Genomic DNA, 72089 nt, shown 5'->3' with positions numbered 1-72089 from the left:
CTGAGAGAAGGATGAAAAGGAAATTGCACGGGCCTGCCTACTGGCTCGAGCCAAGCCACCACCGCTGCCACGTGCAGATAGAGGAGAGTTAAAAGATCAGAGGAAGGAGAGAGAGAAAAGGAAAGACGCGCGTCGCAGCAACAACTGCGTCCGCCGGAGCGAACGCTGCTCAAAAAACAGATAAGCGGCCGAAGCCGCGCTCGCTGAAGCGTAGGTCGAAACACCTTATATATACACATCCACACGTAATCGTCTCTCCGAGAGAGGAAGGGGAGGATAGAGAGCAGCAGCGGCGTGGTTACCCTGTGACTGCGACGACTAGCCGAGCAGGTTTCCAGTTTTCTCTCTGCTTGGTGTAACGCCACCACAGTGAGCGCCTCCTCGCGGCTGCGACGCGCAGCATAGGTGCGCGGCGCGGCGTGGTTACCCTGCGACCGCGCCGACGAGCCGAGCTGGGGGCCCTTATTTTCGCAGCTGGTATGACGTCACCAGAGCGAGCGCCTCCTCGCGAGTGCGGTGCGCAGCAGACGAGCGGCGCGCTGCGGTTACCCTGGGACCGCGCCGACGAGCCGAGCTGGTCCCCAGTTTTTCCTCTGCTCGGTGTTACGTCACTACGGGGGTCGTCTAAAGGTCAAACGTGGTTACCGCCGGGACCACGCTGACGGCTCAAAACCTAGAGTAGTATTGCTTTCGCAATAAAATTAGGCAGTGGCTTAGCTCTGGTTAAGCCTGTATATACAGGCGAAAAGCTTCAGTTGTGCTTTGTTTGGCGTGATGGCTGTCGCAGTTCGCGCACAATGCACTGGGAGCACCACGATGACGATGGAGGCGTTCGGCCGTTCACAGACTGCCTGTACGGAGGCGGAGGAGGAGACGGAAATCAGCGCGGTTAAAACTGCAAGCAGGAATGCCGAGAGGAGGGTTGCCGGCTGCGAAGCGGGCAACACGCGGCTGCAACGAAAGGTCAAATGGTGGGCGAGGAGGCGGAGCGCGCAGTTGAGGCGACAGCGAGGAGGTGACGCACATGCACAGTAGCGCGCGGCTGCTCCTTAAGGTCAGGTGACGGAGTCGGCGGCGGCGACGGCAGCGGCAGCGGCGAGGAGCGACCACCTGCGCGGCCCGTGACGTCACTCGGTTTCCTGCATGCACATAACTCACCGGTTCGGCTCACGCGAAGCTCCGCACTGACCCGCGTAGTGGAGCTTTTCGCTTCAAAACGTTAGAGGTCACAGCGGCAACCCGCACTGGAGGAATGCGAAAGTATCGACGTATCCTCGGCCCTCTCGCCTCTCTTTGCGCTCTTTTAAGGCGGAAGCCTTTAATGCCTCATCGCTGTAAGCAGGAGTTTTCGGCAGAAATGTCATGCTTTTCAATTGGTGGAAATGGTTGTGACGTCACGGTGCGCAAATTTCAAACAGGGCCAATTGTTCTTTGGCTAGTAACCATACAACCATTAAAGGGATGGCATAGGAACCATGCAACTAATTAAAGGGATGGTATAGGGATGCTACAAGTGAAATAAATAAATAAAATCCAGAAGGAAATTACTCGAGTTAGGGAATCGAACAAGGGTCTCCGGAGTGTGAGACGAGCACACTAATCACTCCGCCATGCCAGCTTCTTTTTGTTTTTATTGCCTGTTTTGACAGATTACAACAGATCATAAACAGATGTTCTGCGCTGCACTCTCAAACATCAAGAGCGGACATGTGTTTCACTCGCGCGAGAAAATCAAAACTGTTTCAGGGAACACACTCTCCCAGAAACTCGATAACTTCGTCTACAAAACATGCCTCCTTGTACACTTCACGTAACTTAAATGTTTTCTTTGAAGTAATCGCGGACAGAACGCGCATATCGATGATTTGGAATGAACAAAGGCGCGTCTAGCTAATACAGCCTCTTCGTTCACTCCCATCTTCATCCCTTCCGTTAGGCGAGGTCCAGGTGTACACCGACATATGCGAGACAGATACATTTCCTTTCCTCAAAAGCAATTTACCGACGAGCAAGGCGTAGAGCCGAATGGGCGATGGCGTTCTGTGGACTCCCTGGTAACGTTGCAATCTAATTACCCGGAATGCCCTCGTGAGCAGGAACCCACATGAGGGAGAGCTCTATGCTTGAGGGGCATCTTCTTAGTAATTTGGCGGCTTGACTGGAGACCACCCCCTTTTGAGTTGTGAACAGCTGCCTTATTGTCAGACAGGATGTGTTGGCGTTGAACTGACTAACGCTAGGGCAGTAGCCACCTCCCCTACCACTAACACATTTCTCGCATTAATCGATGCTACAGTAACTTTCTCCAAATTCCTATCAACGACGGCAATGACCGAGGCGCCATCGGACCCACACGCTGCGTCGCAGAAAGATATGTTCCTCGACGGGTCCCGCGCAAGCTTATTCGTTATTCCTCGAGCTCTATGTCTCCTTCTTTCTTTCTGCTTATGTTCCTCGACGGGTCCCGCGCAAGATTATTCATTATTGCTAGAGCTCTATGTCTCCTTCTTTCTTTCTGCTTATGTTCCTCGAGGCGTCCCGCGCAAGATTATTCATTATTCCTCGAGCTCTGTCTCCTTCTTTCTTTCTGCTTATATTTCCTCGAGACGTCCCGCGCAAGATTATTCATTATTCCTCGAGCTCTGTCTCCTTCTTTCTTTCTGCTTATGTTCCTCGAGACGTCCCGCGCAAGATTATTCATTATTCCTCGAGCTCTGTCTCCTTGTTTTTTTCTGCTTATGTTCCTCGACGGGTCCCGCGCAAGATTATTCATTATTCCTCGAGCTCTATGTCTCCTTCTTTCTTTCTGCCTTTGTTCCTCGAGACGTCCCGCGCAAGAATATTCATTATTCCTCGAGCTCTGTCTCCTTCTTTCTTTCTGCTTATGTTCCTCGAGACGTCCCGCGCAAGATTATTCATTATTCCTCGAGCTCTGTCTCCTTCTTTCTTTCTGCTTATGTTCCTCGAGACGTCCCGCGCAAGATTATTCATTATTCCTCGAGCTCTGTCTCCTTGTTTTTTTCTGCTTATGTTCCTCGACGGGTCCCGCGCAAGATTATTCATTATTCCTCGAGCTCTATGTCTCCTTCTTTCTTTCTGCCTTTGTTCCTCGAGACGTCCCGCGCAAGATTATTCATTATTCCTCGAGCTCTATGTCTCCTTCTTTCTTTCTGCCTTTGTTCCTCGAGACGTCCCGCGCAAGAATATTCATTATTCCTCGAGCTCTGTCTCCTTCTTTCTTTCTGCTTATGTTCCTCGAGACGTCCCGCGCAAGATTATTCATTATTCCTCGAGCTCTGTCTCCTTCTTTCTTTCTGCTTATGTTCCTCGACGGGTCCCGCGCAAGGTTATTCATTATTCCTCGAGCTCTACGTCTCCTTCTTTCTTTCTGCTTATGTTCCTCGAGGCGTCCCGCGCAAGATTATTCATTATTCCTCGAGCTCTATGTCTCCTTCTTTCTTTCTGCTATCTCAATCACACATTTTTAAAATTTGGCGTCATGCTTCCCGTCCACTCGCTATATCAAGTACGCGCTATTTCGGCGTTTCATCGCACTTTCGGCTCTAAGTAACTAATCATCCTATCAACACCAAAGTTTACTGCGTATCATCCTCAATCATCCTCTTTCGATTACAACCACTTGTTTGACGCTACTTCTGAGAGGGACACAATCCCTGCCGACACGTTTTGACGACACGCTTTGTGGACACGAACCCATCGACATAGACTAGTAATTCTTTCTTTAGAGTGCGCTGACATCGCAAAAAAAACAGCTGCATATGCGTTTCGCCTCCATCCAAACGCGGCGACGGATCCGCTCCGCCTGGGTTTCGATGGACGCAGAATGCAACGGCGCCTTTTGCTGTGCACAGGTTAGTCATCGCAGGAAAATAACAGTTTTGCGCATTATGAGAAATAAAACGGCACTACAGCACGTAGACTGCGGGGGGAGGCGTTCAATGATCTATTCGAGAAAAAGCCCCTAATTAATCATGCACATACGCGGGCTTTCGGTTGTAGTATCAACCCAGCAAGACACCCTGTAGCCGGCTGCAAGCGCAGCATTCTTCGAAGCGTTCGGAAGTTTTTTGTCCGAGGAGCTCTTTTTTCTTGGGTGAGAAAGAGTTTCGCCGGCAATGGTCATGCCCAGTCATTTCTGTAAAGAACGGTCGTCTTGTTCTAGCTTTTATAGCCTGAGCTACACTGGTCGAGGTTGAGCAGTTTCACTTGGCTCCTGGAGAGCCGTGCTGCACATGCGCAAGAAGCAGTGACGTCATACGGCGCGAAGCCAGCCTCTGTCATCGACCAGCGCAGAGAGACATAAACACTTTATTTCAAGAGGAATTCGGGGCACGCCCCGGGGGTCCCCGAACGGCCCCACTGCACTCAAGTGTTTATGTTCCTATGGTCCATAACACTGCCAGCCCGGCTGGTGGCGATGGTCTGCACGCCGGGTCCTCCGACCGCAGCAGGGTCTCCCAGGTTTTGAGGTTCTCTAGGTCCCGCGGGGGAGGGTCCGCCGGGCACAGGGAAATGATGTGGAGGGAAGAAGCGGGGGGTTTGGGCATAGGACGCATGCCGGAATGGGGAAGGAAGGATGATAGTTGGCTAGTAGTGGTAAGAGAGTGTCTGTAGTCTGCGCCAGAGTGTTGCTTCTGCAAACGGATGCCGGGTGTCCACCGAGATATGTGGGACAGTTACTGCATAATTTTCTTTCCTCAAATACAATTGTAATTTTGATCATTACGGTCCCTCTTTCTCTGTCTTTTTTCACTCCCACTTCCTCCCTTCCTCTACAAACTGATGTCGGGTGTCCAGGGCGATATGTGAGACAGTACTGCGTAATTTCCTTTCCTCAAATACAATTTTCATTTCCTTCATTATGGCCCCTCTTTCTTCTTGCACTCTCACTTGCTCCCTTCATGTACGGTGCGGTTCGGGTTTCCACCGTGATGACAGAGAATTACTCCGCCATATCCTATCCCAAAAAGAAAATTCAGGATTGGTGGACCACGCTCAAGACCAGAAGTCTCTGGTGCGACGTGGCGACCGGGAGATTGAGAGCCCGCTTGATGAGTTTCCGGCGGATGACATCCAGTTGGTCATCATCGTGTTTGCGCAAGTGCAAGTAGGGAGTTCCCGCCGCGATGGCTCAGTGGTAAGGCGCTCGTATATCGAGCCGGAGTACCCGGGTTCGAACCCGACCGTGGCGGTGGTGTAAAACATTTATTTATACTATGCACAAGAGAGGCATTCCTTCAACCGTAGCTGAAGGGTCCGGCCTTCACAGTGAATAGGAAGGATTCCTAGTCCGGGACCCCTGTGGCCTCCGCGGCGGCCCGGGCTCTTGTCACCAGGGCTCGTTGGTCCTGGAGAGATGAGCAGCCGAGCAGGGCAGCCTCCCAGTCCTTGCGGGTGGGGTGGGAAAGCAGGATTGCCAGAGCATGCCCACACCATGTGATACGTGTCCGCAAACACTTCCCCACAGTGTGGACACTCGACCAAAAAGGTCGAATTGAAATGTATGAGCACTGCCGGGCACACTACCGTGTTGGTGTAAAGGCGAAGAGGCCAACGCTCCTCTGCCTTCTTGAGGCCTTTGCAGGGGGGGTGGGTATCGGCCGTGAGCGTTTGATACAGGAGAGAGACCTCCCGAAAAGTAACAGCCGGATTAAAATCAGTAGCCAAATCAGGCGCCGATAGAGGCGATTCCCGGTGGTTAGGCGCGCGGGCGGTAGTGTCCGCTACCTTATTTCCCTCTATCCCCGCATGTTCTGGGGCCCAGATGATGCTGCGCCGGGTTGGGAAATCGCGGTACTCACATCTGTGTAAAATTTGGAAGGTACGACCTAGAATTTGTCCCTGTTCAATATTGTGGCAAGTTCCCCTTGAGTCGGTGATAATGTCTCGGGACGCTGGATCCGCGGCTGCAAGTGCGATAGCAACTTCCTACACGAATGTTAATGTTGGGGGCACGGAAGGTGAGGCACTGAAGTGGGTTGCTTTCTTGGACAACGGCAGCCGTGTACCAACCCCCATGGTGTGGACCGGCCGCATCCGTGTAAAATACCACTGGTCGAGCACGATACTCCACGGAAATGGCCTCCACTCGCGCGAGGCGGCGGCCATCATGGGCAGCCTTTTTCATTTTATAGGGGAGGGGGCGAAACTGTAGTGCGAAGCGCCAGGCCTCGGGCACGGATACCAGCTTCTCCTCTTGGGCTGTGTCAAGGCGCGTTCACACTGGGCCGACGACCGGCCGATTTCAGTCGGGCGATGGTCGGCGGCAGCGATTTTCGTGCCGTCGGCGCGTCTGTCACACTGCGCAGACGCCGACCGAGCGCCGATTGTCGCCCGACGTGCGCATCGCCATCGCGTCGGCGTGATAGCAGCCGTCGCCCGACCCGTGTGTCACACTCTGCCGACAACAGCGCCAACCTTACGCCGACCTCATTCTATCCCGACAGCTCGACTATCAGAAACTGACTCGGCGAGGCGGTGCAATGGGTGACGTTCAAGCAGCGGACGCGGCTGTTGCAGCATTGCTGCTGCTCGAGCCGATTCCCGAACCACCGAAGAAAAAACCAAAAACTTGTCGCCAAGCACAGCTGCTATATCGCTGTAGGCGACTTCTTTCAAATCGCGTCGATAAAAGTGCTTTTACCGCACGTCCCAAATCAAGCACCTTTCGTCAATGAGCCCGATCAGTTCAGCCTCCTCTTCGGTTGTGAACGACGCCGACAGTGAAATGATGATGACAACACTCGGTGGAGCAGAGCACAACTCGTCAAGTCGTTCGCACTTGCAGAGGAATTTCAAAAACGGGCGAAGTGTTTTAATGCGGGGACACATGTACGAAAAGTGTGCGCGATTCACTCGCCAATACCGAGTTGCTGGCAAAAGTGATGACTTCGATAGAAACAAATTTCATCCCACAGCCGCTTTGGTGCTGCTGCTACCTGGTGCGGTTCACCTACCGTCTGCTAGCTCCGTTGCTGAGGGTGTCGCGGAAATTGAACATATCTTTTATTACGGGATGAGTTCGAAGTAAAGCGTTGGGATTAGTGTGCCTTTTATTTTAGCACAGGCGACTTCCGAAGCGCCGTCAGCTGCGGCTTCAATGAGAAACCAGCTAGGCCTAGGGACGAGTAGGGCAGCCTGGGACCAGCGCGCAGTTCGTCGCCCGGCGTTACCGCAGGCGGTGTCGTTGCCGCAAGATCCACTTTGGCAAAGGCATATTGTCGTTGCTCTAATCTAGGAAGCATCCTCTCGGTATCATGGCTGTTTTGTATTTTCTTGTGCGAACGTGAAATACGCCGTGCATGCCGGCCGGCCGGCCAGCCTGGATCCTGTCTGCCGACGTCATAAAAACGAGCTAAATTGTGTGTTGACGTAAATAATAAAGCCTGGAATAAGAAATGTGAAAAATGTGTCATTTTTGAGGATCGCGGACCAATACTGAGCTATTGGCAAAGGTAACGAATGTGATACGAGCAAACTGCTTGCCACAACCGCCTTACAGCTGCCCCTGGCCCGACGTTAGGGTCCGGCTCGCCTTGCGCCGCTCGCGTCGCTGCTGAAGGCATCGCGGAAATTTACCGTACTATTATTTTATTGGGAGATGATGCTGTGGACAGTAAAGCGATGTGTAAGTAGGCCTTTTCTTATAGCTCAGGCGACTTCCGAAGCGCCGGCCGCGGCGGCTCCGATGCGAAAGAGGCTATCAGGCTATAGACGACCACGGCAGCCAGGCAGCAGCAGAGCTAGTCGCCCGGAGCGCCTGCGAGCGCCCGCGAGGGGTGCCGTTGCCGAAATCTGGAAACGTAAGCAGGCATGCTTTGTCGCTGCTCGAGCAGTCTTTCTGATAACAAGCCGATCTTGTCTTTTCTTCCGATATTTGTACACCGTCCCAAGCAGCGCTCAGGCACTGCTGCACGGCGGCAAAGTGCGACACCGGTTGTAGGCGCAGCTTGGATAGAGCGGCGTAGCGATGCTCACCCCTCCGTGTGATCCTGCTTGCTGTGGGGCGGCAGTTCGCAAGCGACGATCCGTGCGGCGCGTCGGCCAAGTGGCCATATGGCTTGATGAATGCTGCTGCGCCTGCATTTTTTATTGCGAAAGCAATACTACTTGCACTTTCACGCCTTTGCCGTGCCGCGGCCGTGACCACCATTGACCTTCATCTGACCTTGATTGCATTAGATTGGATTAGATTGGATTGGACTGGACTGGATTGGATTGGATTAGTTTAGATTAGATTAGATTTCTTTACATTGGATTAGATTGGAGTGGATTGGATTGCAGTGGATTGAATTGGATTGCATCGGATTGGACTGCATTGGATTGGAATGGATTGGATGGGATTGGATTGTATAACCGATGCATCCCCACATGTCTAACCGCAAGCAACATCACCAGCTACACTACCAGCTGTACCATGGCGTAGGTACGGATATTGCTTTCGCAATTACCGGGCTTAACCAAGCTAAGCCACAGCGAATTTTTTGTCTACATAATGATTGCACTTGGCGCTCTCAGCTCGGTACTCGCTTTTGGTCGGCGAATGCTTCGCTCGGACACCGATTTGCCCAAGACACGTCGGCCGACGGGTCTCGTCGGCATCTTTGGTCGGCGACGTTGTCACACTAGGACGACGTTTGATCGTTGGGGGCATCGTCGTCGTCGTCGGTGCAGTGTGGCTGGCGTCGGCGTCGGCGTCGCGTCGGCATCGAGGTCCTGTCGGCCTAGTGTGACAGGGTCTTAACTGATGTGGAAGCGGGTCACTGGGCGGCTACCGCACGTTTTTTGCTTAACCGCAAGTATTGATTGCTGAGATGAGCCTCTCGTGACGGCCGCGTTTCGATGGAGGCGAAATGCAACAGGCGCCCGTGTGCTGTGCGATGTCAGGGCACGTTAAAGTTGTTGTTGTTGTTTCGACTGAGAGAAGGATGAAAAGGAAAGTGCACAGGCCTGTCAACTGGCTCCAGCCGAGCCACCACCGCTGCCACGTGCGAGAGAGAGAGAGAGAGAAACAACTTTATTGCCATAGATTGGCGGGATTTAGGGCAGGTGGGCTTGGTGTGGCCCCCAGGTGGGGGCGACTTCCTGGGCCCACGAAATGAGTGCCAGTTGGATGCTCTTGTCTGGCCTTCTGAGGAGTTGGTTCCATCCGTCTTCGGAGGGAGCTGGCAGTAAGGTTCGATGGGGCGGATTTCCCGCGCAACCCCAGAGGATGTGAGCCTGGGTGGCGATTTCTCCCTGGTAACAATTTTGGCAGACGGGGTCGTATTCCCCGTCTGTGATGAGTGAAAGTCTAGAACGGCTAAGGATGAAGTGTGTCTGCAACCTGCGCAGCAAGGTGGCTTGCGCTCGATTCAAGCCGGGGTGTGGACGCGGGAACTGGCGTCTCATCTCTCTGTAGAGGTTGGTAATTTCGGCAAAGGTACGGGGAGCCTCGGCAAGAGCGTGTGGGTCCGTGGGACCAGCCGCCCGGTTGGTTAGTCCTCGGGCTAGTCGGTCGACCCCTTCGTTTCCAGAGTTTCCCGCTGGGGCGGGTACCCAGACCAGGTTGATCTTATGGTCGGGAGTGCAGCCGCGAAGGATGCGTGCAGCGGGGTGGCAGCTAAAACCTGCCGAGTAATTTTGTGTCGCTCTTTTGGAGTCGCTGAGGACTGTGCGCGTACGTGGGTCAGCGATGGCCAGCGCGATGGCGGTTTCTTCTGCCGCTGTCGGAGAGTGAGCTACTACTGTGGCGGCGGTGACGAGAGTAGATTGTGGCGTGGTTGCACAAGCCACGTATGTGTTTGCACTTTGCCGTGCAGCATCTACGTATATTGCCTGTTCGTCGGCAAGGTATGTGGCATCTAGTGCTTGGGCTTTCAGCTGACGGCGCGTATCATGACGGCCAGGTAGCATGTTTGTGGGGATTGGTTTTATAACTAGGCGGCTATAGACCCCTATCGGAATGGGCCGTGTGGGGTGGACGTCGCCTATGGGGTTGATGTTCAGACGGTCACGTATGAGCCGCCCGTGTTTAGTGCGGGAGAGGCGGTGGATTTGGGCGGTCTTGTGTGCCTCTATGAGTTCTGTGAGCGTGTTGTAGATGCCGAGTTGGAGGAGGTGCTGTGTGCTGGCGTACTGAGGTAGCCCCAGTGCCGCTTTGTACGCTGAACGTATAATGCTGTTCACAGCTTCCTCGTCCTTCCGGCGGAGGTGATAGTAAGGGTAGGAGTAGACTATCCTGCTAATGAGGAAAGCTTGCGTGAGCCGACAGAGGTCATCCTCCTTCATACCTCTGCGGCGGGTGCTGATGCGGCGGATAAGGCCGTTGATCTGATTGGCTGTAGTGCGGAGGCGCTGAATGGCCTCCGACTTTTGCGTGTTGTTCTGTATTAACATACCCAGAACGCGGATGGTGGGGACCGGAGGTATTGGATGTATGTCTACTTCAAGCACAATAGGTTCCTGCGGGTTGGGGACGGGCAGGCGAGCTTGTCTGTCCCTGATGACTAGAAATTCGGACTTCGTGGAGGAGCATGTGAGCCCGTTCGCCTGCACAAATGAGTGTTCTTTATCTATTGCTGTTTGGAGGGAGTTTTGGATTTCCCCGTCAGATCCAGAGTTGGTCCACAGGGTAATGTCATCGGCATATATTGAGTGTTTAATTGGAGGTATCTCTTCCAGGAGCAGAGGGAGGCCTCTCATTGTAGTGTTGAAAAGGAACGGAGATAGGACTGCTCCTTGTGGTGTTCCACGGGTGCCTAGTCTGATCTTCTCGCTGTGGAAGTCTGCAATGTGATGTTCTGCTGTACGGTTATTGAAGAAAGTCGGCGATGTAGTTGTAAGTGCGAGTGCCTGCATTCATTTCTGAGAGGTTTGCCAGGATGGAAGCATGTGACGCGTTGTCGAAAGCCTTGCTGACATCTAGGCTTAGGATGGTTCGTATAGCTCGGATGGGTCTCGGATCGAGGATGTCGTGTTGGATTTGCCACATAATGTCTTAAGTGGAGAGGCCGATCCTGAAGCCGATCCTAGTGGGGGGGAAAAGGTCCTCTTGGTTTACGTGAGTGTGAAGTCTACTGAGTATGACGTGTTCCATGACCTTTCCCAGGCAGGACGTGAGCGAGATGGGCCGAAGTTTGCCCAGCTCGAGTCGTTTGCCTGGCTTAGGTATGAAAATCACTTTGGCATGCTTCCAAGTGTCTGGAAGGCGACCCTCATGCCAGTGTTGGTTGAAGAAGTCCATGAGTGCCTCGACGGACTGATATTCGAGGTTACGAAGCATCTTGTTGGTTATGTGGTCGTCGCCAGCGGCCGCGGTTATTTTACTCTGGTTGAGGGCGGCGCGGACTTCTCCTGCCGTGATGTCGGCGTCCATGTTGGTGTTCTGAGCACCTGTGTATCCTGAAGGGATGGGAATCTCAGTGGAAGTATTGATGTACTTGTCTTTCAGGGTAGCGAGGAGTTCTTCATTTGTTCCCTGAAAAGCGTGTATGACACGGGTGAGGTTCTTGTGAGATGTGGATTTGGTGTGAGTTGGGTCCAGTAAATGTCTGAGCAATAACCACGAGTTTTTGCATCCTAACTGGCCGTTAAGATGGTCGCAGGTTTGATGTCATTGCTCCTGACTCAGTTTGATGGAGTGGTGGTGGTGAAAAACATTTATAATGCAATAAATATTTACAGAGAGGTGATTGGGGTAGGCCCTATTGGCCCTTTCCCCTAACAATACTAGGTGGAGCCCCTATTCCGGGGCCCCATTGGCAAGCAACGCCGCCCGCGTCCGGTGAACCAAGGCCTTTTGGGTCTTTAGGTCCTGACAGCCGAGCAGGGCCGCCTCCCAGTCCTCTCTGGTGGGGTTGGGGTTGGGGGGGATAGATGGGTTTGACTGACACGCCCAAACCATGTGGAAGGTGTCAGCCACCTCCCCACAGAACTGGCACGCGCCATCAAAGGATGGATTGAAATGTTTAAGCACCGCCGGGCACAGTACAGTGTTGGTAAGAATTTTGATGAGGAGGCGCTCGTCAGCGCGATCCAGACCCTTACAAGGGGCCGGGTAGCGCCGGTGCTCCTCCTTGTAGTAATCGGTGATTTGTTTGAATGTAATGGCCAGATTGTCTGATTGGGAGTACCCTTCCAAGGACAGGGAGATAGCCCGGGGAGAGAGTGCGCGGGCGGCCTGATCGGCCTGTTCGTTTCCCTGGAGTCCCTGGTGACCGGGGGCCCAAATCAGGTTGCGTGGAGTTGGATCTTCAGATCGACAGCTATATTCCAGTATGCGCCAGGCAAGCGGGGGAGCCCAGCCCAACTCGTAGTTCCGACAGGCCCCTCGCGAGTCGGTGATGATGTGTTTCGACTTGGGAGTAGTGAGAGCAAGAGCAATGGCGATCTCCTCCGCGTGTGTTGCGCTGTAGGCTTTGAAAGTGAGCCCGTTGACTGTGTTTGTGTTGTGTACGACTGCGGCCGTGTACCACACCCCGTGGTGTGGGCCGGCAACGTCCACGTAATACACATGTTGTTGGTTACCATAGTATCGCGCCAACGCTTCCGCGCGCGCCTGGCGACGACCGCTATGGTCTTCTCTGGACATGTTGCGGGGAAGGGGTCGGACCCGGAGGGCGCGTCTCCAGGGTGCTGGCACTCTCTCCCTTTCCTCAATATGGTAGTCATGTTTGATGTGTAGCCGGTCCAAGAGGCGGCGACCGGACGTGGTCTGTGCAAGACGCGTGTATTGGTTGACTAAGTGGGCCTCTCGAAGCTCCCGAAATGTGTTCACCACGCCTAAGGCCAGAAGTCGCTGGTTGGACGTGGTGACCGGGAGGTCGAGAGCCCGCTTGATGACTTTCCGGTGGATGACCTCCAGTTGGTCATCATCATGTTTGCGCAGGTGCAAGTAGGGGGTTGAGTAGAGGATTCTACTCGTTACGAAAGCATGGGCAAGCCGCAGTGCATCCTTGCTTCGTAATCCGCCCCGCTTGTTGGAGACCCGGCGGACCATGCGGCCCACCTGGTCTCCCACCGTGCGAAGTTTGGCTAGGGTGGTGTCGACTCTGCGTTGGTGGTGTATGAAGAGACCAAGGACGCGGATCTCCTTGGACTCCCGGATCGGTCCCGAGCTTCGATCTCTCGCTCGAGGCGAACGAGACGGAGCTTAAGGGGTCGATTATGTTTTTGGCGGAGCCAGCGAGCGCTAAGACTGCGCTGGGCCTCCCACATGTGTATGAGTTTGGCGTCGGGAGAAGGGCCATCCTCGTCCTGGGTAGTCGTGGAGGTGGCATTGGCGGTGTCTTCGAGCAGCGAGTTTCTCCGTGTGTCCAGGTCGTCTATGGGGGCCGAAGTGTGTTTGGCGCGCACGTATCGGAAGGCGTCCCAGTTAGTGTGCCTGATTGTTCGGTTGGGGGCTTTGCTGTGTGTAGCCGTGAAGGTTGTGCTGAGAACATAGTGGTCGCTACCTATGTTCATGCCGAGGTTTTCCCAGCGTGCGTGTGGGATGTTGCGGGCGAAAGTGAGATCGGGGCAGCTGTCCCGTGTGACACTGTTTCCAATGCGAGTAGGCCTGTCGGGGTCTAGGAGTAGTGTCAGGCCCAATGTTTGGGCTGTCTCCCACACTTTGGCTTCCTTACGACCGCATGCTTTGCGGGGGTAGCCCCACTCGATATGCGGCGCGTTGAAGTCACCTAAGATGAGTAGCATCCCTGTTTGTGCAGTCGCGCAGGCCTTACGAACGAGGGTTGCCACTCGTGCAGATAGAGGAGAGTTGAGAGATCAGAGGAAAGAGAAAAGGGAAAGAAAAGACGCGCGTCGCAGCAACAACCGCGTCCGCCGAAGCGGACGCTGGCTGAATAAAAGAGAAGTTTATTCAACAGTGCAAACAAACAAAACATTGGAAACACACCCATGACTGAGGGCAAAACAAATGTATACAAAGTGGGTGGCCACCCAGAAACAAGAACAGATAAGCGGCCATAGCCGCGATTTGTCGTTAAAGATCCCCAGGTGGAAGAAATTATTCCGGAGACCTCCACAATGGCACCACTTTCTCTCTTTCTTCTTTCACTCCCAACTTCCTCCCTTCTCTTACGGGGTGGGTGGTGAAAACATTTATTACGAATGAGCAGGAGGTATGTTTGGATCAGCCCGTAAGGGACCGATCCTTACAAACACTAGGTGGAGGTCCCTAGTATGGGACCCCAGTGGCGGTGGCCGCCGCCCGGGCGCGCCCGACTAAGGCTTGTTGGGCCTGTAAGTCGTGGCAGCCGAGCAGGGTCGCCTCCCAGTCCTCCCGGGCTGGGTTGGGGATGGGGGGAATAGTGGGGTTCGAGGGGCAGGCCCACACCATGTGATAAGTGTCAGAAGACACTGCACTACAGTGTGGGCAGCTGCCGCTAAAGGAGGGGTCAAAATGTTTTAGCGCTGCCGGGCACAGCAATGTATTGGTGAGAAGGCGGAGAAGGAGCCGCTCATCCGCCTTCTTAAGGCCTTTACATGGGCCAGGGTAAAGGCGAAGACAATAAAGGCGAAGAATAATATGTTGTAATATCTTTGAATGTACAGACCGGATTAAAATCGGGTTCCTGATCGGACGGGGAGGAGAAAACAGCCCGGTGAGAGAGCGCGCGGGCGGCTGCGTCTGCTGCCTCGTTTCCTGCCAACCCCTGATGAGCAGGGGCCCATATGAGGTAACGGTGTGCGGGGTCCGTATCCCGTATGCAATTTTGGTATATTCGATAGGCTAGGAAGGGAGTGCAGCCTTGTTCGACGTTCCGACAGGCCCCTCGCGAGTCGGTGATTATGTATTTTGAATTGGAATGTGAGGCCGCGAGAGCAATCGCGACCTCTTCTGCTTGTGTTGCACTGCGGGCTCTGAAAAGTAGGCCGTTAACTGTGTTGCTGTTGTGAACTACCGCGGCCGTGTACCATCCCCCGTGGTGAGGGCCGGAGGCGTCCACGCAGTATACACCTGTTTTGTTGCCATAATATTGGGCTAGCGCTTCCGCTCGTGCCAGGCGCCGACCATTATGGTCTTCATGTGACATGTTTGCTGGAAGAGGCCGCACGTGGAGGGCACGTCTCCACAGTTCCGGGATGCGAAACCTGTCTTCCATTGGAGGGGTGTGTTGGATATGGAGTCGAGCAAGAAGGCGGCGACCCGACTCCGTTAGCGACAAGCGCGTGTACTGGTTTGTAAGGTGCGCCTCCCGGAGTTCCCGGAAAGTATTCGCCACCCCAAGAGCCATAAGCCGGCTGTTTGAAGTAGTGATGGGGAGGTCAAGGGCACGTTTAACAATTTTGCGAAGGATGACCTCAAGGGCGTCCTCCTCTTCCTTCCGTAGGTGGAGATAAGGAGTCGAATAGAGAATTCGACTGGTTACAAAGGCGTTTGCCAGCCGCAAGGCATCCTTACTTCGTAACCCTCCGCGTTTGTTGGAAACCCGGCGGACCATGCGGCCCACCTGGTCCCCCACCTTACGGAGTTTGGCCAATGTAGTGTCTGGCCGCCTGTGTTTGTGGATGTAGAGTCCGAGTACCCGTATCTCATCACTTTCGCGTATGGGACCACTCTCAAGAGAGAGATATTTTAGTTGTGCACTTCTGTGAGGGGCGGAGGTGCACAAATTCCGATTTTTGAGGGGAACATTGAAGACCGCAGCGGCGGGCGTAGCGGTCTACTATCGTCGCCGCTGTTTGCAGGCTGGTTTCAATGTCTCCTGTGCTGCCCTGCGTGGCCAACAGAGTGATGTCATCGGCGTACAGGGCGTGCTGCACGCCGGCGACACCACTCAGCTGGACCGGCAGGTGCATCATGGCCAGATTGAAGAGCAGCGGGGAAAGTACCGCGCCTTGAGGGGTTCCCCGCGTGCCGAGTAGGTAAGGACCATGGTCTCTATCTTGAATTCGAATGTAGGATTGACGATCTATTAAAAATTGGCTTATGTATTGGAATGTATTGAGGCCACAGTCGGTGTGACTTAGGTTAGTGAGTATGTTCTCATGTGTTACATTGTCAAATGCCCCTTTAAGATCCAAGGCGAGTACTACCCGGTCATTATGGGGGCATTCGAGGGGGTCAACAAGGACTTCCCGATTGAGTTGCAGGAGGACATCCTGTGCGGATCTGTGTGGGCGGAATCCGAACATGGTGCTCGCAAAGACTTGTTTGTTTTCAAGATATGTAGATAACCGATCCCGCACCATCGTCTCCATTAGTTTGCCCACACATGAGGTGAGAGAGATGGGGCGGAGGTTATCTGTGTCAATTGGTTTGCCAGCTTTAGGAATAAAAGTGACCAAAGCCGTTTTCCATTCGATTGGCAGGGGGGTGTCCCCGCGCCAAATCGCATTGACGTATTCCAGGAGGGACTGGTATGCCAAGTCGGGCAGGTTCGTCAAAAGCTTGACGGTGACCTTATCCCGTCCTGGCGCAGTGCCCCGTTTCATTTTGGCGAGAGCCGCCCGCAGATCATGGAGCTGGAAAGGTTGATCCAGCTGCGTGTTCTCTCTGCCTGCATAAGAGTACGCAGATCCACCGGGGTCTTGGGCTGTACACAGATACTGGTCCCGAAGTTTCTGTGCCAGTTGAGTCGTGTTGCCAGAAAAAGCGTGCAGGGCTCGGTGCAAATGTTTTTGTGTTTCGGTTCGTGTTTGTGTTGGGTCGATTAGGGCTCGAAAGAGACGCCACGTGTTTCGGCTGGACATTTGTCGCGCGGCCGTGTTGCATCTATCTACCCAGTTCGAGTCGGCGAGTTGGGCCGCGTACTCTGCCGCTTTCTGGGTAAGCTCGGCAATTCGAGCTTTAAGCTTTCTATTGTGTTTCTGGCGTCGCCAACGGCGGACGAGGCTGCGACGGGCTTCCCAGAGGTGTAGAAGGTGGTTATCCGCGTCCGTGACCGCCTCTGAGAGCTGGATGTGTGTTTCATGCGAGTAAAGGTGTGCCAGCAGCTGTTGGGACCATGCTGTGTAGCCTTGCGCGGAAATGGGTGTATTATCAAGTGAGTTAAAATTTTGCCTGAATTTCGTCCAATCTGGGATATGGGCTTGTGTTCTGGGACGCTTGAGGGGGCGTGTGCGTAGTGTAGTGTTAATGATGCAGTGGTCGGTACCGAGGGTCTCCTCGGTGTTGAGCCAGTCTGCGTGTCGTATGTTGCGAGTGAAGGTTAAGTCCGGACACGTATCCCGTGTCACGGAATTTCCTAGCCGGGTTGGGTGGACAGGGTCCGTGTGGAGGGTGAGGCCCAACGTTGACGCAAGCTCCGCCAGCCTACGCCCGCGCGACTCCTCCTTGCGATACCCCCACTGCTGACTGGGAGCGTTAAAGTCGCCCACAATCAGCAGGGGATCCCGGCCCGGTACTCTTAGCGCGCGGCTAAAGAGGTCCGCAAAAGTCACTCGCTTTAGTTTCGGAGAGCAGTACACGTTGAGTATATGCAACGGTGGGTCCCTGCGGCGGACTGGTAGGAGGGTCACCATTACATAAGACTACTCTAGTTGGTGGTCGAGATCCACTAGGTTGGCTGTGTAGTCTTTGTGAACGAGAAGACAAGACGCGGGATCCTGTTGGAACGTCGTGTAATTTGAAATTGTGGCGCCCAGGCCTCGCTCTTGGAGCGCAACCACGGCTGGTAAGGACTCGAAAGTTTCAAGGTAGAGGCGGAAATTGGCCCGCTTAGTGCGGTCCTTAAAGCCTCTACAGTTCCACTGTGTTATTGAAGTTGACATGGCCGAATTGGATATGGCGGAACTCCTTTGATTAAGGTGTCTCGCCATGATTTAAAATTCTTGGGGGGGTGGAGGAGGGATTGGCTGCCTCAGAGCCAGCTACCTGCGCCATCAAGGGGGTGATGACGGAAGGAGGGGGGCAGCTGTCCTCATTGTCCGAATCAATAATCAGACGGTTGAATTTTGAAGGGCGGGATACGTCCCTAATGGGTCCCGTCCGACGGAGGAGGCGGGGGTTGTCCGAGATGTGTTTTGAGACCACCGCGGGGACGGCAGATTTGACCTTTGTCAAGATCTGGTCCATGGCGGTCTCGATCATATATCGCAATTTAGAGGTTAAGCGCTCCTCCATCGCAGAGATGGCTGTCACGAGGGCAGGCGAGATCTCAGCGTCGCTCTCCATTGCGTCCGAGTTCTGCGGGCTCGGTGCGGCAGACGCCAATTTTGACTCTAAATTTTGAATTTTGTTGAGCAAAAGCTCATTCTGTGCCCGGAGCACGTCTATCTGTTTTTTGTACTCCGCGTCGAGTGCGGAGACGGTTACGGGGGAGGGTGAGGGATGGGAGGAAGAGGAGGCGATCTCAGCCCAGCTGCTCACCTGTTTGTCGTGTTGAGGCGCTGATGCCCGGGCGTCGGCAGCGCCAATTGTCTTGAGGGCCGGGAAGTGGCCAGTGTCTCTGCCGCTGGGCGGTGCAGGCGCCGTCTTCTTCCCGGGCGCTGGCTTCACCGACGGTGAAGAAGGTGACGATGTCTTGTGGTCGGTGCCGTGAGCACCACGCGGTATTCCGCCACCGGCACCTGGTTTTGAATGACTTGGCTGCTTGCCAGGTCTCTAGTTTTTTGGCACCTCTGGGCGTTTAGCCTTGGGGCCATACACCTTGAGCTGCCGGAATTTTCCCGTGCAGTCGCGGGAGTTGGTAGCGTGGGCTTGCCCACAGACTGCACAGGACAGAGTACATTCATGCGGCGCCTTGACTCCGTCGACGGTCGGCGCCGTTTGGCCACACAGGGCGCACTTTTCATCCGGGCAGGGGCAGGTGTCTGCTCGGTGGCCCACAGTGCCGCACCGCACGCAGGCCGGAATGGTTCTCTTGTACGCACGCACAAGGGTCACCTCAGAGTTATAGTGCACATATCGCGGCACCACTTTTCCCACGAAGGTGAGCGATGCGACGTCGGATTTGCCAAGCTTGCGGATATCGGCAAGCTCTCCAGCACGCCACTGGATCTTGTTTTGGAGGGACTCACTGGTCTCGTGCTTGGCCACGGTGATGACGCCGCGGCACACGTCTCCAGTGAGTTTCAACTGGCCGTACATAGAGAGCTGGCCCTTCGGTGATGTTAGTTGAAAATCCCGCAGAAGCTTGTCCGCGACGTGCGGCTCTCTGGTGCCTGCGACGATGAGGTTTTGCTCCCATGTGGGGAGCAGGCTGAGGGATGCTGCGGCCTTGGCGCCCAGGTAGGCCGCGAACGCTGCTCCCAGCTCGCCATGTTGGTAGACATCCCTCAGAGCGACGGTCACCCGGGGCTTCAGGATGATCACGATGTCTTCTGGATGAAGACGCGGCAGTGGCTTTGGTTTCCAAGAGGGTCCCGTCTTAGACTGGGCCCCTCCGTGAAGCGCTGCAGCGCGCGCAGCAGCGTTGTCCCGTGTTGAGCGGCCTGCCGACGTGGCGTCCGCTTTCTTCGAGGCGGCGTCCCGCTTGCGGGAGCGGCGTTCCACTAGTTCGAAGAGCCTCGGGTTCTCGATGGGCGCAGAATCCGGACTCTCAGGCGTTGGAGCTGAGGGAACCTCGGACCAGGCCATGGCGTCCGGGTCGTAGCCGCGTTGTACTTTTTGGGCAGCCATCTTGACACGGGTGGGCGACTCACTCACGGCCGAGCGTCGGCGTAGGCGTTAGGCCTAGCGCCGTCGCCACGAAACGCAAGTGAGGATCGGCCCTAAAATGCGTAAATGTTGCCCCACCTGTGTGTGAGTGGTGTCCACAGGTAGCTGTCGACTTCGCGAAGACAGACGCGGCTGCGTTGACGGGGTTCCGGCCGAGGAACCGTGGCTCCAGCCAAAAGTTGGCGGAGACGATGCGCTGTACGTCCACTCGCTCCGCGCGCTCACAGCGCCATCGGTTCAGGTGTCCGCCGAGATACGTGAGACAGATACTGCGCCATTTCTTTTCCTCAAAAAAGGATTTACCAGTTAACAAATTTGCTTTGTTGACTTAAAGTGCGGTGAGGCGAAAGCCTTAAGCGCAGTGCTGCTGCTTGTGTCACTGATGTGTGGTTAAGATGTTGAGCATCGGCTCTAAGACAGGTCTTGGAACGCGACAGGTCTTGCAACGCTGCCAGGGAGTTCACAGAATGTCATCGCCCATTCGTCTCTACGGCTTGTTCTGCAGTAAATTGGTTTTTGAGGAAAGGAAATGCATCTCTCTGGCATATCTCGGTGGTCACCTGAACCTGGCCGTAAGGGAAGGGAGGAAGATGGGAGTTAAGGAAGACGCCGTATTAGCTAGACGCGCCTTTGTTCATTCCAAACCATCGAGCTGGCATGGCGGAGTGGTTAGCGTGCTCGTCTCGCACTCTGGAGACCCTGGTTTGATTCCCCAACACGGCCAATTTCCTACTCGGTTTTATTTATTTATGTGTTCTGACTAGAAATATTAATTAGGGTAATTCGTTATTACCATTTTTCTAATATCCATGCATCATTGTCCTGTCAGTCACCTGTCAAGTGATTGATCTCTCTGGAATGTTCCACACAGTGTCTATGAAATGTCTAACTATTAACGATCGTTAATGATAGTTAAGCATGACTTGCACACTTCGTGGTACTAGTTAATGTATGGTTAGTGATAGGTAACGTGACCTTAACTAGTACACTGATTAATTGGGGTTAGTTAAGGTACAGGCGCAGTGCAGTCCCACATGCCACTTCTCAACTACTGATAATTACCAATTAGTCATTTAGTCATTAAGTGCAATGATATAATCATAAAATCTCTTTATATCATGTTCCGATGTCTTCCGATTGCACCCTTTTATGTATCGATTGGGTACTGATTGGCATATGCCCATATAAGGCATGCATCCGAAAGGCAGACACATTTGCTAACAAATCTTGGTCACGACAGTATGCGGCATTAAAGGCCTTCGCCTTAAAAAGGGTTGCGTTCAGGGGTGTTTCCAGCCGGCAAGGCATCGCGCTGAACGGGTGGTGGCTTTCCGTTGGCTGTCTGGCAGCACTACAACACGCTGGCGCGTTCCACACCAAAAGGTGAAGCTTAAGCGTCATTAATTAGTAATTAGTCATCAATAGGTAATTACTCATTAATTATGTGTGACGTTATTCAGTGGTGACGTCGCCAGTGCCACTGAGGCGGTCAAAGTGGTGCGGAAAACGCTTTCCCCTCTACGGACTTTATACAAAGTGCTCCCTGAATTTTGTAGCGTGAGCTACACTGGCCGAGGATGGATGGAAACAACTTTATTACACAAAAAAAATCTTCCAGGTGGTCCCCTAATGGTGGAGGATGAGCAGCAGTTTGACGCTGCGCCGGAGCCGTTTCATAGCGCTTCTCATTGTGCGCATGCGCAGAGGTATCGGTTTGGTTTATGGGGTTTAACGTCCCAAAGCGACTGAGGCTATGAGAGACGCCGTAGTGGAGGGCTCCGGAAATTTCGACCACCTGGGGTTCTTTAACGTGCACTGACATCGCACAGTACACAAGCCTCGAATTTCTCCTCCAAAGAAATTCAGCCGCCGCGGCCGGGATCGAACCCGCGTCTTTCGGGCCAGCAGCCGAGCACCATAGCCACTGAGCCACCGCGGCGGCACAGAGGTATCAGTGGGTGTATATATATATATATATATACACCCACTGTCGGTATTAAATTAAGATAATTGCAAGGTTGTGACCCCTTCTTCTATATATATATATATATATATATATATATAGAAGAAGGGGTCACAACCTTGTATATATATATATATATATATATATAGAAGAAGGGGTCACAACCTTGCAATTATCTTAATTTAATACCGACAGTTTCGGACGGAGGACCGTCCTTCCTCAGGGTATACACAGGAATGAACACAATTTCTCATTTTCTACGCAGCGTGCGCAAATGGTGAGGTGAAACCACTCTCTCTCCCGTTAGTGGAAAGGGACGCAAAGTCAGTATAAGCCGCAAGTGCTCCAGTCCATTTAGGGGGAAGAGGGTGACGGTTGCGAAGGACAGGGAAGGGGGAAAAACATATATGCACAAAAATATAAAAATAAAGAAAGCAAAAGTAACATTAAAAAATAAAAATAAATATAGGAAGGCAACGGCGGAGGCTTGGGTAACAAAGCTATAGAAATAGATAGAGAGGGAACTAGTTGCTTCTCAGAATAATCTGTGGCGAGGCACACCGGACCGGATCCAAGGAGTGCCGAGAGAGATTGAAAAAAGCAAGACCAAAACCCACAGGAGGCAGAGGACGGAGCGACCAACGCGGGCGACCACCCAAGCGATGGCTCAGCTCAGAGGGAGAGACATCGAGGAGCCGATCGAGGTCCAACTCCTTCCCGCCTCTACCACCTGCCGGCCCACAGGAGGGGGAGAAGCAAGAGAAAAAGAAAAAGAAGAAGCTTTCCCAGACAAGCGGCGGCAAGGTGAGCTGGGCTTCTACCACTGCTTCGCACTCGGTAGGAAAGGGTAGTGACATAAACAACACAAACAACAAAGACAGTCGTGTCACAGAACCGAAGGACGCGAACAGCGATGCGCTCAGACGCGAGCTAGAACTGGCTCGAATCAAACAAAACGAGCTCGAACGCAAAGTTGAGGAACTCACAAAAACACTAAAGGAACAACAGCGGGAACTCGACACGACTAGAGCCCTTCCAAAACGACAACCACAGGCATCGAACAAAGGAGACCTTGAAACACGAATGCAACAGATGATGCAGGATATGATGCAGCAAATCCAATCGCAAATTCAACAGATGCAAGTACAATTCCAAGGGCAAATCTCAGAGATCAGAAGCGCTTTTAGAAAACAAAAACATACCGAAAACATTAGGGAAAGGGCGTACAACCGTCCAGCGCTAACAGCTTTCGCAAGCGAACAAGGCAACAGCAGTAACGCGTAAACATGATCAATACGTATCGGCAAGAACAAGAATACTTAGATATTTGGCAATGGAACTGCAGAGGCTACCGCAAAAAGCAGGCCCTCTTAAAACAATATATAAACACACAACTCACACCTCCTGATGTAATTGCGCTCCAAGAGACCGGAATCAAGCCGACCTTACAAGGGTACGAGGTTTACGAGAGTCAAAACGAAGGTAAAGCGGCCGTCCTAGTCAGCAAAACCATTACCGCCATCAGGCACGATACCATCGCCGACACCGACGTTGAACACGCGCTTGTTGAACTTATTCCGAAAAAGCGAAAGGGACGCAGCACGTTCTTACTGAACGTGTACAGCCCGCCGAGACAAAGAAAAGCCAAACTCTTCGAACTGTTTTATGGAGCGCACAAGCTGGCCAAAGAAAATGCAGTCATCATCGTAGGAGATTTCAACGCCATGGACAGGAGTTGGGGATACCAGAAACAAGATATCAAGGGAAGAACATTAGTGGAAGTAGCGGAATACTTTGGCTGCAGTCTAATCACAGATCCTGCGACCCCCACGAGAATCGGGAATAGCGTGAGCACGGACACATGCCCGGACCTCACCTTCGTAAGGAACAGCAGGGAGTCACAGTGGGAAAACATGATGGAAAATCTAGGCAGCGATCACTTTATCCTCCGGACACGAATAGCATCCGACACCATAAGACGCCAGATTGGACAGGCGAAAATCACTGTCTGGAACGCGTTTCGCGGGGCTTGCAACAAATCTGAAGGCGGTATCCAATCACTGGAGGAATGGAGCGGCATGCTGAGAGAAACGCGACAACGATGCACAAAAAGTCTAAGGAGAACGACAGCAACGCCTGAAGTAGACGCCCACCTCCTCGGACTATGGGAAGCGAGACGCAGTCTCACCAAAAGATGGCGGAAGCAAAAACACAACAGGAAACTAAAACTAAAGATAGCAGAAATTACGGCAAAGGCGGAAGAATACGCGACGCAACTCGCGAAACAAAATTGGGACCAACTCAGCGACTCACTTAGGGGAACTCTAGGCACGGCCAGAACCTGGAATCTCTTAGGAGCACTAATCGATCCGACCAAAATAAAATCAGAAAACAATAAAGCCATCCACCGGTTCATCAACTCCTTCCAGGGATCAGACATCGCCCTACTGGAGAAAGCACGAGAAAAATGTTGCGGCGATCACAACCCCCCGCGATACCAAGGAACGTATCGAGGAGCCGAAAACGAGAAACTCGACCGCCCCATAACTGTGGAAGAGGTTTACGCGGCCATAAGAAACACCACCAGAAACACAGCAGCCGGAGCGGACAGAATCGACAACGCCCTAATCCGCAACCTGAGCGACGACCTCATACAAGAGCTCGTCACCTTTCTTAACAAACATTGGGAGGCGGAGACGGTTCCCGAAGATTGGAAACACGCCGAAGTAATAATGATACCTAAACCTCGTAAAAAGCTACAAATTGAAAACCTCAGGCCTATATCACTCACGTCGTGCCTTGGCAAGCTTTACGAACGGGTTGTGACTTTCAGACTGCAAAATTATATGGAAGACAACGACTGTGTACCACATACCATGTTCGGCTTCAGAGCGAAGCTCTCGACGCAGGACGTTCTCCTCCAAATACAAGAAGATGTCCTGCGAAACGTACCTCGGACGGGAGAAAATGTCATAATGGCCCTGGACATCAAGGGGGCATTCGATAACGTCAGCCACGAAGCGATCCTTACGGGCCTAGACAACCTGGATTGCGGACGCAGAATCCACGGCTTCGTCAAAGCCTTCCTGTCCGATAGAACTGCCACCATCGGCATAGGAGACCTTCGATCGGAAAAAATTCGCACTCCAAACAAAGGAACACCCCAAGGGTCAGTTATCTCACCCCTACTCTTCAACATCGCTATGATAGGCCTAGCTCGAAAACTAGAAAACATCGAAGGCATACAGCATGCAATGTATGCTGACGATATAACAGTCTGGACAAACACGGGCTGTCTCGGAGAGAAGGAAGAAAGGCTACAGCAAGCGGCCTCTTGTGTAGAGCAATACCTCGCAGAAAGAGGACTCTCATGCTCGACCGAGAAATCGGAACTGCTGAGAGTCTGGAGAGGCAAGCAAAACCGGACCGTCCCAACCAACGAGGACCTAAAACTCAACGTCTACATAGAAGGGACGCCCATACCCGAAAAGACAACAATAAGAATTTTGGGCATGTGGGTTCAATCCAACCAGCGCAGTACTCACACTTTTACCCTACTGAAAGCAACAACGCTACAAGTCGCACGCATGATCACCCGCATCACCAACAGGCGGCATGGCATGCGTGAAGAAGACACACTAAAACTAGTCAGAAGCCTAGTAGTTAGTCGAATCACGTACAGCCTACCCTACCAGTGCCTCAACAAAAATGAAATACAACAAGCGGATGCCCTGCTACGCAAAGCGTATAAGACAGCGCTCCGACTACACGCAACACGTCTACACAGAAACTCATGGCCCTGGGATTACACAACGCCTTTGAGGAGCTACGAGAGGCGCAGCTTGAGTCGCAAAAACTCAGGTTGTTGCAAACAACGACAGGAAGAGCGCTCCTGCAGAGGCTCGGATACCGCGAGCAGATGCGAGAAATGTCGAGGACGGCAACAATCCCCGACGAGCTTCGCAAGACCCTCAAGGTAGTGCCAATACCAAAAAACATGGATCGCAACCTCCATCGAGGCAGAAGAGAAGCGAGGGCCGAATTCATCGAGAACACATACGCTCCTCAAGCCACGACCGTGTATACAGACGCGTCTTGGAGAGGAGGAGATACCAAAATCGCTGTAGCGGCGGTGGTCGATTCGTCTTTACGCGAAATGACCAGCGCGTCTCTCCGAGGCTGCACAGCTGCAGAGTCCGAGGAAGTAGCCGTTGCTCTAGCGTTGGCGGAGGGCTATAGAACCGGGCGGTCACTAACAATACTTACGGACTCTCAAACAGCCTGCCGAAATTACATGAATGGCAGGATAGGTCGTCACACGCTCCGTATACTCCTCGCAGCGAGTGACAGAATTAAAAACCGGGAAGAACAAAACGACAAGATCCGACACAAAATTGTGTGGGTACCGGGGCACACGGGGGTGGCAGGGAACCGAGAGGCCGACAGGATAGCTCGAGGATACATTACTTTCCGAGCTTCCGACGAGACCGCGGAAATCGCGCCAGCACCCAGGGAATACTCGGCCATACTACAAAACTATAGAGGCAGAAGAATGCGATATCCCCCACCGCACAAGTCTCTCAGCAGAGAGGAAGCTGTCACTTGGAGACAATTACAAACAGGCTCTTTCCCAAACCTACATATACTAAACAAAATGCACCCTACGATATACACGAACAAATGTCCCTGGTGCGACGAAAAACCTACACTATACCACATCACATGGGCCTGCCAAAACATAGACGTGGTCCACAAAATACAAAACCCGAGTGCGGAGCAGTGGGAGACTCTGCTGTCCAGCGACCGCTGCGAAGACCAACAAGGTCTGGTACAGCGAGCTCAACGGGCGGCAGTGGCCAGCGGAGCCCTGGACTGAGGGCAACCGACCACTGATTAGAGGCGGACGACTTCGACAGAGAAGGCTCCTGGGGGTAGAACCAAGACGTCTCTGAAGATGCCCCCAAACCGCAGGAAAAACCATTAGTGTAAATAAAGTTTTCCCTTCCTTCCTTCCTTCTCAGAAGGAATGTTTCGAGAGAAGCTCCCTTCGGTGTGGGTGGTGAACCCAGCAGAATTAACACAAACAATATTCTAACAAGGAAAGTACAAAGCAAAACCACAAATAAAACAAAAAAAGAAACACAAAAAGAAGAAAGAAACAAGCGCACGCATGCATGTGTACAGTGTATAACATCACAGAACGGACCGCTCCCCAGCGGTGCAGGTGTTTTGGACCGTTGTAACGTGAGTTACGAGTCAGCCACAACATTTAGAGCTGTTTAAGACAAGCCCGTTATCGCCACGGCGGAAGCGCGGCGCCGCGGTCGAGGGAGGCAGGGCGGCCGGCCAGACGCCGTGCGGGAACCCGATCCCGCAGCCGAGTGCCGCGGCGTCCGACCCACAGTAGGCCATTCCCTTCGTGCTTTTCGTCGCGAAGGCATTCGAGTACAGACTGGTTTTTCAAAAGAAGGGGCGGAAAGGACGGGTGAGAAGGAACCTAAAGAGTAAATACGTTCAGAAAAAAAAAATTTAAGAAAAGTAAGATTGGGGACGTGGGACCCCGCAGAGTGCAGGCTTCATGGAAGAGGAGGGATTCCAGACGTTCAAATTGTTCTAGCTAGTTAGGCTTTTGACGAAGGTAAAACTGCCCAAGTTTTCATTAATTCCATGTGTTAGTGTCCGAAATTTGTGTATGAAATACGACTCTCTTTGTTCTCTTTGGCGACTTGTTTGGAAACCCGATTGGAGAAGGATGACGTGAATGTTTTCGAATGCATGCTGGGGCAGGCACAGGTGCTTAGAGAAAGGAAGATTTGGCAGCGCGTGAGTATGGGCCTTGTGGTTGTTAAAACGCAACCTGAATGGTGTTTCCGCTTGACCGATATATTCCATGCCACACACACTGCAGTGTAGCATATACACTACGTTCGCGCTGTCGCAATTCAGGGTTTCCCTAATCCTGAAGGTGAAATCGGAGAATGTTCCTTTAGCGATGGTTGTAGTCTGCATATGACTGCAAACCTTGCAACGTGGCTTACGGCACGGTTGACATCCAGGACTCGGGTTGGAGTTGGGCGTTGTTTTGGACTTAAATAAATGTCCCTCAGGTTCCTACTGTGCCGGTATACTGCTCTTGGTGGTTGTTTAAAAATGAGAGACAAGTGACTGCTTTGCTGGATAATATTAAAATGTTTTGATAGGATACTATTAACACGTGGAATGTTAGATGAATGCGTGAGAATAAGGTTGCTTGGCCTTTCACTATCCCGCGATTGTGGGGAATTTATTATTTTATTCCTGTCTAAACCACGAGCTTTCAGGATAGCGTCATCGACGATGGACGCTGGATATTCCTTAAGTAAAAGATTTGTTTTTAGCTGCTCAGCATGGCGGTCAAAGTCTTCGAGCTCAGAGCAAATCCGTCGGTATCTGTGAGCCTGTGAGTAGGGTATGCCAGTCTTGCAGTGCCGTGGGTGGCTGCTCTTAAAATGTAGGTACTGCTGGCGGTCAGTGGGTTTTTTGTAGAGGGTTGTCCTAAGCACGCTGCCTTTTTTCTCTATTTGAACGTCCAAAAAGTTTATAAATTTTGTGGAGATGCTGTGGGTGAACGATATGGAAGGATGAAATGCGTTATACCTCGCTATGAATGCCAAGAGGCTGGCTTCGTCGTGCGGCCAAATGAAAAAAATATCATCCAGGAAACGTTTATAAAGGAGTGGTTTCAAGGACTGAGTGTCAAGGAATTCTGTTTCCAGTGCTGCCATGAATAAGTTAGCGTAGGCCTGAGCCATCTTTGTTCCCATCGCCGTGCCGTTGACCTGAAGATAGTGTCTTCCCTCAAATTCAAAGTTGTTGTAGTTCAGTACTAAGCCTAGGATTGCAGAAAGAGTTTCCTCATCAAGATGAACGGGGGGATCTGTCCTTAGGTATGCATCCACTGTCGCGCGCATGCCGTCTGGGTGGGGGATATTTGTATATAAAGATGTCACATCCATTGTAACCAAGAAGCTTCGGTTGGGAATTTTGAGGTTAGATATCACTCTGAGAAAGTGATTGTGTCCTTAATGTAGGCCGGGATAGTTGGTGTAATGTCCTTCAAAAGGAAGTCGAGGACGCTAGATATTTTTTCGGTGAGTGTGCCGTTGCTTGACACAATGGGACGGCCCGGACGGTTGGGTTTGTGTATTTTCGGGAGTAGGTAGAACCGTCCAGGGACTGGTCTGACTGGAGTCATTGCTTTAAGAATTTTCCCGGATATCTTTTGATCTTGATGAAGTGAATTTAACTTATTGTTAATTTCGATTTCGAATTGACCTGTGGGATCACTGGTTAGCTCAGTGTAAAATTGTTCGTTTTCCAATTGCCGGAAACCTTCTGTTATGTATTCGGACTTGTCCATAACAACAACAGCACCGCCTTTGTCCGCCGGCTTGATGACAATGTCAGATCGCTGATTTAAAGAGTCGAGGGCTCGCCGTTCCTCGGATGAGAGGTCGTTCGGGACTTTTTTTGATTTTGATTTTGAATATGAGGCGATGATATCCTTTTGAACGGCGGCGATGTACATATCTAGATGTTTATCTCTGTGTTCGTTTGGAGTCCATGATTGGTTTGATGTCCCGGGTATGTTGATTTCACGGTTGCTTTCGCGGTTTCGGAAGTACTCGCGCAGACGTAGGTTCCTTGCAAAGTTATCCAGATCCTGATATAATTGGAATTCGTTGAATTTTCCCGTTGTCGGGCAGACAGTTAAACTCTTGGAGAGCAACTTTCGTTCCGAAGGAGAGAGTGGATGGCTCGATACGTTCACAACGTTGTCAGCCTCGATGGAAGACCGGCTAGTATTAGGTTGCTCAGGGCCTAGCGTGCTTTTAGTAGAAGGCGGAATTGGTGAACGTGGCGCCGGGGTCACACCGTCTCGCCGGAGTTTGCTACGTTTCTGCATATTTGTGTCTTTTTTCTTTCGTTCTTCGAATTCTTTTAGCTGAGTTATTTCTCTCGGCGTAAGGTCCGGTTCACGACGTAAGGATTGTTCGACATGCTCGAATTCGAGAGCTTTTCGTTGGCTGTGCCGTATAATTAGGTCCACAAGACGTAATGAACTGTCATGTAGAATCTGTTTCCATTCCCAACCGAAGCTTCTTGGTTACAATGGATGTGACATCTTTATATACAAATATCCCCCACCCAGACGGCATACGCGCGACAGTGGATGCATACTTAAGGACAGATCCCCCCGTTCATCTTGATGAGGAAACTCTTTCTGCAATCCTAGGCTTAGTACTGAACTACAACAACTTTGAATTTGAGGGAAGACACTATCTTCAGGTCAACGGCACGGCGATGGGAACAAAGATGGCTCCGGCCTACGCTAACTTATTCATGGCAGCACTGGAAACAGAATTCCTTGACACTCAGTCCTTGAAACCACTCCTTTATAAACGTCCCGCAAGGATCAGTCCTTGGTCCGCTATTATTTTTAATATACATTAATGACCTTCCAACGCATGTCTCTTGTAACGTCCGTATTTTTGCCGATGACTGTGTCATCTATCGCACTATCAACAACGCCTCTGATCAGTTCGCCCTCCAGAATGACTTAATCAGCATACAGGACTGGTGTAACAAATGGCTCATGGAACTAAACCCCAATAAATGTAAAGTCGTGTCATTTCACCGAAAACGTAATCCTGTCCTCTTCTCCTATAAAATCTCGCATGTCACGGTAGAATTAGCTCTGACTTACAAATACCTCGGAGTAACATTGTCCAATGATCTAACCTGGAACGCGCATGTCACTAAAATCATATCATCCGCTAACAGAAGCCTTGGATTCTTAAAACGACATCTACGTCATGCGCCACAAAACCTAAAATTGCTTGCCTACAAATCACTTGTCCGTTCTAAATTAGAATACGCCTCTGCTATTTGGAGCCCTAACCAAAATTATCTAATAAATTCCCTAGAATCAGTACAAAATCGAGCCACAAGATTCATACATTCGTGCTATTCATATAATGTCAGCATATCAGCACTAAAAGCAGAGGCAGGATTAATATCTCTGGCTTGTAGGCGTCGTATTACTAGTATGTGCTTGTTTCACAAATTTTATTTCAGCTCACTTCGTCGTCCTCCCTACATCAATCCGCCGGCACGCATTTCCCTCCGCATTGGTCATCCTCTTCAAGTAGCCCGGCCATGTACGCGTACAACTACATTTGCATCGTCATTCTTTCCACGCTCAGCCAAGGACTGGAACAGCCTTCCACACGACATCGCCGCAATCACCTGCCCATCAACATTTGCGAACTGTTTAACTGCTACCTTTAACAGCGAATAATATTTGTATCTTACGTTTTTTCTTTGTTTATTTAATCTGATTTTTCAATGTAACCCACCCCTTATGTAATACCCCCAATCCTGGGGGCCTTTAAGGTAATAAAGTGAAGTGAAGTGAAGTTTCCTGGACGATATTTTTTTCATTTGGCCGCACGACGAAGCCAGCCTCTTGGCATTCATAGCGAGGTATAACGCATTTCATCCTACGATATCGTTCACCCACAGCATCTCCACAAAATTTATAAACTTTTTGGACGTTCAAATAGAGAAAAAAGGCAGCGTGCTTAGGACAACCCTCTACAAAAAACCCACTGACCGCCAGCAGTACCTACATTTTAAGAGCAGCCACCCACGGCACTGCAAGACTGGCATACCCTACTCACAGGCTCACAGATACCGACGGATTTGCTCTGAGCTCGAAGACTTTGACCGCCATGCTGAGCAGCTAAAAACAAATCTTTTACTTAAGGAATATCTAGCGTCCATCGTCGATGACGCTATCCTGAAAGCTCGTAGTTTAGACAGGAATAAAATAATAAATTCCCCACAATCGCGGGATAGTGAAAGGCCAAGCAACCTTATTCTCACGCATTCATCTAACATACCACGTGTTAATAGTATCCTATCAAAACATTTTAATATTATCCAGCAAAGCAGTCACTTGTCTCTCATTTTTAAACAACCACCAAGAGCAGTATACCGGCGCAGTAGGAACCTGAGGGACATTTTAGTTAAGTCCAAAACAACGCCCAACTCCAACCCGAGTCCTGGATGTCAACCGTGCCGTAAGCCACGTTGCAAGGTTTGCAGTCATATGCAGACTACAACCATCGCTAAAGGAACATTCTCCGATTTCACCTTCAGGATTAGGGAAACCCTGAATTGCGACAGCGCGAACGTAGTGTATATGCTACACTGCAGTGTGTGGCATGGAATATATCGGTCAAACGGAAACACCATTCAGGTTGCGTTTTAACAACCACAAGGCCCATACTCACGCGCTGCCAAATCTTCCTTTCTCTAAGCACCTGTGCCTGCCCCAGCATGCATTCGAAAACATTCACGTCATCCTCCTCCAATCGGGTTTCCAAACAAGTCGCCAAAGAGAACAAAGAGAGTCGTATTTCATACACAAATTTCGGACACTAACACACGAATTAATGAAAACTTGGGCAGTTTTACCTTCGTCAAAGGCCTAACTAGCTAGAACAATTTGAACGTCTGGAATCCCTCCTCTTCCATGAAGCCTGCACTCTGCGGGGTCCCACGCCCCCATTCTTACTTTTCTTAAATTTTTTTTTTCTGAACGTATTTACTCTTTAGGTTCCTTCTCACCCGTCCTTTCGGCCCCTTCTTTTGAAAAACCAGTCTGTACTCGAATGCCTTCGCGACGAAAAGCACGAAGGGAATGGCCTACTGTGGGTCGGACGCCGCGGCACTCGGCTGCGGGATCGGGTTCCCGCACGGCGTCTGGCCGGCCGCCCTGCCTCCCTCGACCGCGGCGCCGCTTCCGCCGTGGCGATAACGGGCTTGTCTTAAACAGCTCTAAATGTTGTGGCTGACTCGTAACTCACGTTACAACGGTCCAAAACACCTGCACCGCTGGGGAGCGGTCCGTTCTGTGATGTTATACACTGTACACATGCATGCGTGCGCTTGTTTCTTTCTTCTTTTTTTGTTTCTTTTTTTGTTTTATTTGTGGTTTTGCTTTGTACTTTCCTTGTTAGAATATTGTTTGTGTTAATTCTGCTGGGTTCACCACCCACACCGAAGGGAGCTTCTCTCGAAACATTCCTTCTGAGAAGCAACTAGTTCCCTCCCTATCTATTTCTATAGCTTTGTTACCCAAGCCTCCGCCGTTGCCTTCCTATATATATTTTTATTTTTTAATGTTACTTTTGCTTCCTTTACTTTTATATTTTTGTGCATATATGTTTTTCCCCTTCCCTGTCCTTCGCAACCGTCACCCTCTTCCCCCTAAATGGACTGGAGCACTTGCGGCTTATACTGACTTTGCGTCCCTTTCCACTAACGGGAGAGAGAGTGGTTTCACCTCACCCTTTGCGCACGCTGCGTAGAAAATGAGAAATTGTGTTCATTCCTGTGTATACCCTGAGGAAGGACGGTCCTCCGTCCGAAACTGTCGGTATTAAATTAAGATAATTGCAAAGTTGTGACCCCTTCTTCTACAAGTCTTCCTGGCCCATTGAACGACAAGACCTCCTGCAACTACTTCCACTACAATGGCTGCTAGCGCTCACACAACCGAGCGATTATCTATTCACCTCCCACGGAACCCCATCACCACTGCTATAATTGGCGACGAACTTTTCAAACACGTGTACGAGTATTTCGACCCGGCGCAACAAAACACCCCTGGCTTCGTGGTATACAGATCAGCCAAGTTCGTGGATATTCCGGCACTCTTGCAGTACCTGCCTGCCACCATCCGTAGAGTGATCCTTCACGTTGGGACAGCCGACATCGCGGCCACGGGCGCCGCTGCCGCTCTGTCAAGCCTGAGGGAGATCGTGGGGAGAATCGGCCGTGGGCACCCCTCGTTGAAAGTGTGCCTGAGTCTTCCTGTTCCACGCGCCCTGAACCGCCGACGCCGAGGAGCCAACAGAAGGTTCGTCCACTGGTTCAACGCTCAGGCGAAAGTCTTTGTGGAACAGGTGCGGAGGCTATGTCACCAACGGCGGCTTGGCAGGGACGTGGTATATATCAATCACGCACTTGAAGAGTTGCCACCATGGAGAGTGCTCGCGGCCGATGGACATCATCTGAGCTTCGAGGGCGTGCCTATCGTGTGCGAGCACCTGAAACGCGCCCTCGGTGCCAGACCCCCCGCTACGGGATGGAGCGTTCGTGGACAATCGATGGCGACGACCCAGGGATGCAGCGGCGCAAGAACAGCGCCATCACTGGCTCGTCCGAGAACCCAAGAGGCCGAGACACCCCCCGTACCGCCACGCCGCCGCTACATGACGAGACAGGCCTGCACCGAGGCGGCACGACACAACCCAACGCAGCGCAGCGACTGACTCGCTGCCGCCACAGGTACGGCCCGCTCCCCAGAAACTCACTCACCGTCATTTCTAAAAATCCGGAAAACTATCGAAAAACGAATTAGATATGAATCCCACGCGACCACTCTAACTAGCTATTCAGAATCGGAAGCCATACCAAAAGGTTTGCGACTGCAGCTTACCCCGGCGATGACAACCCTTAACGCAGATGAGGACGCGGAATGGAAACAGATTCTACATGACAGTTCATTACGTCTTGTGGACCTAATTATACGGCACAGCCAACGAAAAGCTCTCGAATTCGAGCATGTCGAACAATCCTTACGTCGTGAACCGGACCTTACGCCGAGAGAAATAACTCAGCTAAAAGAATTCGAAGAACGAAAGAAAAAAGACACAAATATGCAGAAACTTAGCAAACTCCGGCGAGAAGGTGTGACCCCGGCGCCACGTTCACCAATTCCGCCTTCTACTAAGAGCGCGCTAGGCCCTGAGCAACCTAATACTAGCCGGTCTTCCATCGAGGCTGACAACGTTGTGAACGTATCGAGCCATCCACTCTCTCCTTCGGAACGAAAGTTGCTCTCCAAGAGTTTAACTGTCTGCCCGACAACGGGAAAATTCAACGAATTCCAATTATATCAGGATCTGGATAACTTTGCAAGGAACCTACGTCTGCGCGAGTACTTCCGAAACCGCGAAAGCAACCGTGAAATCAACATACCCGGGACATCAAACCAATCATGGACTCCAAACGAACACAGAGATAAACATCTAGATATGTACATCGCCGCCGTTCAAAAGGATATCATCGCCTCATATTCAAAATCAAAATCAAAAAAAGTCCCGAACGACCTCTCATCCGAGGAACGGCGAGCCCTCGACTCTTTAAATCAGCGATCTGACATTGTCATCAAGCCGGCGGACAAAGGCGGTGCTGTTGTTGTTATGGACAAGTCCGAATACATAACAGAAGGTTTCCGGCAATTGGAAAACGAACAATTTTACACTGAGCTAACCAGTGATCCCACAGGTCAATTCGAAATCGAAATTAACAATAAGTTAAATTCACTTCATCAAGATCAAAAGATATCCGGGAAAATTCTTAAAGCAATGACTCCAGTCAGACCAGTCCCTGGACGGTTCTACCTACTCCCGAAAATACACAAACCCAACCGTCCGGGCCGTCCCATTGTGTCAAGCAACGGCACACTCACCGAAAAAATATCTAGCGTCCTCGACTTCCTTTTGAAGGACATTACACCAACTATCCCGGCCTACATTAAGGACACAATCACTTTCTCAGAGTGATATCTAACCTCAAAATTCCCAACCGAAGCTTCTTGGTTACAATGGATGTGACATCTTTATATACAAATATCCCCCACCCAGACGGCATACGCGCGACAGTGGATGCATACTTAAGGACAGATCCCCCCGTTCATCTTGATGAGGAAACTCTTTCTGCAATCCTAGGCTTAGTACTGAACTACAACAACTTTGAATTTGAGGGAAGACACTATCTTCAGGTCAACGGCACGGCGATGGGAACAAAGATGGCTCCGGCCTACGCTAACTTATTCATGGCAGCACTGGAAACACAATTCCTTGACACTCAGTCCTTGAAACCACTCCTTTATAAACGTTTCCTGGAAGATATTTTTTTCATTTGGCCGCACGACGAAGCCAGCCTCTTGGCATTCATAGCGAGGTATAACGCATTTCATCCTTCCATATCGTTCACCCACAGCATCTCCACAAAATTTATAAACTTTTTGGACGTTCAAATAGCGAAAAAAGGCAGCGTGCTTAGGACAACCCTCTACAAAAAACCCACTGACCGCCAGCAGTACCTACATTTTAAGAGCAGCCACCCACGGCACTGCAAGACTGGCATACCCTACTCACAGGCTCACAGATACCGACGGATTTGCTCTGAGCTCGAAGACTTTGACCGCCATGCTGAGCAGCTAAAAACAAATCTTTTACTTAAGGAATATCCAGCGTCCATCGTCGATGACGCTATCCTGAAAGCTCGTGGTTTAGACAGGAATAAAATAATAAATTCCCCACAATCGCGGGATAGTGAAAGGCCAAGCAACCTTATTCTCACGCATTCATCTAACATTCCACGTGTTAATAGTATCCTATCAAAACATTTTAATATTATCCAGCAAAGCAGTCACTTGTCTCTCATTTTTAAACAACCACCAAGAGCAGTATACCGGCGCAGTAGGAACCTGAGGGACATTTTAGTTAAGTCCAAAACAACGCCCAACTCCAACCCGAGTCCTGGATGTCAACCGTGCCGTAAGCCACGTTAATTAATTCAATTTTATTCTCCAGTTATACACTGGAACGTTCTCCGGGCTAAAAGGACCGACTGGGCCTTGACTGAGTCCCGGAGACGTTTACAGAGCAGCGACAGGCAGTACATACGGAGAAATACTATACAATACAAAAGTTAAACAGAGTATACACATATAAAAGGTACATACATATATACAAAGCACACAAAAGAGTACACTTATACAGAGTTATATAACTATAAAATGCGAGGAAGAAGGCAATTACAATTTACTAAAGTATTCGTGTAGTTTTTTACGCGAAAAGTTATTCATATCTTTATGGCGATTTAATATAACAGGTAGATTGTGCTTTATGGACTGCAATTTATAATTGGTGCGAAAATGAGGAACGAGCCAAGGGTCGGTGTTACGGGTAGCAACATTGTGTTCGTGGCGTGTCAATGAAGATACACGTTTAAAAAAGATTGGAACTCTTTTGTGGAAAAGAGAAATGACTTCAAGATGCGATACTCATAAAAGTGATGAATTCGGATAATATTGTAGTCAGCAAAACTATGGGCGGTGGTCAAGCCAGGATCAATATTTGCGATGTGGCGCATAATTTTCTTTTGAAGGATACTGATTTTGTTTATGTTGGTTTGTGTTGTGGTAGCCCAAACTAGATTGCAATAGTTTATTTGAGAGAAAAATAAACCATAATATACTTGAAGCCTAGCTTTTACAGGAAGTAACATTCGACAGCGGGATAGCGCGCCAGCAACGACAGAAAGCTTCTTACAGATGTGACCGATATGATTGGTCCAGCTCAAATCGCTGTGAAACGTTACGCCTAGGATTTTGTGTTGTTCGACGAGTTCGATAGGTTGGCCTTGATATTGTAGTACGCTGTTCATTTTAAAAATCTTATTTCGGGCGCGAAATAATATTGCTTTGGTTTTGGTAGCATTAAGTTTAAGACAATTAGACTGTGACCACATGCATATTTTACCGAGTATTTCATTACATTTTACAACTAGTGTGTTTGGGTCACTACCGGTAATTAAAAAGCTACTGTCGTCGGCATAAATGAAAAATTTAACTGTTTTGTCAATTTCCACTAAATCGTTAATGTACATGTTAAAAAGAACGGGGCCCAATATACTTCCCTGCGGCACGCCGCAGACAATAGGTAACAAGGAAGATTGTTGGCTGTCTAGGGATACGCATTGTCTTCTGTTACTCAGGTAGGACTCAAGCAGCATTAGCGGTTCTCCACGAATGCCGTATGAATGTAACTTGCCAAGAAGAATTTTATGGTTTAGGCAGTCGAAGGCCTTACTAAAATCAATGAAAACGCCTAGTGTAAATTGGTTGCTGTCAATGTTTTGTACAATTTCTTCTTTTATTTCCAATAACGCTGATTCTGTTGATCTACCCTTTCGAAATCCAAATTGCGCATCGCTAAGAATATGAAATTTTTCTATGAATTTTGTTATGCGGAAAAGAATTATTTTTTCAAGTCCTTTTGAAAAGACGGGAAGCACTGAAATTGGCCGATAGTTAGACATTAGGTTTTTGTCGCCGCTTTTGTAAATTACCGATACTCTGGCTACTTTCATAGCGTCTGGAAATGTATGTGTTACAATTGCCAAATTAAATATGTGGACAAGCACAGGAGTAATATATTCAAGGACATATTTGATTGGCTTGATTTGCAAGTTATCAAAGTCGAGGGCTCTACTGTTTCTAAGGTTCAGAAATGAACTGAAAACTTCAGATACATTTGTTGGTTCGAAGAAAATACTTCCCAAAGGAACGTTACTGATATTGACTGTGTTTTGGGGCACGTGTGTGGCATTACTGATTGGCCCTGCTATATTTACAAAGTGATGATTAAAATGGTCAGCAAGCTCTTTTCCAGATAAGTTTTCATTGGCATGTAATATGAATTGAGGGGCTTGATTAATGTTTCCACGATTTAAGACCCTATTTAATATTTTCCAGATAGCAGTGGGGTGCTTTCTAGAAACATCGGCGAACAGCTGCTGGTAGTAGGTCATTTTCGCTTGTCGTAGTGTAGAATTTAACTTATTCCTAGTAGTCTTAAATTCTTTCAATGCCATTTCTGACCTTGAGAGCAGAAATCTGTGGTAAAGACGGTTTTTGTTTCTGATCATGCAGATATGCTCGTGTGAAATCCAGGGTTTTCTATGCTTTTTCGATCGCTTACTAGTTTTTAGAGGGAAATGCTTAGCGTAAATACGTGCGAAGGCTTCAATAAACTTGGAATACGCTTTGTTGACATCATTCTCGCCGAGAACAGTAGACCAGTCATGTAAGCTTATCTCATATTTGAACGCTTCGAGTGCCGTATCAGAGACAGGCTGGAAACAGAAGGCCTCATTATGAAATGCATATTTCGCGGTGTTACTGGAGTAGAACATAAAGATCGGACAGTGGTCGCTAATATCGGAAGTTATAGTGCCGGCGTCAGAAATACTGGTTTCCATATTTGTAATGAGAAGATCAAGGGCAGATGAGCAACTAGGAGTAATTCTTGTGGGACTCGTAATGACGTTTGAAAAACCAGATGACTGCAGCGTAGTTACAAGATCATATGTTCTGTTATTGTCTTCAAGGATATTGATGTTAAAGTCACCAGCACAAATAAGATGGAAGTTGTTTAGTGAAACATATTGCAGAAAAACATCGAAAAACTTCAAGAACTCGTTAATATTCCCATCAGGGGGCCGGTATAAAACAGATATTATTTCACCTCTGCTCCTCAAAGTCAGTATCTCATATTCATTCGTGATAAGGCTAAATTCTGGTATCACAGTGCACTGCGCACATTTTTTAGCATAAATTGCCACACCACCACCTCTCCTATTTTCTCTATTTATGAAATAATGATTGTAACCATCAAGGAGGAGTGGATTACAGTTTTCTTGATACCACGTCTCTGATATCATTATGATATCAAAGCAAAATTGGAATTGACTTAGGAAGCATACTATCTGGTCGTGTTTGTTTGTAGCTGAGCGGGCGTTGAAATGCAAAACAGACTTATGCGAGGGGTCTTGAAGGTTAAGATGATTGGGAAAGACAAATTCAGTGTACTTCATGGTGATGGCTTACACGCAGTAACAAATGACTAGCATATTTTGTAGATATCTGCGTTATGCAGAATCTTAATGACAGGTGCACCTTCACACTTCCTTGCAAAAATTTGGCCATTGTACACCCAAACTGACTTCCATTCATGTTCGCGCTTCCTCTGTATTGCCGTTCCTAGAAGTCGTTTCAGCGACGGACACAAATGCTCATTGACATAAAATGGCTCTTTGCTTTCAATGCCGATGTCTTCGTTTGTCAAACGCAGGCGTTTCGCTTTTGTTAATGCAGCATCTCGCTTTGACCGGGATTTAAACTGAACTAAAATGTTGTGCTTATCAGGGTTCCGAGTGGGCACACGATGACATGCCTCAATGTCACTTTCTGTGATTTCCTCACTTATGGCACGGCCAATTTGTGAAACAATGCTAACAACATTTTCACCCTCAAGCTTTGTTACGCCCTGAATTTCGAGGTTCTTATTCCTGCTGTATTGTTCCATGTGAACAATGCGAGTTTCATGCTCTCGAAAGCAAACCTTGCTTTCTTGCAAGGTTTGCAGTCATATGCAGACTACAACCATCGCTAAAGGAACATTCTCCGATTTCACCTTCAGGATTAGGGAAACCCTGAATTGCGACAGCGCGAACGTAGTGTATATGCTACACTGCAGTGTGTGTGGCATGGAATATATCGGTCAAACGGAAACACCATTCAGGTTGCGTTTTAACAACCACAAGGCCCATACTCACGCGCTGCCAAATCTTCCTTTCTCTAAGCACCTGTGCCTGCCCCAGCATGCATTCGAAAACATTCACGTCATCCTTCTCCAATCGGGTTTCCAAACAAGTCGCCAAAGAGAACAAAGAGAGTCGTATTTCATACATAAATTTCGGACACTAACACATGGAATTAATGAAAACTTGGGCAGTTTTACCTTCCTCAAAAGCCTAACTAGCTAGAACAATTTGAACGTCTGGAATCCCTCCTCTTCCATGAAGCCTGCACTCTGCGGGGTCCCACGTCCCCATTCTTACTTTTCTTAAATTTTTTTTTTCTGAACGTATTTACTCTTTAGGTTCCTTCTCACCCGTCCTTTCGGCCCCTTCTTTTGAAAAACCAGTCTGTACTCGAATGCCTTCGCGACGAAAAGCACGAAGGGAATGGCCTACTGTGGGTCGGACGCCGCGGCACTCGGCTGCGGGATCGGGTTCCCGCACGGCGTCTGGCCGGCCGCCCTGCCTCCCTCGACCGCGGCGCCGCGCTTCCGCCGTGGCGATAACGGGCTTGTCTTAAACAGCTCTAAATGTTGTGGCTGACTCGTAACTCACGTTACAACGGTCCAAAACACCTGCACCGCTGGGGAGCGGTCCGTTCTGTGATGTTATACACTGTACACATGCATGCGTGCGCTTGTTTCTTTCTTCTTTTTGTGTTTCTTTTTTTGTTTTATTTGTGGTTTTGCTTTGTACTTTCCTTGTTAGAATATTGTTTGTGTTAATTCTGCTGGGTTCACCACCCACACCGAAGGGAGCTTCTCTCGAAACATTCCTTCTGAGAAGCAACTAGTTCCCTCCCTATCTATTTCTATAGCTTTGTTACCCAAGCCTCCGCCGTTGCCTTCCTATATTTATTTTTATTTTTTAATGTTACTTTTGCTTCCTTTATTTTTATATTTTTGTGCATATATGTTTTCCCCCTTCCCTGTCCTTCGCAACCGTCACCCTCTTCCCCCTAAATGGACTGGAGCACTTGCGGCTTATACTGACTTTGCGTCCCTTTCCACTAACGGGAGAGAGAGTGGTTTCACCTCACCCTTTGCGCACGCTGCGTAGAAAATGAGAAATTGTGTTCATTCCTGTGTATACCCTGAGGAAGGACGGTCCTCCGTCCGAAACTGTCGGTATTAAATTAAGATAATTGCAAGGTTGTGACCCCTTCTTCTACAAGTCTTCCTGGCCCATTGAACGATATATATATATATATATATATATATATATATATATATATATATACATATATATAGCGGCGTTCGCCAGCGTGGTACATCCATGGAGAATGAGAGCGAAATTACTCCTCAGCGGCATAAAAGAGCGGAGAAGCTTAACTCATCGCATCCCGAAGTAGTTGCCTTGCAATTAGCTGTTGAGCGTAGGAAGAGCGAACAAAAGAAGGCTAAACGTGCTGCGGAGACACTGGAGCAAAGGGAGGAACGTCTAGCAAAGCAGCGTCGCCAGGAGCTTGAGCGACGTGCCAGACCATCTCAGCAGCAAAAGCAAGACGCCGTCGATGACGACAAGGCTCGCCGATTGATTGACTATACGGTGAAACTCAGCGAAAGCGTCAGTGCAACTCGGACCTTTGAGACGGACTTCGTAGAAAATCTGTTTGGATATGTGTGCGACGTCTGTAAATGATTGGCACATGACAGACTTGACGCCGGTAAGTAGAGCCATGCCTGAAACATTGAGTTTAGCGGCGCCGCCTGAGTGGGGTGAAATCGTGGCACGGAATTTTACAACGTGCAAGAAATTCCTCGTTAAGCACAAGATTCCACTCTTTAGCGTTACCAATGGGTATCGTTATCCGCCCATGCCACCAGGTCTACCGGTTCTGAACGATGTAGCCGAACGTTTACTTTCGCCACGGATTCCTTTCGTTCAGATCCGTCGTCTAACGAACTGGAGAAATGGTCAATTTGGCATTAAGGGACCCGTCGTTAACGTGCCGGTAGACACGGAAGATATGCTAAAGCAGATGACTCGCAGCTTGGAAGATATTAAGTGCATAATGGTGAACATAAAGAGGAGATTGTTTACCAAGACTAACTATCAGACAAACATGGTTTGTCGCGGTGTTCTTGGACCATGAGTTGAGGTACTGAGAGACTCGCCGCTGTATAAACACTACGGCATAAACATTGACGAGGGACGTTTGGACAGGCTGTATCGGGAAGCCGTCGCGCCTGGCGTGGACGTTAAGTTCAGGCTTGTCCGGTTTTCGCCGATTTAGATGATCCGATGGATATGGCCATAGCTTTCACATTGGAAGAGCACGCTTTGGTGTGCGATGAAAACGCGGTCTTAACCATGCCACAGGGAGAGGGCAAGAGAGCTGTCAGCATCTTGTATGATACCCATGCAGAGGAGCTGTCTTTCCCCCAGATATACTTGGGCCAGGCTTGTTGTATAGCCCCAGAAGCTAAGCCTAATCCGTTCTCCATTGCATCGAGTGACATTCGAAGGAAAGATAGACGGGGTACTTTGCCGATGCACGTACTGAGCATGGCTATGAAGGTGTTGCGTCCCCGTGTTTCGTCGCAGACGACTATGGTGTATCGGAACAGTGTGACAACTCGTGGTCTCACCAGACAGGATGTCGAAGATCCTGACAGGGCAAAGCAGTTGACTGAACAGGATTTGGGATCCATGGAAGGTGTCCCAAACACTGTGCAGTCCTGGCACAAAAGGATGAGAGAGCTGTTCGCCATGATGAGGCAGCTTGGGAAGCCGAAGGTGTTTCTGACGCTTTCAGCATCTGAAGCGCATTGGCCAAATTTGCTGAAACTGCTTCTGAAACTGAAGGTTACACCTTAGGAGTTGGGCGCTGACGAAGACGAGATGAACTAGAGTTACACGGCGACGTTGGTGAAGAACGATCCAGCCACCTGTACAATTTACTTTGAACACATGGTTAGGGTGATTATGAAGGTATTGCGAAACCTCCGGATTAGCCCATTTAAACCGTACCACGTGGTGGAAATTTTCAAGCGCATAGAGTTTCAGCATAGGGGTAGCCCTCATGCTCATCTGCTCTTGCGGGTCAAATCAAGCTCCGCATCAGGAGGTGGAAAACAACTTCAATTCAAACACCGTGAGGATGGCAGAGCATCTGCTGTCCGTGGATCAGGATGCTTTGGAGCGGCGGAGGTGTGATGAACACCAGCTCACAAACGTGTTATAAAGGTGGTCGTAAGAAGTCCAGGTTCCATGCTCCCTTCTGGCCGATGCTGAGGACTAAAGTGCTCACTCCGCTACAGGAGGCCATGTTTGAGCGCGGAGCGATCAGACGCGTGGCGTATCGGCTCCGTCGATCTTCTGCTGTAGCGGCGGTATTCTGATGTAACACTTACAGAACCTGTGCGACTGCATCCGTAAAGGCAGCGGAATCCTGGAGACAGCAATCTGACCCAGGTACGCCCAAGTTTTCGGCCATTTTGAGCAACCATCCGCATCACCACGTAGCGGTCGGGCTAAGCCTAACGGCTCCGGCTGCCCCGCCGCTGGCTGCGGAGATGCCCGCCGGGCAACCTCTCAACATGGCTCTGCCTGAACAACGCGGCTGCGACACACGACTCTGTCGTGGTTTCGGCGCAGCAAGCTGCCCTTTTTGAAGTCGTTGAGAGCCGGCGCCGCGACCTAAAGACCCAAAAGGCCTTGGTTCAACGAATGCGGGCGGCGCTACTTGCCGATAGGGCTCCGGAATAGAGGCTCCACCTAGTATTGTGAGGGGAAAGGGCCAATAGGGCCCTGCCCCAATCACCTCTCTGTAAAAATAGAGGATAAATGTTTTTCACCAATACCACTCCGCTACAGGCCTCTGCCGACGAAGACGAAGCCGGTTTGAAACGATATCGCTTCCTGAAGAAGACTCATAATGCGTTGCACAGTGCTCTCGACACCGCTGCCTATCAGTCCTTCGCTGAAATGCTTCAAGACCATGGCATACGTGCTTTGACGAGTATGAGGAGTTGATTCGCAATGGACTAGCCAGGCCGACGCTGCTGCTTAAATAAGACGAATATCAACTACTTTAACCCTTGGATAGCGTCAGTGCTGAAGTCTAACATGTACCTCCAAGCAATTCTTGACGTTTATGCCTGTGCGTCGTACGTGGTGTAATGCTGAACAATGCTAACCGTGGCGTCTCCAACTTGGGCAGAGCCATTAAAGCTTTAATCGAAGAGGGCCCATCGGCCCAGCTGTCGTTTGAAAAGGCTATGCGACTGCTAGGGGTGAAGATGCTGAATGCAGTTGAGATGTCGGCCCAAGAGGCTACCTGGTTTCTCCTTCGGTTTCACATCGGTATTAATACCCGAGGCGTCATTTACGTGAACACCCATTGGCCAGAAAAGTGCCATCGGAGCCGCAGACAAAGACCGAGCTGGAGGAACAGGGTGTGTTTCCCACGAGTTGTGACATTTGGCACAAGTCACCGGTTGAGCAGTACGAAAACCTTCCAGCCGAAATAGAGAGGGTGACATCCACCGAATTTATGGTCGAGTACAATCCGAGTAGCTTGAAGAAGCCTCAGAAGCCAGCCGTGCTTAGGTGCCGAATCTACAGCATTGACGATGTGGTAAACTATGGGAGGAAACATGTCATGCTGTACGTGCCGCTTCGCACGGAATTCGTCATTCTGGATGGCAATGCCTTTGAGGAAATGTTTGAAGATAACAAAGAAGCTGTTATGGAAATAAAGCAGTGGTACTCTGCTGGTGTAACCATTTCATAGTTGATTTCGGCTTGCGAGGCGGTTGGCCGTTCGGAAGCAAGTCAAACAAGATGTTGAACAACCTGAAAAGAGCCCGTCTGCGGTGCCGACCTTGGTGGACATGAACGATAATTCTGACTTGGTCCCCGACGAAGCGACGACGAAGATGCAACAGAAGGTGGTTTCAACCACGTGCCCTGGACTCCGCCGTAGAGACGACGTTACGCCGTTAAGCGATTTATGCGCCCACATGAGAATGCTTAACGATTGGCAGGCATCTTTGATACGGGAAGTGACACATCGCGTGACTGACCAGGCGGCTAAACCGCTGCAGATCTTCACCTGGTCTGCTGGCTGTAGTAAGACCATCAAGTTGCGCCTCGCATGGATGTTTACAACCGTTACTGTCGTACCCGTACCATCACGTATGGGAATGGCCACGAAAACAGTATGATGAATGCCTACGTGGCCTGTGCAACAACCGGTAAAACAGCCTTTGCGTTGAACGGCGTAACCGTGCATTCGGCATTCAAGATCGTTATGAGCAACAGGAGAGAGGATCGGGGACTTTGATCGAGTGATTTTAATACGTTTCGGATGCTGTTTCGCGGTGTGAAGTGCATCATTGTGTATGAGGTTAGCATGACTGTCGTCGGACTTCCTCGGGCAAGAGGACATGCGCTTGAGAGAAATCAGGGCTTCGAAGATGACGGAGCTGTTCGAAGGGTTCGTCGTAATCCTCTGCGGGGTCCTTAGGCAGCTCCCTCCAGTGCGAGCAAGAGAGGTATACAAGAAACCGCGGAGCAGCCGAAGCGTTGTGGGATATACAGATATCCCTCGCCGCCCCGCGCCGAGTCACGCGACGAAGCGCCCGCCGCCGGGCGTGGGAAGAGGGGGGGGGGGGCACGCGGCCACTCTCCTCACCCCAGCTCGGACGTGACATCACGCCTACGCCCTGGCGCCTTAGGGACGGGGTGAACGACTCTTGATTGCAACCGGTTGCTCAAGGGGGGGCAATGTCGGAGGGGTTTAAAGGGACACTGAGGAGAAATTGAAGTTGACTTGCATCGACAGAATACCAGCTCCTGATTACAAAAACGCCATTCATACTGACAACAAAGCTCCTGTAACACAGAAAAGAGCAAGAACCAAAATACAGGTATCGCCGCCACAGGCCAAACTCGCAAGTACAAGCTTCATGGCGTCATAGAACAAAATAGTGCTGCTAGAACCAATAGTTCTAGCAACACTAGGACACGAGAAGCTACGAATCACTGAGGCGCAGCAAATGGATGCACAAATCTCCTTGACGTCGCCAGATGGCGCCACGTACCCGATAGCTACGCGCGCTCCTGCAGCGCCGGGACCAATCAGCGCTTGCTCTCAGCGGTATGGGGGCTCCCGGCTGGCTCCCGGTATTCCGCTAACGGTAACAAGGTACACGGTATCCTAAAGGCGTCTATTTGCGAGAACTTCGTTGACGACTTCGAGAACGGGATCCATTGTAACGCTGGCAAAACGCCGGTGCAAATGTAAACGAAGCGACGGCCGCAATAGCCGATAGATAACTTCAACGTGCGGCCGGCGGTAGCTTTCTTTTCGGCTGCTGCTGGGCCGCACTGCTGGCCGCCAGAAATCACGGAGTCTGGGTTACGTCATGTGAATGTCATGTTTCACGTCACTTAGTTCTGTGTCGTCATAGCAGAATCCCAAGTTTGAATCAGAGCGGCGGGAAAAACTATTTCAACTTCAAATCCAAATTTCTTAGAAATAAATGCATCTTTCGCTGCCGGCCAAGTGGCAACAAAGCCATGAAATGCCGAACTATCGGATTTTGCTATAAAAAAATATTAATAGAGCTCTCCTCAGTGTCCCTTTAAGGAGAGCTCGCGCGGGAACAAAGGCCTCTCGAGTCTCGCCTCTCGCCGCGGTGCTCCTGCCGCTCTGCCCTGCCGACCCCGCTCTGCCCGCGCCTGCCCGGACTATCCTACGCCGATCGACGACGACCTGGTAAGCTGCTGAACCATCTATTATCGGATAGAACATTCTTCCGCAGTGTGCTTTGCCTTGCGCTAGGTAAATAAACGGTTTCCTAGCGTACTCTGTTCGTTGCCTACTTTGTCCGAACCCGCCGTGGCTGTGACTTTGCGCCACGGGTTGGGGACACGAGAACGCCCGCGCATAGCTGGCACGGAAGCGCGCCTTCCCGGCCGGCTGCACGCGAGTGACCCCATATCTTGGCACCCGAACGTGGGGCGAACTAGGCATTGAGCAGTGTACTTTGTTGGAGCGAACGACTATCGACGCGCTAACAAAGGATGGCAGCTGATAGGCCTGACTTCCAGTCTTTGTTCATGCTGTCAGAGTTAGCGGCACAGAGCCAGGGCTCCCTACTTGACTTGCCTTTGGAAGGCGTAAATCTTGAGTGTTCCACGCGGAATAGCCGAGTTGCATTCCCGGGCGCGTCGGCAGGACTTAGGCCTGGTACGGAGGGCACCACATCGGGCACCTCGCCGCTCCGCGGTGCGAACAATGGGGCGCCTAGGCCTCATTGTTCGACGCCATCAGCGGCTGCGCCCAACTCCGGGGGCGTTAGTCCGCAGTCATCCGAGGTGCTCTTGCAGAACGCGATGCAAGTTATGCAGAGCTTAGCGGGTATGTTGCAAAACAATTTGCAAGCCCCGGCCCACTCACCCCGTCTTAGGATAGACATACCTACCTACACGGGGTACCATGACAGAGCAGGGGCTAATGAGTACCTCGACCGTCTGCTGCGTTATCAGCAAGCGACAGGAATCGCAGACGCCGAACTCCTCGCGCGTGTTGTGCCTGTTTCTTTGACGGAGCAAGCGGCCCGCTGGTACCGACTAACCGGCAACCGAGCGAGGACAATGGAGGAGTTTAGCGCAAGCTTCCGCGACGAATTACTCCCCGCAAACTACGAGTGGCGTTTGAGGAGGGAGCTGGAACTCCGCACCCAGCACCCCGACGAGTCTTTGTTAGAGTACGTCCGAGCGATGGACGAACTGTATCGCCTCGCTGACCCTCGCGCCACAAACACGAAGAAAGTTGAGCGTGTCACACGACAAGCGCACCCGACTTTCGTGGCCTACCTGAGAGGAGGCAGTTTTAGAGACCTGGACGAGCTAGCAGCTGAGGCGAAGCGCATTCAGGGAGACATCCTCTCTGCGCGAGCGTATCGGCCACCGCCACCTGCATCGCAGTCACTTGAGCCGCGCTGCGCGTGGAATGACAGCTCAGCGCGTAGTCCGTCTAGAGCTGAAGCGACAGCACAGTTTGCTGACGAGCGTGTCCCGAGGGGTTGGGAATTGTCCGACCGCGCTTTGGACCCATTCAGCTACGCGCTGCGAACAGCACACGCTGCCGCAGAGCAGAACACCTGTAGCCGAGATCGCGAGGCCGACACGCGGCCGCACGAGCGGCCCCCACCGTCCGCACCGCGAGATCGAAATCGAAACGACCGACCGGAACGTGGCGACCAGCGCCTAGCCCGTCGGTGCCCGAGCAACCGCTGCTACAGGTGTGACCAACCGGGGCACTTCGCCCGCGACTGTGGCGGCCTCCCCGCCCGTGACCAAACACGGTCGGGAAACGGCAACAGCCGCCGGTGATCGACCTGCGATCCCGCGCGGCGTACACAGAGAACCCCGGTTTATTAGCGCCCTTGGCATGTCGCGTAGGAAGTTCTGTTGACTTGCCAGCGCCGTTCATTGAGCTAACGATAGCTCGAAAGAAATTCACCGCGTTACTAGATACAGGGGCAAGCGCTTCTTTGTTCGGTGACGAGGTGCTACACCATCTCCGCCAGAACAAAATCCGGTTGAGAGAGTGCGATACCACTTTTCGCCTCGCGAGCGGCACAGCGCAATCCAGCGGTGCAGCTAGGATAGTGGTTCGCTGGGAAAGACGCGTGCGGCGACAACGCCTCGTTCATCTTCCCTGTTTATCCGTTCCTGTAATTCTTGGGCGAGACTTCCTAGTCAAGACAGGCATTCTGATAGACATAGCCAGCGGAGGCTATCGAGAACGCACCACCGGCGCCTTGAAGCTTTTTTGCAAAAGCGCCCGCGCCCTCGCAGCCAATTACGGCTCCGAACGCGGAGCTAGCGGGGAGTGACCGTGAAAAATCACCACCGCCGACCCGGAAACAAGCATGCGGGCGGACAGTCGCCGCTGAGAGAGGGCCCACAGAGAATGTTGTCGCGGTAGAAAGCTGTTCTACCGTGCCAGGGAGGGCAATGCACTCTTTGTTGTCGGAGGTGAATAGCGTATCGGAGAGGGAGAAGGCACGTTTGTCATCTCTCCTCTACGAATTCAACGCGACATTCACGGACCGGCCTGGCCTCACTACACTAGTAAGGCACAGAATAGACACGGGTGATGCACTGCCGTGGAAGTGCAATCCTAGACCAATCAGCTTGGCTAAGACAAAAGCACTAGACGGCGCCATAGACGAACTTGTCGATACTGGCGTTGTTGAGAGGTCTAACAGCCCTTGGGGCTTTCCGGTAGTCTTAGTTCCAAAGAAAGACGATACATATCGGCTTTGCGCGAACTACTGCAGACTGAATGAGGTTACGAGAAATGATGCGTACCCTCTACCAACCATTTCTTCCCTAGTGTCCAACCTAGGTGGGGCGAAGTACTTTACTACGCTCGATGCTAGCCGCGGATACTTTCAGGTTGAAATGGATGAGCGTGATAAGGAGAAGACTGCTTTGACTTGTCACAGAGGTCTTTTCCAATTCAAGAGAATGTCTTTTGGCTTGGTAGGAGCACCCGCTACTTATCAGCGCCTAATGGACCGTGTTCTGGGAGAGGCGAAGTGGCAACATGCGCTCGCATACCTAGACGACATCGTGGTGTACTCAAAAACATTCGCGGAACACCTGCGCCACTTGAGGGACATCCTAGAGAGGCTGAGGTCCGCGGGAATCACTTTGAACCCGAAGAAGGCGCAGATCGCCGCGACCCGAATAACACTTTTGGGGTTCAAGATCGACGAAGGCCGCATTCTGCCGTGCGAGGATAAACTCGAGGCTTTGCTTAAGTTTCCGTCGCCGTCAGATCTAGCTGGTCTCAGACGCTTCCTGGGAATGGCGAACTTTTATCGCCAGTTAATCCCAGATTGCGCAGCGCTGCAGGCACCTTTGACAAAGCTTTTGAAGAAGGCCGAGCGCTGGAGTTGGGGTCCCGAGCAAGAGGCTGCACTGCGCAACCTCACCAAGGTGCTCGCAGACACGGCTGAGTTGCAGCTACCCGACATAAACAGGGAGTTTGTGATTCAAACCGACGCAAGCGACCTGGGCTTAGGAGCAGTGTTGCTTCAGGAGCATGAAGGCGTCCTCCGACCGGTAGCGTTCGCGAGCCGTTCACTGACGCCGGCAGAGAAGAACTATTCGGTGACAGAGAAGGAATGTCTCGCGATAGTTTTTGCTCTGCGGAAGTTCGACTACTACGTCGACGGGGTGGCATTTGTGATCGAGACGGATCACATGGCGCTCACCTGGCTGAGACGACTCAGCGAGCCGAGCGGCCGCCTGGCGCGTTGGGCCCTGTTGCTGCAGCGTTACGGCTTCACCGTACGCTACCGCAAAGGGAAGAACAACGCCGTTGCTGACGTACTCTCGCGAGCGCCTGTCCAGCGCGAGGAAGGTCACGCGGCCGACCACCCGACAGAGAGAGATAGTGAGGGATGGTCCCCAGCCGTAGCCGATATAAGGGACGCGGACCGACCGTTGACCCCAGGCGAGAGCGTGAACCACGTGGACTACGAGAGTTCCGTGGGGATCGTGTTTAGCAGAAAGGAGTTGCTCGAAGCTCAGCAGATGGATTCGTTTTGTCGAAAAGTGTTAGACGGGCTCCGGGAGCCGGGCGGCCGGGCGCCGCACACACGGGGACAGCTAGTTTTACTGTCGGTGCGGAGCGCTTGGAAACAGCTGGTAGTGCTGTGAGAGCGCTGTATTCTTATCTGCTGGATTCCGACGGCGTACTGCTGAGGTATATCCCCTCCGAGAACGACACAAGCGAGGCGCTCAAGGTGGTTATACCGCGAGTGTTGAGAGCGGCACTGCTACGTTACTTTCACGACTCGTGCATCGCTGGGCATGCAAGCGGCCCCAAGACTTACATTAAGTTGTGTCGCTTTGCTACCTGGCTTGGCATGAAAAGGAACGTAACACACTACGCCCGCTCATGTCATGTGTGCCAAAGCGTGAAGCCCCGGGGTGGACGACCGCCCGGCCTCATGCAGCCGATTAACAGCCAGACTCCCTGGCAAATCGCGGCGTGTGACATCATGGGACCGTATCCCACGACACCGAGTAGGAACAAGTTCCTGCTGGTGGTCACGGATTACTTCAGCAAGTGGGTTGAACTTTTCCCCCTGAGAAAGCTGACGGCACGAGTGATCATGGAGAAGCTGATGGACGTATTCACCAGGTTCGGTTTCCCAGAGCAGCTGATAACGGACAATGCGTCCTACTTCACTGCGCAGGTGTTCGTAGATTCGTGCGCTGCACTGGGCATTAAGCACAATAAAACGACCACCTATCATGCTCAGTCGAACCCCACGGAACGAGTCAACCGCAACATCAAGCACATGCTTGTCGCGTACTCTGAGAGGCACAAAGATTGGGACTCCTATCTGCCAGAGATCGCATTCGCTTTGCGTTCGACCGTTAACCGCTCGACTGGGTATGCACCGTCTTCTCTCAATCTGGGTAGAGAGCTGCTAAATCCGATGGACCGGGTTCTAACGGACAGCAGGAAGACGCCAGTTGCTTCGTCAGCACGAGCTGAATACGCGACGCAGCTGCGCGCTAAGATGACGGAGGCCTTACACAAGGCTCGCCGAAACCTGAGCACCGCTAGGGCGCAGCAGAAAGCACAGTATGACCGCTCGCACCGGGATGTTCACTACGAAGTGGACGGTCTGGAGCTTCGGCGCCAACACGTTCTCAGCGATGCTAGCAGACAGTTCGCGGCCTCGTTGGCGCCGAAATGGATCGGGCCGTTTCGCGTGCGAGAGACGGTTTCCTCGCTCGTTTACAGGCTCGAGGACGTGCGGTCGAAACCGACAGGCGGACCGGTGCACGTATGCGACCTGAAATGTTACGTGCAGCGAGATGAGTGGGTTCAGGACACAGCCCGACCCGCGCCGCAGTCGGAGAACGAGCGCTGCGATCAGCCGGCGAACTCCGCGTCCCGCTATAACTTGCGCCGTAGGCAGAAATAAAATCTGCCTGCGCGGACTAGAGCGAGGGCGCAGGCCGACACGCAGTCTCATTAGATGCATGAACGTACGGGCCGCTCATGCATCTAATGCCCTCACGAGAGTCATGCGTTAACCCTCATGACTCTCGTGAGGGCCGAACAGCTACGTAGCACGCGCTGCGGGAGTTGGTTACATCTGTGTTGACCTTTTTCAGCGCAGATGGAAAAGAAGCAGGGCGCATCAGAACGACATCGTTCACCAGTACCACCAACTAGAACCATCTAGAGCCACCATCCAGCTTCGGCAACGCGCCGCGCCCATGGCCCGCCGCTACGCCCAGCACGCGACCTGAAGCCGCCACCCTGCTGCCACCTGGGCACCCCTGCTACCTGCCATACCGCATCGGAGCTAACCGCCTGCCTAACGCCTGCCGACTGTACGCCGCCGCACCCGCCTACCCAAGAGCCAGCTGGCCAAACGAAGACAGAGCAGCCGCAGCCCCCGTTTACCACCTCAACCCTGAGCCCTCGCCAGCTTACCGGGCACGCCAGGGCAGCCCAACTGACCGGCCTCTACCATGGAAGCGCCGCGGCCCTCGCCTATGAAGCCACCTGACCCAGTCTCTGAGGGTGGCGCAGCCACGGACCTGGCCTCCAAGCAATCGAAGCCGGGGCCAAGGAGGCGGTCGACCATATTCACCGGAGCGGCGCAGCCGCGCGTAATCGGAAGACGGCGACCGATAGCAAGCCACCTTTCGACGTCGGCATCTCGCGGGTGGTCAAGCATTCGGACCAGCTGATCGGTGCGGGCGTGGCGCGGACTTCAACAAGTGTACCGGCGGGAGCCGATGAACTTCGATCCCTGGATGGCGGAGAAGATTAAGCAACGTTGCGCCTGCTTCTCTGTCCGGGAGGCTTCTTAAGGAGGGGAGGATGTGGGATATACAGATATCCCTCGCCGCCCCGCGCCGAGTCACGCGACGAAGTGCCCGCCGCCGGGCGTGGGGAGAGGGGGGGGCACGCGGCCACTCTCCTCACCCCAGCTCGGACGTGACATCACGCCTACGTCCTGGCGCCTTAGGGACGGGGTGAACGACTCTTGATTGCAACCGGTTGCTCAAGGGGGGGCAATGTCGGAGGGGTTTAAGGAGAGCTCGCGCGGGAATAAAGGGCTCTCGAGTCTCGCCTCTCGCCGCGGTGCTACTGCCGCTCTGCCCCGCCGACCCCGCTCTGCCCGCGCCTGCCCGGACTATCCTACGCCGGTCGACGACGACCTGGTAAGCTGCTGAACCATCTATTATCGGATAGAACATTCTTCCGCAGTGTGCTTTGCCTTGCGCTAGGTAAATAAACGGTTTCCTAGCGTACTCTGTTCGTTGCCTACTTCGTCCGAACCCGCCGTGGCTGTGACTTTGCGCCACGGGTTGGGGACACGAGAACGCCCGCGCATAGCTGGCACGGAAGCGCGCCTTCCCGGCCGGCTGCACGCGAGTGACCCCATAGCGTCTACAATACGTCCAGGCTACCGTGGCTCCAACTCTCATACTTCCCTTTAACAGAAGTGGTTAGACAGAGTGATGCATGTTTCTCGGGTCTCGTCACCAAGGTAGGCAACGGAAAGGAGTTGAACGGCGACGAGATTGCTGTTTACCGATCGTTTCGACACTCGTGAACACGCTGCTGTACAGTGCCCCATGGCCGTCCGTTTCTTCTTTAGAACGTGGACGCCTATAATAGTATGATTGATGAGTCTTGTGAATACAAGCATGACAGCGGCGCCATACACGTGGTGACTGGCCATCGGAGCAGACAAGAGGAACATGACGCCGTTGCGAGGAGCGAAAACCGGAGTCGTGTAGAGTGGCAACCTGCCATCTGTGGTGACTATCTGTACGAAGCGGACGCATTTGCTGCTTAAGAACATTGGCAAGGTAAGTTGCTGGGCGAGTTGGTTCCGATATTCCATGAGTACAGCGCAACGAAGGAGACAAGAAGAAGGACACAGGCAGGAACACAACACAGCGCTGCGGTGTACTGGGTGGCGTTCAGCCCTCGGGCGAACACGCTAAAACGATATGGAAGTTACTGCGAGCGGAATGGCAGCGGCAGGTGCGTGTGCACAGGGAGCACAGCAAGCTTCGGGTGCAAGTCTCCTCGGGACCGGTCCATTCATGGAAACAATGGCATCAGGTGTCACGGTGCATAGACCGCACCACAATAGCGCTATGTTGTGTCCCTGCCTGTGCCCCTCTTCTTGTCCCGTTCGTTGCGCTGTAGTCATGGAATGAAGAACATTGATGGCACGGATGGCTTGGTCAACGGCATGGTCGGTACGCTAATGGATGTTGAGCTTAACGTTGACGGTGCGCCAAAGAGACTTTGGCTGCAATGTCCCAGTGGTGGGGGAACGTTAACCAAGGCCAAACTGAGCTACCGTTCGGCCGTGAGACGGTATGCGCAACGGGTTCCGATCAAGTCCATCACCATCTCATTTGCCCCGAAGGAAAAAGCCTTGAGGCATGTACCGGGGCGCATAACCTAGTTTCTTCTCGTTCCAGCCAGCGTCATGACGATACAGAAGTCGCAGGGGGATACCTTCGACACTGTGGTACACGACTATGCTGACCACTCACCCTCAAAAGCTGGTCTGCGCTGCCCTTAACCTTGTCACTACTCTCCCGAGCTTGTATTTGACAAACATGGAGCAAGACCACAGACTCTACCACCATCTTAACAGTCCAGATAAGCCCTTGATATGAGCGCCTAAACAAGCACGGCCTGGACACAGCATATGCTCGCTGTAGAGCGCTGATGACAAACCCCTCCACGGTCTAAACCATCGCCCTGCTCAATGTCCGATCGTTTATTTGCCATATGGCGGACGTTTCTGATGACCAACTCTTGACCAGTGCTGATGCTCTCATATTTGCAGAGGTTAGTGTTGCCACGGGATCACAAGCTGTCACAATACCCAAGTTTAGCATGGTTGCTTATGCCACTTTTGTTGACGCTACCAGAAGCTCAGAAAGGATGGGATTGCTGCCAGTGAACTGACAAATATAGCGGTGCCCAAGGGTGAATCCTGTGCCGTTCAGATGGACGAAAATGCTGTGCTAATCGAAGCCGTGTACATGTCGCCGAGCAATTCAGTTAATGACACTATACACGTAGAGGTTACGTCTATATCCAGTCGTGGGGCTAGTGAACTGTGTCTGGTGGCTGGTGACTTCAATCGTGCACCAGACTTTCTTGGTGCTCCTTTGAAGGACACGTATAACCTGGACTTAGCCAATGTTCCAACTGTACAGACGAGCCAGTCTGGAACCACGATTGATCTTTTGTATCAGAGACAGGTAATCTATTCCAAATATTGCGTTAGGGCAATTGAGACAGCAGCATGTTACTACACTGACCACTGAGCCGTCTTTGTGGCAATACAGAAGTAACCAGACGTTGAGAAAAACAAACATACATGATCACATAATGCGTATACCGTGTGTGATTGAAGCAGCAGTAAGCATAATAATCAAGCCAATCCTAGAGAACGCGAAGCTAAGAATAACCAGCTCAACCTTAGCTCACATGCGTATATCCTGGCATAGCCGAACTAATCCACTGCCAATTTTTTAGGCCAAACAAGCGCTAAGGCCTGCTTTTCAGTGTTTCTGTGTACCAAATAATTGCCTTTTGACTCCTCTGACAATAGGTATGCTATCCTGTTTTACATCACCCGCGAGAAATTCCTGTTGGTTACTGATAGACGTTTATGGTACATATTTATGGCTCGCCTTACATGCTTACTGTCATGTGTTCTTGTAAATGCCAATGTATCTGGTAACCTTGAGATGTGTACATGTGTAAAAAAATGTTTTTTCTAAACAGCTCCACCCCCCCCCCCCCTCTCGATTTATAAATCTGCGCTGTAGTCCACATGTAGTGCTGTCGACCGTGTGGTCGGTGGGCCGGCTATTCCTTCCTTTTGTACCTTGAAATCTTATAAATCATCCGCCGTGGTAGTTCAGTGGTTGCGGCGCTCGGCTGCTGGCCCGAAAGACGCGGGTTCGGTCCCGGCCGCGGCGGCCGAATTTCGATGGAGGCGAAATTCTAGAAGCCCGTGTACTATTCGATGATGCTGCACGTTAAGGAGCGCCAATTGGTCTACATTTCCGGAGCCCTTCACAATGGCGTCCCTCATAGCCGGATTTACTTTGGGGCGTTAAACTCCAATGAACCAAAACAAAACAAATTTTATAAATCTGAGGTCTGAGTCCACCTACACACACATCTGTATGCTGTAGACTGTGTGGTCGATATAATGAGCTCGGTATTGTTGCCTGTTGTACCGGCAAATCGGCGTTCTCTGATGCTTCGCGTCCTCTCGGCCCGCATAGATTGCCAGACCACACAGCGGACTTTGTGTGGCGGCTGGGCTGGCCTCTCATGCCCACACGTGACCACCTAGCGCTTTATTTATTTCTTTCGTTTCTTATTTCAGTTCATTTCATTTCTTATTTCTTTAATTTCTACCTTCCTTCTTTCCCTCAAATCTCGGTTAAGGCCTCCACCCGGAAGTGAACGATTTACTGCGCCTTTTATTTCCTAAAAAAATACTTTTCGGCTATTGATATCTACATTTTAGGCGTCAAATCCTTGCACAGTGTCCGGAGTTCGACGGAGGATTAATGCGGCCTGCACTGCGCTTTAACACTCGAGAAGTAAAATAACGGGCACTGTTCACCCCAAGTGCACGCCCTAAGAAGATCATGCAGGTTAGTTCATAGGCAGGAGTAGCAAGTGTAGTAGAACTTGCCTGTCAGTCCAATCGCGGTGCCACCTCGTCAAGTCGTCAGAACAGCAAGGTCGCCTTCATCATTTGCGCCTTCCAATGTCGGTTGTCGTAAATGTGCGCCCCCATCACGATTTCTATAGGCCCAACTCAAAGGCGTTTTGGTATCGCGAGCTGGAACCATATTGTCACGTTGTAGTGACGACTGTCCAGCCGTCAGGAAGACGCCAACAAGGCTTGGAAACGAAGCTCTTTATTTCGGCTGATTTGTGCCCGCAAAAGAACTGTATCGCGGCGGCGTAAGCAACAAACGTGCTCGTCAGTCGTCGAACTACGAATGCCCGCTGCTCGCGGCATCGCTCAATTTAAAGCCGGCAAGGAAATTTCGACATAACCGGTCAAGATCATCTACAGTAATCTGGAAACACGTAGATGCAGCTCTTCATGGCTGTAATCAATCGAGAGTAGTCCGGTCGCTTCTCGCGTCACGAACAAAAATGATAACACCCCTTTCCTGCGTCCTAGCGCGAACGAACACTACAATTACTCGTGCCATTATCCCCCTCTGAAAGAAGCATCGTCTCGATGCTTTAAAATGAAAATAAACACGGAGAATGCAGTCTTCGAGTCATTTAGCGTTCATAATATGGCTTCAGGCGTCCGACATGTACGACTTCCGGGCGTGTACGGCGTCGCTGAGATACTGTCGTCCCGTCGGGGATGACTTCATAGTCGAGGTCACCGATGCGACGGAGAACCCTGTACGGGCCAAAGTAGCGTCGCAGCAACTTTTCACTCAATCCACGGCGGCGAACTGGCGTCCATATCCAAACACAATCACCTGGCATGTAGTGCGTGTCTCGTCGGCGCAGATTGTAGAGTCGGGCATCGGCGTGCTGCTGGTCTTTAATGCGAAGCCGCGTAAGTTTTCGTTCTTCCTTGGCGCGATGAAGATAGGCGGCGACGTCGAGGTTGTCTTCATCTGAAACGTGCCGGAGCATTGCGTCGAGTGCTCTCGTGGGCTTCCTGCCATATACAAGCTGGAATGGGGTAGACCTGGTTGTCTCCTGGACGGCAGTGTTATAGGCGAAGATCACCTAGGCCAGAATGGTGTGCCACGTCTTTTGTTCGGCGTCGATGTACATGGAGAGCATGTCTGCGCTGGTTTTGTTCAGACAATTTGTGAGTGCGTTGGTTTGCGGATGATACGCAGTTGTCCTCCGATAGCTTGTCTGACTGCAGTTTAAGATGGCTCGCTTCAGATCTGCTGTAAATGCCGTTCCTGTCTGTGATGAGCACTTCGGGGGCGCCGTGTCGCAGGAGAATTTGTTCGACGAAAAATTTTGCGACTTCTGTTGCGGCACCACTAGGCAACGCTTTTGCTTCGGCGTAGCGGGTCATGTAGTCGGTGGCCACGATGATCCATTTGTTACCTGATGATGAAGTCGGAAAGGGGCCGAGGAGGTCCAACCCTATTTGCTGAAATGGCTTAGTTGGAGGAGGTTGGGTTTCAGGAGTCTGGCTGGTCAAGTCGGAGGAGTTTTGCGTCGCTGGCACTCTCGGAATGTTTTCACCTAATGGGAAACGTCGGCAGATAGCCGCGGCCAATAGTACTTTTCATGGATGCGGTGCAATGTGTGAGCAGTCCCGAGATGCCCTGCAGTCGGCTCATCAGGACATGCCGGCATAATTTCTTGCCTGGGATCTTCGGGCACGACAAGGAGATGCACCGTCCGTTGGGCGCGAAGTACTTGTTCAGGAGGACATTATCGTGAAATACGAAGGACGACAGTTGGCGCTTGAACCTTCGGGGAGGCGATGTAGTCTTGCCTTTCAGATAATCAACTAGGCTTTGCAACTCAGGTCAGAGCGCTGCTGCTGCGCGAAACTGCTGGCGCTTGCCGGTCTTAAGAAAGCGCAGCTGTCTTCCTCTTCCGGTGCTGCGTCGATGAGGACTCGCGACAAGCAGTCTGCGTCGGAATGCTTGGGGCCAAATTTGTAGACTACAGTTATGTCGAATTCTTGAAGACTCAGGCTCCAAAGACTAAGGCGGCTGGAGGGATCTTTCAAATTGGCTAGCCAGAATATAGCATCGTGATCGCTCACAACCTTGAACCTTCATCCGTATAGGTAGGGGCGAAATTTCGACGTGGCACAAATAATGGCGAGGCGTTCTTTCTCGATGGTCGATTAGTTGGACTCGGCATTCGACAGTGAACGGCTAGCGTACGGGATAACTTTCTACTGTCTTCCATTTTTCTTTATGAGGACCGCTCCTAAGCCCACACAGCTTGAATCGGTACGGTTTTCGGTTTCGGCGTTATCATCAAAGTGCTTGAGCACAGGCGGGGACTGTAAGCGGCGCTTCAGCTCTTTGAAAGCTCCCGCTTGCGGCGTGTCCCATTTAAAAGGCACGTCAGCATTGGTAAGTTGGGTCAAAGGTTCAGCGATGCGCGAAAAGTTCTTCACGAATCGCCGGTAATAAGCGCACAATCCAAGGAATATGCGTATAGCTTTCTTGTCATGGAAACTTTGCAATCGCAGCCGCCTTCTGAGGGTCTGGGCGAACTCCATCCTTGCTTACGACGTCAGCAAGGAACATCAGCTCCTCGTAGGCGAAGCGGCACTTCTCCGGTTTCAGTGTTAGTCCTGAGGACTTGATTGTTTGCAGCACTATCTCAAGCCTTATGAGATGGTCTTCAAAGCTTGAGGAGAAGACAACAACGTCCTGTAAGTGGAATAGACAAATTTGCCACTTCAAGCCTGCCAGCACTGTATCCATTACTCGCTGGAGCGTCGCTGGGGCAGAGCAGATGCCGCATGGCATCACCTTGAACTCGAAGGGTCCGTCTGGTGTGACGAACGCAGTCTTCTCGCGGTCTCTTTCGTCGACTTCAATTTGCCAGTAGCCGCTCTTCAGGTCCATCGATGGGAAGTACTTTGCGTTGCACAGCCGATCTAATGTGTCCACGATGCGGGGGAGGGAGTAGATATCCTTCTTCGTAATGCTGTTCAGGCGGCGGTAATCGACGCAAAAGTGTGAAGGGTGTCGTCCTTCTTTTTCACTAGAACGACTGGTGCTGCCCAGGGGATCCGCGATGTCTGGATGACACCGTCACGAAGCATTTCCTCAACTTGCTTGCGGATAGCTAGGCGTTCTAGCGGCGATACGCGGTAGGGGCTCTGTCGCAGTGGTTCGTCTGTGACTATGCGGGGCTTGGCAAGCCCGGTTCGTCGGACATTCGATGCTGAGGAGAAGCAGTCGCTGTACCTTTGAAGAAGACTGCGTATTTGGTCTTGTCTGCTCTGGGTTAAGGCTGAGTTGATATCAAACGTGGGCTGATACCCATGGTCAGAGGGTTCTACGGGTTGGTCGGGTAGGGCAAATATGTCTCTGATGTCGGCCAGCTCGTCGAGAAAAGCAATCGTCATACCTTTGTTCAGATGCCGGTATTCTTCGGTGAAGTTGGTTAGCAGCACTTGGGCTTGGCCATTTCAGATTTGGGTGGCTCCCTTTGCGACGCCCAGTCCTCAATCCAGGAGTAGCTGGGTGTTCCCCTCGACGACGCCTTCGGCATTTTCAATGTCTCCAGTACCTATGCAGGCGAGGACACTTGATCGGGGCGGCACGCTCAATGCTTCGTAGAGGACGTTTAAGGCAACGTGAGGTGTCGGGCTCATCGCAACAGAAATGGCTTGGTACGTGGAAAGCTTGATCGACTTCGATCGAAGGTTCATGATCGCCCGCTGTTCATTCAGGAAGTCCATTCCCAAAATCACGTCTCGCGAGCATTGCTGTAGGATCAGGAAGGTTGTAGCATAGGTTCTCCCTCTACAGTAACTCTCGCTGTGCAGCGTCCTGACGGCGTATTCAGGTTACCAGCTGCGGTGCGGATCAGCGGGACATCCGAAGTTGTTACTTTCCTCAGTCGGACAGCGAGTTGGCCGCTCATGACAGAGTAGACACATCCCGTGTCGACCAAGGCAGTAACCGCTTGACCGTAGGCGGTAACTTCAAGGCCACTCGTTCGCGTTCTCGTATTGTACGTTGTCTTCGGTGTACGATCGCGGCTTGGCCGACGAGTGAGGCTGCGGTGGGCGAACTCCGACGTTTCCTCTCTGGGCAGCGCTAAAACTTTCATGTCTGGCCGCGTCGTCGTCGTCGGTGTTGTCGTCATAGTTGAGGCATGGCCTTGCGTTTTCGTCGAAGGAGGATCTTTGTTCTTGCGCTCAGAAACAACCTAACCTCCGGAGGCTGATTTATTCAGTTTAACCTTCGGGGGCTGGGGGAGCGTACACGCACTGCGTAGCCTCGGCTAGGAGATACAAAGCGCGGTGACGATGGCGATGGTGAACGTGATAGATGGCTGGGCGGTGAGCATTCTTCCCAACGCAAAAACAATTCGATTTCGGCTGGCCGCTGGCCGGGTCTGGGTCGTGGGGCGTCGTAAGAGAACCCTCGGATGCCCAATCTACTGTATGGCCAGTACCGGAGAATGTGGCCTGCTTCGCCACAGTGGAAGCAGAGGGGGCGGCGCTGGTCGGGAGTTCTCCACGCGTCGCATTTCCTCGGCTATGTGTGACGCTCGTAGGACAGGCGGGTTGGGGCGAGAGGGCGGCGTTCCAACGCAGCTGTCTCAGGGCGATAGGGGCTTGGGTCCCGTCGCCGAGGTGCAGGACGGCGCACTGCTGCGGCGTAAGTCATGACTGGCAGCTGCAGAGGCTGCGTGGTTGTCGACGCCACACCCAGGCTGTTGAACCTCGTTCCGGATGATGTCACTGAGCGATGTAAGCTGCGGCTGCGTCCGGGCAGCAATCGTCGGAGCTCTTCTCGCACAACTTGCGGTATAACCTCCCGAAGGTTATCGTTGTTAGCGGTGTCCAGGCAGCTTGCTGGCAAAAAGAGTTTCTGCCGGTCATACTGGCGGGCTCGGGGATAAAGAGTTTTTTTCCATCGTGAATGCCTCTTCTACGAATTCCGCGACGGTTTTCGGTGGGTTGCGGACGAGGCCGGCAAGGATTTGTTCTTTAACACCTCGCATAAGCAACTTCACTTTCTATGCTTCCTTCATGCTCACGTCCGCACGCCGGAAGAGACGCTCCATTTCCTCACTGTACACTACAGCGGGGTCGTTTGTGTGTTGTATGCGAGACTGTAGCAGCTATTGGGCTCTCTCCTTTCTCACGACATTTGTGAAAGTCTTGAGAAGCCGCTCCTTGAAGGTTTCCCAGTTCGCAAGTCTGGCTTCCTCATTCTCAAACGACATTCTTGCTGGTCCCCTCCAGGGCGAAGAACACGTTCCTGAATTTAATAGCATCGTCCCAGTTGTTAAAGAAGCCACACGGTCAACTCTCCCAGCCATTCATCGGGGTCGGCACCAGGCGAAGCGTCGAAGGTTGGTGGCACCTGGGGCTGCTGCAGAATGATTGAAGTCGTCGTCAGGGTCAAGCTCATGGTGAACGTTGCTACTTGGTTTCGCTTCCGGGTAGGGTCCATCAGAGTCCCGTACTCAGGTGCGTCCCCTTGGAAACGAAATTGGAACAAGACTGGTGAACGAAGGTCCTTATTTGGGCTGACTTGCGCCCGCAAAAGAACTGAATCACTAGGTGGCGGCGTAAGCAAGAACCGCGCTCGTCAGTCGTCGAACTACGAATGCCCGCAGCTCGTGGCATCACTCAGTTTAAAGCCGGCAAGGAAACTTCGAGATAACAGGTCAAGATCATCTACAGTAATCTGGAAACACGTAGGCGCAGCTCTTCATGGCTGTGATCAATCAAGATTAGTCCGGTCGCTTCTCGCGTCACGAACAAAAATGACAACACCTCTTTCCTGCGGCCTTGCGCGAACGAACGGACACTACAATGATACGTGGCGATATAATCTTGAGTGGATCAGTGAGTTCACACAGAGATTCAGCACAGCTGCCACAAAACACAAAACGTCTCAGAACCGTTCTAAAACACCTCCAAATATTTCCACGTCTTGCGCTACATCAACACGCCTTATACACGCAGGCAGCAAGACGTTTTGTCAGGAAGATTTCCAGAGCGTCTAATTCAAGACCACGTCAAGAAGGACGCACTTACACGTTCAGGGTGGGCAGAAAGCTGCCGCCGAAGATTAAATGTTGCGTATATCACGGCAAGAATTTTAAACCTTCAGATGTTTTATACGGCCATTCAATAAAACATATGCAAGAGACGCGCATGAAGTATTAGAAGGCTCTGCGTTATCCCAATATCTTCACCTTGGCTTTTTGAAGAGCTGGCGCACCGGTGCAAAGACTGCGCTTTGTAATCAAATTCTCAAAGTGCGTTTTGTTCGTCGCGATCACGTTATCCAAGGTCACTTCGAGTATAGCTAGCCTACCGCTATTAAGGCTGTACTTAGTAGCATGTGGGTCTCGAACGTCGACAGTAGTTACGCAAGTGATGAAATTAGCTTCTTGTTCCGAACGCCTCTTTGTGCCGCCTCGGCTGGCTGGTGGCGGGCTGCACGGGAGCAGTATGCTGCCACCGCCGCCTTCAGTCCGCTAGTGCTCATTCTTCCTTCGGTCCAGCACGCCGCATCTGAATGCTTCGTGTCGCTCAACTCGCTGGCAATACAGTCTACAGCCTAAGTCAAGGCTGTTTTAACCACTTGAAGCGAAAAGAAATCTTTCGGCAAGCTGTAATGCTTCGTTGGCAAAAAGCATGAGATGCAGTTTTTTATTGTTTTCTTCTCTTGCTTTGTTTATTGTCAGTTTTAGGAATTTGGTATTTCATTTAGCGATTTGTCGTTGCAGCCCTCTAGCGGTTGCTTGCTGCGCGCACGAGGTGACGTTTCTCGGTGCTCTGTGTTTCACGCTGTTTTTCGCTCCAGGCTGCTGTTTGCCGTTTTCCCACGTTATATTTTGCTACCAGCGCTGCTTTGAAATGTGAATCGTGTGTTCCGCAAAAGTAAGCCCACTTCAAGATCTTTTATGTGGGGAAAGTTTTGGCCTTACAGCGGTTAAGCCACTAATGCGCCTGACTGTACCATTGGCTAGACTGCAGCTCCTCTGTAGTGCAGATCAAAACGCAGTCTCAGCCAGTGTTTTACATAACAAAGGGCAACGTTGGATGCATTAAAACAGTGCGTTTCCATGTGTTTGACTTTTCGTTAAATGGGTAGAAGTCGCTCTCACATAGTTGGCGTCCTCTATCGCCTGCTTTATTTACGAAAGCTCTAAGTGAATTTGAACAATTGTAAATTCAACTGTCATCGTTTGTGCCGACAACGGGACGTAACTTCAGGGCAATCAGCTCTGTTTAAGCACTGTTTAGAAAGACGAGAATCTTTTCTACACATTCAAGTCAGCTTGATTGCATTCTGGCAGGATATATTCTTGTAAACCACTCTCCTGTGGGCTCTTCAGCGCTCCACTTTTATTCCAGTGACATTCGTGTGAAGGCTTTGGGTATGTTTAGAATTGCGGAATGGAATAGGCTTTCTTCTTTTTCATCATGTGATCATGGCACTTGTCGCGATATGTGTGCTCATCGACTGCTGATCCCAAGGTGGCGGATAACTCGATGGCGGCCGTGGCGGCCATATTTCGATTGAGTCGAAATATAAAAACACATGTGTGCTGTGCGAAGTCTCCGCTGGTTCAAGAACCCCTACTTGTCCTCATTAATCCGGAGTCCTCCACTACGACCTCCCTTCTTGCCCATGTATCGCTTCGGGACGTTAAACCTCGCAATTTACAATTTACAACTAATTATGAAGCGAAAGCTGTATTGATTTCACGAAATTCAAGGAATGCATGCATGATCCAAGGAAGTCAAGAACTTGAGCAATGTATTGTTGATGGCTTGTTTTCAGGCACAGTGCACAGGTGACGCTGTCCCTGCTTCACTTTGTGCATTTCTTATCAGGCGCAGGCTGCTCAACACTGGTGCTAAGAGGACATCCTGATCAGCTCAACTTCTAAATTTTTGGTAAGCACTCTTCACAGCTGATATTGTTTTTCTCTCGCTCCATGCTTGGTTGTATAGGTACAGGCTGCTTGCTAAAATTTGTTTCACAAATCCTGATTTCTTGATCTGATATTTTAGTTTTGATGGATTGTAATAGTTGGACCGAAGAGCAAGGGCGCGCGCTATTATCTTGCCGAATCATTGATGCAGCCTATGCAAGGTTGTTAAATGACACTGCATGCCTAAGGCACATGCAAGGACAAACCAAGAACACGAGCCATTTAATGTTGATGGCTTATTTTGTAGAAGCTTGTGAGAGGAAAACATAAAAGCAATAATGCCATCGTGTGGTTAAGTAGTTCATTTGTATGTGACTGCTGTGGGCTAGTTTATCGCTTGTTTTTTCATTTACATGGCTAGTTCCTGAAGCTTATGTAAACATTTTGTGTACTCCCTGAGGTCTGCTGCTGTTGCCCAGAGGAAAAATAAAGTAGTCGAAGGAATTATGTGCCAATAGAGCTCTATTAATGTATAGCCCATGTGTCTGGCTTTTGCTTCATTAGTATTGAAATTTTACGCAAAAAAGTGATCTCATTCAAGATAAGGTTCTGATCTTAGGCTATATTTATTATTCTCCTGTCTTTTTGGTGCTGCTCTGCGTGTGTGCAGGTTGTTGAAACCTTCCCAAAAGCCGCGTGGCTAGCAGGGCTCCTGACATTTGGTACGTCAGCTGTCAAGCTTGCACAGTCGGTGCAGGCTTAAGAATCGTGAGTATACCATGAGAAACAGTTATCAGTTTCCTGCGGCCTGTGTATTTTTTGCCTATTAACCTGCATGCAATCAGACCCAGATATTGAGTACTGAAAATTTACACTAATTTTTCTGTTTCCCCAGTAGTCATGGCCTTTTTGCATGCCCTCTGCGAAGTGTGAGTGCAAGCAATATTTGTGTTCGAGTCTTCAGGGAATACATGGACCTGGTTCCGACCGTGTATAGCAGGTGCCTATCAACTGTTCCTTCTGAGTGACATTTCTTTTTATCTTGAGGCCATTTCTCGCGCGTTTTGATTGAGCGTTTATTTTCAATCTTAAGCAGCAGGCAAATTTTATTAAGGCAATGAAAGGTGTAATTCTTTATTTGAAGCCATTTCTTCTTTTGGGCAGAGAGCAGTGCCTGCTCCCAGAACCCACCACATTGGTTCCCGTTATTTCTTTAGTGTAATTTTTACACGTAGTTCTACTATGATCGCATTCAATAAACTAATTTTGCGCTCCTGGAGCTTTCATTTCACTGCAGGAATTGCAGGAATATGTCCCATATGCATAATTCACTTATCGGTTACTTAGCAGGAAAAGTGAAAGGCACTTTACAAAGAGCCCCCATTGATGTCACACGGGCAATAATAACTCAGTTTGAAGGAAATTCAGATTTCTTGCAGGCGTGAGAGAAAAAAATGTGTGTATTTAATGTCTGTGAGAAAACGGGTTGTTGTGCTACCTTGTCCCCCTTGCCTGACATTTGGCCGGTTGTCTGCAAATTAGAGGCATGTTTTGGCTTAGCAATGGTCTTGGTACCAGGCAACTGTTGTATAAGATGGGGCAGCAGTTTCTCTTCTACACTCGCTATGCAAAATTTTGTAGCAAGCCAAACTATTGTGTTATCTCGTGCACCAATTGTGTGATAGCTAGACCTCTTTACAGACCGAATACTTCTTTAATCTGGAGACAACAGGCCATATGTCATACCAGAGGGACCAGAGACCGCACAACGGCAAGTTTTCTCACATATCCTCAATACGGATTTTTTGTCGAAAGCATGCAAGAACTTTGTATTCTCGGTTCTTATGTCTGTGATGCAACCAAGAGCTGTTCGTTAAGTGCCTTTCATTTAAAAGTATTACAGTTCCACGGATGCAAAATGGCTAAAATGCACCTATACCGCTAATCTAGGTGTCACCTAGAAGCCTAAACCCCGCCCACTGACACCTCTTATAGCCGAAAGCTTACGCCACACGAGGTCTTCAGGACAGCGGATGGCTATATAAAATCTTAGCTATACTTCCTCAAAACGTCCAAATATCCTGGTATAGATGTCTTTTAGATTTATACTAGAAATTTTTATACTTTTTGTGGTTTACGATTCATGGGGGTTGAACGTCCGAAAGTGACCGAGGCGTGTTTTGTGGGATGGTATACTTGTTTACGCTTCCGTATGCTCTTGTATGAAAAATTTCTTACTTTTACTTTCTGCCAAACTGCTAGTGGTGCCTTTCTCGGGCGGAAGCCTAGTGAGGAAATATGTTCTGCCTTCTTCCTTTTGCCTCACTACGTGAGCATGTTCTATGCCAACATTTATTCTATGCGAGCATTTATTTATTTTCCTTCTGAAATGCATTGCAACGGGCTTTATTCGTAGATGGAGATAATATCCGAAAGCCATTTAGAACAGGCAAGTGCAGGGCCGGGCCCAAAACAGTTGACACTCCAGTCTCTCGGCGCGTGTCAGCTCCACCGCTGCAGCTGCCGAAAATCTTCCTCTCTACAATTGCCCCGAAAGGGAAAAGAACCAACCTGGTGATTCAGAGGGACCACAGGACGCAGGGGTCGTAGTGCGCCTTCAAACGAGACACGTGGACACTCTCGCGCCCATGTCGCCGGAGATCGGTCGAGGGTGTAACGGGCTCGATGATGTAATTAACTGGAGAAGTGCGCTCAAGGACGCCGTAGGGCCCGTGGTACTTAGGAAGCAACTTGGTAGAGATACCGGGTGAGGCAGCAGGGACATGGGGCCAAACAAGAAATTGCTGAAGAAAACTTTCTGTGCCATACGAGCTGCGGAAGCAGTATTTCTGGCACCCCTGGTCGTCGGAATAGGCGACCGGGTGAGCTAGGACGTTTTTCAACTTTTCAGCGTATATGGTGGCTTAGGAAACTGTTGTGGACTCCGCAAATCAGGATGGTAAGGCAGAATGGCGTAAAATCGTGAGGATGGTTCGCGGCCTTACACAAGAAAAAATGGCGAGAAACCCTGAGTGGTCTGCGTAGTTGTATTGTAGGCGTACGTGACGAATGGCAGCACTACGCCCCAATTGGAATGATCCGCAGCCACGTACATTGACATATCACCTAACGTCTGATTAAAACGTTCAACCAGGCCGTTTGCATGCGGGTGATAGGCCTTAGTTGCACTCCTGCAGAAGGAAGCAAACCGCATCAAATACCAACACTCGCCCATGGTAGCTCACCAGTTCATGAGGGGCCGTGACGAATAATGAAGTGGCGCAAGAGGAAAGCTGCGACATCCTGCACCGTAGCAGCAGGGGGGGGGGGGGGGGGGTTGCAGTTCCGACGTCCCATGTCAAGTGATCTACAGCAACGATGACCCAGCGGTTTCCGGCCGCAGTGTAGGGAAGCGTTCGTATAGGTCAATGGCAACTAGGTCGAAAGGTGTGCGGGGCAAGGCAAATGCTGCAATGGGCCAGTCGAATGGTGGTGACCGGGCTTGCGGCGTTAGCAATCTGGGCAAGAGCGGACGAACTTCCGAAAGTACAAGTACATACTGTGCCACTCATATCGGAGGCGAAGCCGAGTATAGGTCTTGAGGGCACCGGCAAGACCGGCTTAGGGGCATTGTGAAACGCAGTGCATATTTCCTAACGTAAATGTCCGGGAATGACAAGGAGCCATTTGCGGCCGCCAGAGAGCTACAAGTACAAGAGTCCATCACGAAGTGTTAAGTACGCAGCCTAGAGGTGGACTGCGTGCGCGACGGAAACCACCTAACTGTTCGAACGATGGCGAACCAGAGAAGTGATGCAGGGATGCTTAGACTGCTCGGAGGCCATGTCGTGCAACAATGCTTCGGCATCGTGATGCTTCTTGCCAGAGCCATAGACGACCCGACAATCGTACTCTCGAAGTCCTAAGCCCAAGCTGGCGAGGCGGCTGTTTGGGTCCTTGAGTGAGGACAGCCAACCGAGGGAATGGTGGTCAGTAATGGCCGCGAAACATCGGCCGTATACATAAGTGCTCAATTTCTCCATTGCCAAACGATACCCAAGCACTCCTTTCCAGTAACTGAGTAGTTCACTCAGGCTTCGTCATGGTGCGGCTCGCATAGGCAACGTTATGCTCAACTAACTCAGGTTTGCGTTCCGCAAGAACAGCACCGTACCAGCGCACTGGCATCTGTGTGAATCTCAGTTAAAGCAGCGAAGTTAAAGTGGCGTAATATGGGCGGGGAGGTGAGAAAACGGCGCAACATGGTGAACGCATCCTGACAGGCAGAACTAAGCCAACGTGAAAGGTCGTTGGCCCCAAGAAGAAAGGTAGTCAGAGATGCGATTATAGAAGTGAAATTGCGCGTAAAACACGGGAAGTAGAAGCAGAGGCTAATGAAACTGCGAAGTTATTTTATTGTTTCCATCCCTGCGATCATTCGGTATGCGTAGTTGTTTTTCTTCCACGCTCGAAGAGCGTAGAGTACAAATATTGCTTGCACGATGAGGCGGCTCGCTGTGTGCTGACAGGGATTGCCGGCCGTGGGCGTCCCGCATTACGTTGGATTTCATGGGTTTTATTTCAGTTATAAATCTTTAGGAATAAACCAGAAAGTCTGAAAAGAATTTCGGCTGAACATAAAGTTATGTAAAGCAATCGTACAGTTATATTAATGGAAACATGTCAATATGTCAATAAGTTTATTTTCCAGTTTCAACTGGAGGGTTTCCTGGCTATAAGCTGCCTGGGCAGCTTGACTGGGTCCAGGAAACCCTACAAGCAGCAGCACATGAGCGGCACAAGAAATTTACAAAAACCAGTCACACATAAAGTAGTAGATTGAATACAGAAAACACTCGACACATATGTACATTGACTCGAATAATAAAAATAGAAAAAAAACAAAAGATGAGAACACTGAAAATGGTCACACGTATGGTGAGGGGAAAGTAGATTAACACTCAATCAGAAGTTCAAAAATCAAGAAGTGGCACCTACTCGAGCGCAATCTCCTGGACATAGCGCAACTCAGGGCAGGGAATAATAATAGCAAAGACTCCTCATTACGACCTTGTTCTTTGTCTTCATTCTGTAACATTAGTGAGTGCATCTGCAAGTAACAGCAGAAACAAGGAAAGCTTTAAGATATGCTGCAGCCGATATGCATTTCATGTCTACAGCACCAGTTGACATCAAATAGTGTCTCCCTCAGTTAAACAATATAAAGCGTCTGGAAATATGCAACCAGCCCACACCCATCTACACGGTGCGTCTGTCGATGAGCCCTTCTTGTTTTCCTTCTTCCGTTGTCCCCCAGGATGTTTGGGATATGACTGTTGGTCAGGACGTTCATGCCGTAAGAGGATGTACGGATCACAAGCTCCACTCCTGTGCTTCAGCAGCAACGTGTCAGTGCCGCTCGGACACATGTAGCCCAGATCCTGTGCATCTCAGCATCAATAAAGGTAACTGAATTAATACAGAAACTTTGAAAATCACTAATACGTCGCATTCGCTCAAAGACACGGACGCCACCTAGGACATCACACAAGCCATGGTCGCACTGCGTTGGCAGGTTTCGGGAGAAGTTGAAGAATACTGCGTCACAAGACTGAAAAAAAAACCGTATTCGAAACTAAACCATAGTACATTCCAACATGCTGGATGGCGTTACCTGTGCAAAAGCGGCCCAGGTCGCAAAGAATGAGTCATTTGGCGCCGTCGTTCAAACTGAACGATTTGAACAGCCATGTTAAGGAAGTATTCAAAATACAAGTAGAGGGGACTTATTTTTGCCGAAGACTGACCTCAAGACTAAGTACGCTGTTTAGAGCTCTGGAGGTGCAGCAAGACTACTAGCTTCACCGCCCAGCGCAAGCAGAGCGGAGCGCTCACCCGGCGCACAAGCCAGCGAAAAACAAATATCCAATACCCTTCACTGCGGAACCTGTCCACCTCACCAAAGCAGGGGGGGGGGGGGTGTTGGGAGGGGAGGGCACATAAGGCACTTGTGTGCGGTGCGATATCAGTCAACGGTAAAGGTCTCCAGGTGGTCGTTGTTATTCGAGTCCACTACAGCACCTCTTGTTCTGTTTCTTCTGTCGTTCCTAAACTATTTTTTTTCACTCATGGTGCACTTAGGTGTCTACCCAGAAGCCAGATAATGAGTGCGCCTTTCATTTCCTTACAAATCAATATATCTTTTACGGTGTACAGTCGCGAGGCGAAGACGACGTCGTTCTGACACTGGGAAGTTGACGGCGACGAGGACGCTGCAGCTAGTCCTTGAGGTGACTTGGTTGGGTGTACCTGCTGACTGCGGCCTGTCACGCCTACTGCTGACTGAGCTAACCACCGTAATATTTGTTCGAGGTGCTGGGTGTCAGACCAGGACCCCGCCCGGCCTCGGTTAAACCTAAGCCAAACACCAGGAACGACGGGGCGCCACCATACGCTGCATCTGGAAACTTTCGATCAGCGTTCAAGCAGACGCCGCAGCTGCTACGCATGAAGCGCGCGGTCGTCCAAAGAAGCAAGCAACTCGCCGCACTGCCGGCGGAACCATCAGAATCATCTTTCGCGGGCGAGGCGGCCTCTCCCTGAAGAAGCTTCCGACTCCCAGTATCCTGCAGGCAGTTCACTCATCACTGAGCTGTTCAGTGATGGGCCAATTGTACATCAGAATCCATTCAACTAACACCCCATTCACGGTTGCGACAGCTCTCGCTTTGTAAAATTGCTTCAAATTACTTTAGACTAACAGCAATATCCGGTAGCCGCGTACATCGCGGCCCCTCGAGTGGCACTCAATGGCGTCATTTATTTAGCACACTGCAGTGAGACGCCAGAGAAAGTCCTAAGTCAGTTGCACTACCGAAATACGGAGGCTAACATCATGGCGGCCCGAGGCAGGAGAAAAAAGCATCCATCCTAGTAACCTTCGCCTCTGGTCCCCTGCCTAAGTCCACTAAACACATGTGTGTGGTACACCGCTGAACCAAGTACAAGTATGACGTGTGCCCTCTCCCAAAAGCTGGACTCTGCCCGCGCAGTAGCGAGAAGCCCGCCTCTCAGGAGACCCCTTGCACGCTGAGCTGCGTTCTTTGTGGTGGCTTCACCCTTACCAGTACAGGCTCATTCAAAGCCAGTACCCCTCCACCTGGACGACAGACCGCGCCGAAACCCAAACAACCAGTGCCCACGCCAAAGGACTTTCCACTCTTAGTGCCTCATCAAGATCGCCAGCGAGCCTGAACCAAACCCACCAGTACACCCCAAACCTCACAGCGGGAGTA

General features: G+C 51.0%; 1 protein-coding gene across 1 annotated transcript; it reads left to right on the top strand.

Annotated features, from left to right (window-relative positions):
• The first annotated feature begins 47150 nt into the window (after positions 1–47150).
• Positions 47151–52674, top strand: LOC149337255 (uncharacterized). Its single transcript, XM_089554362.1, has 2 exons — positions 47151–48283; positions 52410–52674. The coding sequence occupies exons 1-2, from the start codon at positions 47151–47153 to the stop codon at positions 52672–52674; spliced, it is 1398 nt and encodes a 465-aa protein (XP_089410488.1).
• The last annotated feature ends 19415 nt before the right edge of the window (positions 52675–72089 follow it).

The sequence above is a fragment of the Amblyomma mixtum genome, chromosome 7, assembly GCF_055824585.1.
Source record: "Amblyomma mixtum isolate Tamu chromosome 7, ASM5582458v1, whole genome shotgun sequence".
Lineage (NCBI taxonomy): Eukaryota > Metazoa > Arthropoda > Arachnida > Ixodida > Ixodidae > Amblyomma > Amblyomma mixtum.
This window is presented reverse-complemented; position numbering and strand designations above follow the sequence as displayed.

Bases quoted from the DNA above. Each gene is read 5' to 3' on its own strand.
- LOC149337255 (XM_089554362.1), top strand. From the start codon at position 47,151: ATGGCAGCTGATAGGCCTGACTTCCAGTCTTTGTTCATGCTGTCAGAG. The intron at 48,284-52,409 runs GTCCGCACCGCG...CGCTACGCCCAG, and splicing joins CCGCACGAGCGGCCCCCACC to CACGCGACCTGAAGCCGCCA.